Here is a 60,948-nt window from a genome sequence, read left to right as displayed (position 1 = left end):
TATGAACGTTTTATGCAATTATGTTGCACAGATGTCTGGTATTACACATTATATTTTGAAGTATTCAAAGTGCACATAATATGACCACAAGGTGACTGCATCCAACACAGACTGCAGTACGACTAAGTAAAACTACGACTGCAGGCGTCAAGTCATGGAGAGTTTCTTGACCTGAGATTTTAAGTGTTGGGTCCTAAAACCCAGATGGTCACCATCTTTGAAGTCCCGCTGTGACTAAACGGCCATTTTACTGGGGTCAGTTTCTGTGCCTGTAGCCTCCTCCCTCTTATCCAGAGCACCCATATTTGATCGCTTCAAAAGAGCTGGCCTCCAGATACTTAAATGATGCTCAGTTTACTCAAAGACACTTTATAAATTTGACATATTCAAAGTGTGGCTTAAGATGGGCTTTTCAGAAGCTACTCAACATCTTGTCGTTGAGTTAATGGAATCAAATTACTTATGCATCTCTGGAGGTAGTGTTAAAAAAAAAATGCCTGTTCTGTAGAGAGATAGCTAATTTTCCAAAATAGAAACACAAAAAGATTAGAAGCAATGGCGCTTCAGTGTCTGCTTCCTCTGATTATAACACAGATGCAGCCTCTTGGTGATTGCATCACATGGAAATTTACCATGAAACACAATAAAACTTCCTGAATTTGAACTTCAAACACGACGGAGCCTGGATGCCTCAGGCAGGACATGAACAGTAAAGGATGTAACAAATGAGACGGTGCACGTCTGTGCTAACATCAGCATAATTTCACGAAATGCACCCTGCTAACAGTAATTACTTCCATTGTGTATTACACTGATTTATAAAAAAAAGTTACAAGAAAATAGTTCAACCTTCTTTTTGTTTTTTAAATCATGAAAGTTTAAAATTACTATTCCCATCTGATGAAAAAAAAGATGGCCATCCTAATTTCAATTAAAGTTGGAGCAAGTGGCGATTACTGCAAGTAGCATTAGTGCATATTTATCATTAAATGAACTGATCGCTTCACTGGTTACAATTGTACAACCTGTTTTAATTTGAAATGTACTACAAATGTACCCTTTTTTTTAAAATGAATGAAAGGGATTTACTTGTAGTTAAGTTAGGTTTATCTCAAGAGAAGTTATATTTCATGAGAATGTTTCTTTGAAGAAAAGTATTTCATAATACTGATCTATAAGCTCAGAGCTTATTCTCTCCTCTTACTCTAAGCTTGGATAAGTGTTTGTATAAATACCCATCAGGAAACCAAAAAGATATCTTAGACAGGAGCGCTGCCTCCATCGATAAATGATGAAAAACATGCTGGACTTCGCCTTTATGTGAAAATGCCTGTTTAACATCACAACACCTATTATTATATACCACCCCAAATGCTTTAAAGATATCCTTTTTGCCTCAGACTCCTGTGAAAATGCAAGCAGAGCCTTCTTTGTAGCAAATGTGCAATGACCCCCCCCCCCCCCCCCCCCCCCCCCCCCCCCCCCCCCCAGTTAGATTTCTCTCCCTGTGCTGAGCAATGAGATCAATATGGCTCACACGGATCCACGTATCTCCAGAGTGTGCTGCTGCTGGGATTTCAGTGTGAGATTACAAGAAGAGATTTGATGATATTTCACTCGATACCTTCAACAAAACCACCGTGTTTGTACATTTTCCCGCTGTCGGGGGAATGCCTGGATATAAAAAGTGAATGCAATCGGGGAGGCAAATTATGTGGGAGAATAGGGTGAGTTACAGTTGAGTGAGCGAGGACGGACCGCCGTGCCGGACTTGAGCTCCTCATCTAATCAGATGCCTACAAACAGACTCATTTCAGCCGCACTGACAGTTGGACAGACCCTGCCAATGTGCTCTTCAGCGGCGGAGAGCGGTAACACAACGTGGCATCTTCACTCACTGGGCACAGGAGGGATGCAAAATTATCCATGCCACCTGCCCACGGTCTTTGCCACACTTGCTTTCAAGATAATGAATTCTTGCAGGCAGGCTCGTTGAGGGAGGCGCCACTTCGCCACACGGCACAGCTGCAGCTCCTCAGCAGCGCAGATATTTCTTAATAGGCTCATTTGGCAAAGGTGGTACGAAAGGAAATATACTTCTGCCGCACAGCACAAGTGTTTGGAGCAAAACAAAGTATTAAATGGGTTTTAGATGAAAATGTTCCACGTTGTTCTTAATAATCATCTTTTAATTATATTTACGACCAAAACTCATTTCATTTCAGTACATAACTGCCAAAAAACAAACAAAACAAAACAAAAAAAACACTTCAAATACATCCTCCTAAAAGTCAGAGTGGATTTCAAAATAAATTGGGGAGGTAAATAGAAGAAGTTTGATTTGTTTATTGAAACTAAAAAATAAGTAATGAAATGGGAAAGCAAGTCCTCCATCCTGACAGTTTTCAATGATTCACCTCAAAAAATCCAAAGTATTAAACTCGGTCAACAGCTGCACAACTTTCAGGCTTCACTGAAGGACACTGATTCTATCAGGATATCCACGCTGGGTTTATCTAACACACTAACCCGTAAAGACAACATTGGCATCTGTCTCTCTGTCTCTCTCACTAAAAAAACAAAAAAAAAAAACTCTGTTCTCGCCCTTCCTGGGCGATATGTCCTCCAAGCTCAGGTCCTCTACCAAAGGCCTGGGAGTGTGAGAGTACTGCAGGATCTTAGCTCTTCCCAGCACTGCGCTCTTCTGGACAGAGATCTCAGACGTTGTTCCCAGTATTTCCTGGAGCCATGCATCCAGATCGGGGGTTACTGCCTTTAGTGCCCTCATCACTACTGGCACCACTGTTGCCTTCACAGCTCACGTCTTCTCCAGCTGCTCTTTCAGCCCTTGGTATTTCTCCAGCTGTTCCTGTTATTTCTTTCTGATGTTGCTGTCACTGGGGATTGCAGCATCCATACTGCTCTCTTCTCATGTTTGTCCACCACCACTACGTCAGGCTGATTGCACAGATGTTTTAGTATACTATACCCGCAACATGGTTATGACATTCCGTGTATGCCTTTCCTGCCAGCATCATGCACCCTACTGTGATGAGCTGTATGGTTTCAGGGGCTTCCTCGCACAGTCTGCACCTGGAGATTTGTCTCGTGTTACACCCCGGCCTCTATTGATCTTATGTTTAGGGCCTGTTCTTGTGCAGCCATGATCAGAGCCTCTGTGCTGTCTTTTAGTCCTGCCTTTTCCAGCCACTGGTACATTCTTTCTATATCAGGTACTTCTTCAGTTTGTCGGCGGTACATGCCATGTAGGGGTTTGTCTTCCTATGATCCCACCTCTGGCTCCTCTTTCTCACAGGGTTTCAAATGTCTGAGGTGTTCACTTAGCAGGATGTCATTGGGGGCCATTTTCTGGATCTACTCTTGGAGGGACGACGTTTCCTCCTGGATGGTAGCTTTGACACTCACCTTTCCTTGGCTTCCCTCACTTCGCTTCGTGTACAACCTCAGGACGCTGGACTTGGGGTGGAACCCTTCGAGTATTGTGAGGAGTTTTCTTGTCTTGATGTCGGCAGCTTGCATCTCTTCCAGTGACCTCCGGGCTGCTTCATCGCCTGTGGTATCCCCAGGTATTTGTAGCTGTCTTCCACATCTCTTATGTTGTCTTCAGGTTGTTCAATCCCTTCAGCAGTGATCATCTTCCCTCTCCTGGATACCATCCGCCCACACTTAACCAGCCCGAATGACATCCCAATGTGATTGCTGTATATCCTGGTGAGGTGAATCAGGGAGTCGATGCCCCGCTTCCTCTTGGCATACACCTGGATGTCATCCATGTATAGGAGGTGACTGACGATTGTTCAACTGTGGAATCAGTACCCATATCCACTCTTGGTGATGATCTAGCTGAGGGGGTTCAGGCCTATGCAGAACAGCAGGAGGGGCAGATTGTCTCCTTGGTATTTGCCACATTTAATGCTCACCTCTGCCACTGGCTTCCAGTTAGCTTCCAGACTTGTTATCCATAGCCTCACTGAGTTTCCCAGGAAGGTTCTCAGTGTCTTGATGACGTTGCATTGCCGTATCCATGTGTGTGGCATTGAGTCATATGCTTGCTTGTGCTTTATGAATGAGGTACGATGAGCTGGCAGAACCACATTGTTCCCCAGCTGGGTGCTTGCCCACATCACCCATAGCAAAAAACACCCCTGATAGCAGACACTGGTCAAGAAACAACTGGACCCTGTCTGGAATGTTTTCAGTTTCCCTCCAGGTCTCAACATCGTAGAGGAAGACAGCATAGATGCTGCTGTAAAGCTTGATCTTAAAGAGCAACTAACCCCCAAATCACTTTTTTTGCTGATAAACTGTATAAATGCATGTCTTATATTGTTGTCTACTCGTTTCTGACATTACTTTTACAATTTAGTGCAAACTTCTTTAAGATCCTATTTTTGTGACAAAAACCATCTTACTACCTGGTTTAACAGCTTTACTACATTTGAATTTTGTGATTGGCTGGATGATGGCATCCAACGAACTTATCACCCACGCCCCTGCATCCATGATACGTCATCGAGTACAGCCCTATATAAGCAGATGCCTCCCCTACAAGTTGGAGTCGGACCAGAGCGAGCGATCTTTTTCATAGCGATTATCAGATTAGCATTGTTTTAGCATTGGCATCATTTTAGCATTAGAGTTAGTTGGTTAGATCATTTAGCGTAGTTCACAGGCGTGATTTACGTAGGGTTGGTGGGTTATGAAAACCCACGAGCCCCCCGGGCGCCCCAACGCTCCGTGCTCCGAGTGAGCACCGCACCGCCCGTCACCGGACTCGCTCGGCCAGCATGCGCTGTCACAACAACTCAGCCCCCCTCCCGCCAATCCGCCGAGCCCGCCTCTTTTCAAATCCTGAGGGGGGCGGAGTAAATCTCTGTCAAGGGGGTTAGTTGGTCTTTAAGGTTTAGGTTTCTGGATCCCCATAGTAGTCTTAGCAGAGCAAAATCAGATCTAGCCTCTGAAGGAAGGTACATCTTCATCATTCCAAGGTGATGAGGTTATGGACGGTGTTGTTGATTCTCTTAACCTTCGTCCAGCTTGTTTTGATGTTCAGACCTGTTAGCTTTAGTTGAAGCTAGAGACTGGACCTTCATTTGTGCATGCTGGTAAGAGTGGGAGAAGAGGGCCACATCGTCAGCAAAGTCTTGGTTATGAACCTGGGATGCGAGAGTCCACTGGATTTAACCGTCAGTCAAATTATAACAATCAATTCTAAAAGGTTTGCTTGGTTTTTGCAACAGAGTTCTGACACTCACCTGTATTCAACCAGGCTTTAACAAAACAGCTGGTAGGTAAAACTGTGTTTTTGGAATATTTTTCCAACTTCATGTGATTTCTAATGACACAATTATGGCAAGGTTTTTATTATTTCTTTCCTCCACAATTTGTGCACCTCAAAACATTTTCTTTCATAGCTTCACTGGGGTAGAATATGAAAAGTCAAAGTCTCACAAAATTCTGGAAGATTCCTCCTCTGGGAATGTAGACGTGCATTAAAATGCCAATGCAAGCCATTTTTGTAGAGCTTGTAGAAAGGGAAAGGCCAACACACTGCCAGGCAAGGCTCGAAATAATTTTCGTCATGCTACTGTAGAAAATTTAATTCTGCCGTGCTGAGTTTTGATGGCGAATGAATGACAATGCTGGGTCAGGAAGACTCTCACTGCCTGCATTATGTGAAGTTTGATTGCACGCCGAGGCCAGAGAGCCGCCCTGAAACCTGCACCCGTGCCTTGTTTCATCACTCTTTGTGTGAGAGAGAGAGCTACCTGAAGCCTTTCAATACAGAATAAGACCAAATCACCAGAAACTTGCTTTGTTATTCAACATGTGTAATGCACAGAAGACAACCATGAGGGCGATAACCTGTTGACGGTGGTGGTGGTGTGCTGGGAAACATCTGTACGGATGATGAACACTGGAGGCGATCAAACCTGTCAGTCATGAACAAGACAAAAGGGCTAAAAACATTCCTCCTCGTGCCCCCTGTTTCTCCACACAGTAAAAGTACATCCTTCAATCTGTCACTGCTTTCCTTCAACTTAATCTAAGCCTAATTAGCACCTAATAGGCCCATTTGTCACCCTGCACGAGCAGTGAGGCCTGATAGACTGTGATTAATCGGTTTCAGAGTAGCAAATGTTGGCTCACTGTGCTCTACATTTTTTCCTTATATTGATGGAATGATTAATTATCAGTCTCCCACTGACAAATATAGTTTAAAACAACACAATGATCGGGGTGTGCCCATGTTTCTGGTCAGGTAATTTGTCACTGTTAGTGCATTCTGCTGCGTTAACAAGAATCAAAGACAAACATTTACAATTCCTTCCAACACAAGCTGTGGTTAAGCTCGTGGTGACCAGACTGCAGATGAACCGGAGCGACGCTAATTGCTTGCAGTGCGTCTGCAAATCAGCCATCAAGTCTTTTAAGTGCAGCAGCTGCCAGAAGCTGGTGCTCGACTCATTTCTTAACTTCAGGAGAAAAGAAAAGCAACTTCCATCAGATAATAAAAAAACAAATTGCGAGTTAAATTCCAAATCTATTATCTTCAACATGTAACTGGTATAACATTTCCACTGCTACAAAGTAATTAAATATGGTCAAAATACAATATTTTACCAACTTGTATGAGAAATAAAAATCAGTGTGGCACCAATAGATGCTACGAGTACACCTTGGACAGGTTGCCAGTTCATCACAAACAGACAACCACAAACACAAAATTCACAGCCACACAGAGAGGCTGGTGTGCGATCCCACAACCCTCTTTCTATGAGCTGAAAGCACTACTCCCCAGGTTACGATATCCTACCTGATAAACTCACAAATGGGTCTCAAGGCTGGCTTGTTGAGCTTAATGTAAAGGCTTTGCTCAAGGGAAACATCCAGCGAGGGCGAGGCCCTGTTGTACATGCAAATGTGCTCTTACAGGCTATTGCAATGTATTGGCGGTAGCTGGGATCCTGCATAATGAAAGACAAGTGTGATCTCAGCACAGCATGCAAGCACCAAGCAGTGTATGTTTATGCAAGGTACATTCAATTTTCAGAGTAGTTTTATCTATTAGGGTATGACATTGACACTATTACATTATCATACTTTGATAATTATTTTTATTATAACTAGTACTTTATTGATACTTTGTCACTATTACTGTTACTACAGTTACGTATTATTCTCCCTCTCACTCACACACACAATGATAAAGCTATTTAAACTTAATGTAGCAAGAAGTAGGCACACACAAAATAAATAAATGCAGAAAAATTATTTATTTTACATGACTGGATTAATGCTATAATCATTTTAAATTGTGTCCTTATCGTAAATAGATTAAAAATCCAAAACATCTAAAACTTCACCAAAAGGAGCAGAAACCATCTGTGTTCCAAGAGCAAAACTTTTTTTTTATGGTTCGACATGGCAATAACTCATCCATTGTTTCCACTTTGACATGGTCCACTCATTTTGTTTATCAGAAGAAAGCAAGAAAATTATGAGAAGGAATCATACATCTGTGTTTTACGATGGGAAAAGAGACTCGTTCGCTGAGAGGCTGACATGCAGAGCCGCGGGGCTGTTTACCATAAGACCAATAAAACTGAAAGTTGTAAGACTGGTGTCGAACGGGAAGTTAAATAAATGCATTTCTATTGAACAATAAATCACATACAATTTTATAATTGACATTCACTTTTATAAAGGACGCTGAAATCTTTTTGCTTATCGTGATGAAAGTGAATTAGGGAATTGAGAGCTGCAGAGAGCGCTTATGCAGGCCCGAATTAACAGAACTGGATCTCCAGCGAAGGGCAAATGTCACTTCGTGTGGATTTCTCTCATCTATTTTCAAAGCATGAAACACCTTCGAATGGGCAAAATATTTCTTTGAGATGGTCCAAGATGAAGCAGCAGGAAAACTAATTCATAGCTAAACTTTTTTTTCCCATCATGCTGCACTTGTTTGAAGTCAAAACGATTGTAGTTTAAATTCCAGCTGTCCATCTTAACTCTCTAAAATATGAATAACATTTAATTTTCTGCAAAAATGACCACATATCAACTTGTACAGTATATTTCAAGATGCCAATCTGATGCTAACAGTACTTCCCCAGATTAGAAATGTCCTCGCTAAATCAGGGCTGCCAAACACATTTTGGTTCAGGGAACGTAGTTTCATCTCGAGTGAGCTGAGAAGATCAGATAGCGCCATAATAACCTTAAAATGTAAAATTTTTTTAAAGTTTGGTTTTTGTGAAAATGCAGACAATTTCTTTGTGTATACTAAGAAAAACTCAAAATTAAACCATTTTTACCATAAAGCCATTTTTAATTAAACAATCTGATGCAAGATTCAGTTATATGTCCAAAAATCTTCTTCTCTAGCTGTTGCATAATGTAAGGTTTTAGAAATTGAATGTAGCAGCATGGCTTTGGGGCTCTTGATAACACTGACGCACTTAACTTTGATGGCAGCATCACCAACATCTCGGCTCAGGTTTCAGTGTTGTGTTGTGGGCCAGACTGGAGCCTCTTGTGGCCCAGCCACAGGCCTTTTTTTTTATTAATAAACTTTGGTCTTTTTACCTGTGCACTGTCAGTGGATTTGAAATTCAATAAACAAACCTGCTTCACACTCATGAAAACTAACAGGCTTGTGTGTAATTTGCATAATTGGAACATTTTCTGAGTCTTTGACGTAGGAGTCATCAGAGTACCTGTAAACAGATATGACACTTTATCACTGTGCTGCCATGGATTTAAACAAAACAAAGCGGGAAAAAAAAAAAGATAAATAAAACAGAATTATTTGCTTATCACTGGTCTTTTGCAAAAGCAGGTGTGCGGGTTTGATGTCTTTATAAACATTGCTGCGAAGGACTGAATTCCTTCCACTTTCATTCTTCTGACCAAGCACAAATTTATTGAAACTTCCTGAAAACTGCAATGCTAACACATTTCTCCCAAGGAGCACTCAGAAAAAAAAGAAAGAAAATTAATTGATAAATCCCATTAAAATTTGATTGTCTCATTTACTAAGGCGAGGCCTGCATGAGTCACAGTAATCACTGTGATAGAAAGCCGAGTCTGAGACGCCGAGTGAGCAGCAGGAGCCTTTAACGGCTCCAACCTGCCAGGATGGGGACGTGAACCAACAGCACAGTTGTGAAAACTTTTAGTTTTATCTCCTGGCATAACTCGAGCCTTTACGTCTGAATGGAAATAGTGTGAGTAGACGCTCACGAACCGACTCACTCCCCTTTATTTTTTTTTTATTAGATGTGAAATGTGAGCCTAATCTTCTTACGATCGCAATCATTCTGATCCAGGAAGTCAGACGGGAGCCTAGAAAAACACTCAGTGGCACAGATTCAAACCTATCAAATGATGTTCGCTGAGTGTTGTGCAGCTTTGGATAATGTGAATGCATTATCCCGCAGCGCCGAGCCGTTATGAGAGCTAAATCATAGTTCTCTGCAGTCAACATGGAACTTGATATACAGAGATGGACAACAGCGTTTGACCCTGACTAAAGCCATGCCATCAGCTGGTTTTGTAACGAAGCACAGTAATGTGAGAGGAACAAGGCAGCATTGTCCTGAACGGAGCCCTTGCACCAGAACAGCAGACAGTGACAGACCAACAGCGTTTGCACTGCGTGACTTCCATCAGTACAGAGGTGTTTGGATCCGAAAACAGAAGGACAGTGAAGGGAAAACATGCAATCATGCATGTAGCCATATTATTTTTTCTCTTTTAGCATTATATCTATTTGCTGAATGATAGTTCATAAATATCCACCCAGTCAGAGAATGAAACTCCTGGAAAGTTAGGAGGCTGATCCCAGGAAATGAAAGCTTGTTCTGTTCTGATTAGACGCTGATGTATCAAACCTCGATATTCTCCATGTGGTGTTAAAGATCGTTTCAGAGAATAGACCGAAAATGACAAGCCTGACCTGCCGAGCCCCAGCTCTTTGTTCCCCCTCGCTTCTCACAGCGGACCTCGTGACATTACACCGTTACACTACATCATGAGCTCAATTAAGTGTATAGCTGCAGTGCTTCAACACAGCGGCGCCGTAAAGCCTGTCCAATCTTTGAAGATGGTTTTACAGCAGGCTAAACGGAGGCTGTTAACCTTGTGAGAAAGACTGACAAAGACGGTTTTGCAGCCAACACTCCCTCTGCGAGTCAAGTTGAGCACCAAAGCTTTTTTTTTTTTTTTTTTTAACTCCTTGCAGCGGAAGGAATGACCTTTAGTTGTGTATATTTTGCATGAAACTAAGCTTTGGCCTTGTACCTGTGGATCCTATTGCTTCCAATAAGGATCGTCATAATGTCAGGTTCATTCAGAGATTGTCGCTCTGTGTGCGCTGTGGCTACATCTTCAGGGGGACTTGACTCCGTTTCCATAGCAACAGAGCTACGAGTCACTCAAAACGCAACTTTTCTGAAACTCCTGGGCTCCGTTTCCATGGAGACAGCGGAAATATAGCTTCTGCCATGAGAACCAACAAATAATTCTTCCGCATGTGCACGAATAAAACGAGCAAAGTTTTCAAAATGCTGCCGAGTAAGCACAAAACTTTCTTACAAGGAAAACATAAAAACGATGCGCTTTCACTTGAAAGTGAGGCCCGTGTTTGTTTCTGCAGACAGATGTTATTCCTGTTTTAGCTTTTTAGAAGACGCATCTCATATTCAGTGGAAACACCTCAGTGGGTTTTTCCATCCTGCACAGAGAGCGAACGCATGGGGTCAGGTGCACCTCCACCAGCAGCAGCCCTCCCGCTCGACGAACCAACATCTAAAATTCAGGCAGGAAATGCGCTCCGGAATCCACAAGTGAGATATGAAAGATGCATGAGTGACGGTGTCCATAATCATGAAACAATACCGCCAAAATAAAATGGCCGCATCATGAAATTGCTCCGGGGCATTTGTTCAGTCGGACAAAAAGTGGGAAGGCCGCTTTAATATTTGTATCAAGCAATATCTATGCTGATTCATTCCACATTCAGCAGTCTCAGGAACAGTACCTTCCCACCTTGAGAGTTCAAACTTCTCACTGAAATGCAACACGTACATTTGATGTGTCGCATTTGCATGATGTGCCAGACGGAGCTTTACTGATAAAGTAATGTCCGTGCGTTAATGCGATCACGCAGCATTCGCATTCCGCTTCCGTTCAAACTTTATGCAATATTGTGTCAGTAGCAATCGCATCAAAAGTGTTTTGCGAGTGCAGTGACGCGTGCGTTTATTCTGCAAAAGGTTAGTGGAAGAACCCACAAAGGAAATGAGGAGCAAGAAGGCAAAACAAAAGAAATTCCACACCCAGCGTGCGTCTGGATATCAGCCCTTTATACCCATTTCACCTGCGCCTCACTCACAGTACACTGATCTGCTAAAATCAGAGCTGATGTTTGAACCGCGCCGAGGCCGTCTCAGTGTGTGGCGGATCCAGAGCCGCAGTGTTTAATCCCACTCCCGGTGCTCGGATGCTCACTGGAGCACGGTGTTATTCCCTGGGCATTACAACGCACCCTCTTAAAGCCAGTGCAACGTTTTAAATTAAATTTGGGACTCAAGCACATTTATTTTCCTGGAAATATTCTCTCACATTAGAGCCCATTCAGTTTGTAAGCACTGTGAGGAAATCCCATTAACAGCGCAGACTTGACGAGAGCCTGAAGGACGGCCTGGTTCTTTCAGAGGACTTACGGCGGTGCGGTTTGGCGCCGGTGTGACCAGAATGCCGATGGCAGGTCGTACAGCAATGCACCTGTTTGGGAAACCCTACATCAAGAAAGGATTAAAGGAGAAATGATTTGGCTGAGACTTTTAAATCTACTTTTTTTTTCATTCACTTCTAAAGGTGCTAAAGAATCTGGAAATTGTTTAACTTTCTGATGATTACTCTGAAGCCAAAACTTCAGGTGGAATTGCTCTGAGCCAGAAACTCTCTTTTTTCATCTTCATTCAAAGGTCGGCACTGGAAGGCTCTCCAAGAAACCTTGTGTTCAATTTGGCACATGATATTTGTGACCCTGACCCGCGCCGCTCTCGACATGCCTCTTTGGGCTGTTTGATATTGATTAAGAGTTCCTGCTGGGATGAGGACACAGCTGGGGTCCGGGTCCTCTCCGGCTCTCTCAGACGATGGAGGGGTACAGGTGGCAATGCTTCCTGTGATGGTATTCCCAAGACTACAATCCACACTTTTATTGATTTAAATTATCCACCCATTAACATTAGACCCATGATGCAGTTTGCTGCAGTGTGTTGAAGCTCGGAATGCCAAGTTTAGGCAGCTAAGTTATTATTCTTTTGATGATTTTTGACTTCTCGACACCTGCAAGTTGGATGCACTGTTTTTATCAGTAAGTCAAATTCTGGCTTGAAAGAATTCACAGATAAGAAAAACTTCTTTCATTTGTTCCTCAGTGGAATTAAACGCTCGCATATATTTGCACATTCTGGCACAGTCGGAGTCTTCCGGTTCTATTCATGTACAGTCACCGGTATGGAGAAGATCAAACATATCGTAATCTCTGAAACCATCAATGTGTTCAAACTTAATCACACAACCTCAGCAAGAGAATCCCCAGCTGTGAATTATATGGTATAACAGACTTAGTTCTTTACGTGCTATATTGAGCAAATTGTTGCCTTGAGGTCTTTTATCGCTTTTTTAACAATATGCCTCACTTCATGGGTATTTGCAAGAAAAGGGGAAGCAAGAAAAAAAAAAACCATGAGATGAAATGGGGCAAAAAAAAAAAAAGAAGATTAGTGTGGAGGAGATTGTTAAAAAAAAAAACTATATAAAAAAAAACTTGGAGAAAGAGAAAAGTTGCCAGTGTTCCAGTGTTATTTGAGATTTGATAGGCTTGACCATGGCGAAAGATCACGCTGGCTTCCCAGATGTTTTCTTAAAAGTTATTTCCTGTCCCCTTTGATTTCCTCCTCTTACTTCAAGGACTAAAAGCGAAGTGAGCGGCGAGAGGTTTTCACGAACGACGCCGCAGCGTCCGGCAAACCGCCGCCGCCGCGGAGCGATGGAGAGGTCAGACTGTCAGAGCGAGCACTAAACCTCTATTACGACGAGCACAATGAACGCAAGACAACACTTTTCTGTGGAAACGTTCAGCATTCACCATGAAACCCACGGAGGAGCCTTTCAGGGAAACCAGGTCAGATCCTGTCGAGCGGCGCAGTGTGAGGCGTTCGCTCATTTGTGCCGTCATTATGTTGCATGGACTGAATAGAAAGTGTGTTCAGTGAAATGCATGGTTGAATCAGCATTATATATATTATATATCCTCGTGCAGCTCTGAATCCGTCTCATGCATCTTCATTAGCTCATTCTAAAACCTGGCACATCGTGGGTTTTAGGAAATCTTGACTGTAAAACTCACCCGATGGCAACATCCACACGTTACTCAATGCATAAAGAACAAAGGGTATAAAGGTTTTTAGGTTTTTAGTGAGATTCGAGTTCCAATATCTTCCATTAGCATCAAATGATGATTTTATTTTTAGTAGGAAATTACAGAAAATAAACAGCTCTCACACAAAATTAACATGTATACTAAACACAAAAGACCAAATTCAAGCCAAATTCAGAGCTGCTAATGGCAGCAGTTATGTATTGTGATGTAGTATTCCTGTCAATCTTTATGAAAAAAAGGAATCATATGATAATGATAGGATGCCATCAGCTACTGACAAAAAAAAAAGCCAAGTTAAATGCAGTGTTTTGCTTGCAGAGAAATAAATATATCAGGGGAAGATTCCGTATCAGTTCATGTGGCTATTTATCATGGATGCTACAGTATTCACCACACCAGAGATATTTCTGCTTCAGTTCCAACGGGAGGAATGTCTTCAGATAAAGATACCGGGAAAAGTCTCTGACAGTCGAACTCAGTGGAAAACAGAAGCATCCAACTGTTATGAGGCCCAGATGATTTAATATCACTCTTCTTGATATTATAATTAGAAATGCACACGATTAGAGTAGCCATTCGCCTGTCAGCACCTTTTAGTAGTGGTTACCTAAAAGATTCATCTTATTTACCGCTTTACTCAATTCAGGGTCATGGAACATCAGAGCCAAAACAGCGTGGTTTGTTAGGATTTGCATCTCGAAAATGAAATCAAGGCAGCATGTCGGAACAAAACTGGCATCTAATCCCTCCACCGGAGCGACGCACGAGCACCACATTCACCTCCTGAGCAGCGCTCGTCACACTCAGTGCTTACGCTTTATTGAAGGCTCCGAGAAGTTAATAAAATATATTGAGCCTCAATGCACGAAGGTAAATTTTGATTTTTCTTTTTCATCCTGACCCCAGAGCCGAAGCAGATCCACGTGAGACTCAGCGACATGAACGGCAAGTTGCTTTAACATTGCTCCTCTGCATTGTCCAACACGGTTGGCTTCGGGTTCCTTTCCAGCCGCACATTCCCGTCCAGCTGGAGCAGCACATCTGTCCTCAGCTGCACAGATCAATAAAGAGAGCCACGGGGAAACTGTGAGCAGGGAGTGAACGGTGCACGAGCCCTTAAAAATATTGGTGGTGAGCCACGCTGTGGATGAGGCCCACAATTTAACTGCTGTTAAACAGTTAATAACAGCACTTTAATAAATGACAAACGTTTTTGTATTAACGCATGACCGCGTTACAGCAGATCGTAAGATGCTGCGCAAACAAAATGCGAGATTTATGACTGAATTCACGTACAATTTCTCCTCATGGCCTTTCCAGTAAGTGGAGATATAGTTGTAAAATGGCATCAAGCAATGACTTCCTTTACGTAGTCCTCTATTTTCCCCTCGTGATCTCCAGGAAGCCTACGAAATGGCTAATTATATTTGCCTGATTGAATTTGGGTATGCCTTCTAACCATTCATCTCATGTTTATCCAGCAAGGTTTAATCACATTAAACATAGGGCTAAGAGAAGTGGGACGTTCGGCCACTCTGCCTGTGATACGTGCACACTCCTGTGTTTCCACTGGTCCACATCAGTGTCAAGTCTGATTGATCAGCACTTACAATATCCTGAGGCCGTCTCATTTCCTGCTGCTTGGCTGATATAATGAGGTTTGGATAGAGGTCTGCGTTTTCTTTTTCCAGGGTGGCATCTGTTAGGAAATGCAGAACATGAAAAGGAAGGCTTGGAGCCGAGTGGCCCTTCACTGCTCAGTCTCCACTTAACACTAATAGGAGGTCGAATTAGGCTTTTTGGAGCTGGCTGCAGTCTGAACAGGGGTGAGACGCACACAGAGGGAGACGCTGCATTGGCCTGTTTGCCAGCTTTGACCCACAGCTCTTAGGTAATGAGAACAGATTAGAGGAAAACACATCTTTCCTCAAAACTCTGGATTTCCATTTGAAGCAGAAACACAAAGTTGGAGCGTTTATGTCACATGTAATTTCCATTCATATTCTGAACAGAAAACATATTTGTTGGCTTAAAAAAAAAGGATGTCAGTATGTAAGTGTGCGACTGTTTGATATTTTAATTTAAAGGTTTGTTTTATAAGTGATTTGTTATGTATGGTGTTGATTATTTTCACCAATTGTGGCAATGGATCATTTATCTTAGTTTTATTACTTATTACGGGCGTTTTGAGGACAATACACTCTGACTGCTACCATGAATAATGTTTTTTATTAGGTATTGTTCTGCTAAGTGTGTGACTGATGTTAATTAAGCATTATTTTAAGTCTTGGTTTGTTTTCATTGTTGTACTTTAAAACAGATATTTTGAATTTTCCTCTTTTAAGTTAAGTCATTTTATTTATTGACATTTAGAAGATTGTTTCCCGTGTATTGTAGTTTTATCTTCATCAGTTTAACTTAACAAACTTGAAGTCGAGTTCATTTTAACTGCAGCCTGTTTTGCTCATGAAGTTTAGGGGTCGGGGTTGTCCTCATCACAGTTTGATGAACCCCAAGGGGATCAATAAAGAATCTATCTACCTACCTATCTATCTAGGGACCTCCAAACAGCATTTTGCCTGGGGCCCCCACAAACCCAGAAACAGCGTCATTACAAAATCATCTTTCTCGGAGAAAATTAAAATAAGTTAGCATGAAGAGTCTGGTTTTGATATGAACTTGACTGCTGCAATCATAAGATACGCTTCACCTCAGCTCATTGCAGGTAAAAGTTTTCATGAAGTTAATGGGATGTGTTGAGCCACAAAACGAGAACCTTCAGAGTCAAACGTCATGCAGCATTTCAAATCCAGTGTGGTTTGGGAAGATTGCGATTGAATGGATCAAAAAGATCTTGATACAAATAGTCTGAACATTTAAAATACTTTATCTAAAATACTTTGCTCGAGCACAGCTTTATCAATAAGCGTGTCTCTGTGGTGGTAATGTGGTCAAGTTCATGTGTCACAAACTAAAAATAGACAAATTGTAGCTATTATACAATTTCCACTGGCAATACCGCCTCCGGGGACAGGTTTATTAATTGCTGCCCTCATTTTTGACAAGTAATTTTAAATGTGAACATTATCACAAATCCCCGCCTGTTACTCTCCGCAGTCCTTGTGTAAAGGGAAACGTGGGTAAAAAGTGGCAGCGCGTGCCGGTTCTGAGCTCTAAGAAAAGCCGGAGCCGTGTTCGGGTCCCAGAGTGGATTAGTGGAGTTTATCAGCACCGGCACACGGCGCCGCTCGCTGCTCGCTCGCCGCTGTGGATAAGTGGCTGCAGAGAGCAGCGAGTCCTTGGCCTTGGTCAATAGCAGCCCTCGGGGCGCACGAGGTCCTGGTCAATTAGAAAACGCTGAAACTGTTTCTTGGTCAATATATTCACGGTCACAGTCTAATCTTCTATGCATTTTGCAAACACTCCAGCGGATCGCTGCGTGCGTTCGTGTTTTCCTTTCGTCTGAGATTGAATTCTTTAGAGCTGATGTTCAAATGGTAAAGAGTGGGAGAAAACAGAGTGAATTAACAGGAATGCACAACGTCCTTTTGAATATAATTAACTTCTCTGTACAGCAGGAACAAAATTAACTTCATACATTAAAAAAAATGAAGGTTATGTTTTTACCACATTCAGGCTGTATTTAAGGAAAATGTATTGCAATCGCACGACTGTGCTTGCAATAAAAAAATAAACTGGTGGTAATGATCTGTTGACCTGGAATAATATGTTGTTAAATGCTTCTGCTTCCAGTTTACAGAAAAACAACATTTCAGAGGACCTCATCAGAAAGTCCGCTTCCCCACAAATAAATCCCCAGTCACGGTTCGCCGAGTTTGCCTCCTCCTATATAATTTAAACAGCTGTATCTCAAACATTTCTCCCCACAAATGCAATGGAAGCTGCTGTATTTCATTGCCACGTCATGCAACATTCATTACAGTCAAGGATTTTTTTTTTTCTAGTCAGTTCTGTGACATAGTTTACATTGAGGATTAAAAAAAAAAAAAAGAAGAAGAAGCAGCAGCTCCCTCCTTTCTGACCTCAAGGGGAAGAAAGAAAAGCGAGCGTCTTGAACACGCTACATGCATGTCCAAACATAGCTGTGGGCTTTAAGCGCCGCGATGTTTGACAAGGACCATCTGGCTCTGTGCTGCGCGAGGACGACGGCATGTGTGGCTCACAGGTGTTGTTAAATCTTCCTCAAGGCTCTTGTAAACGCTGGAGCGAGAACTGTGTAAATAGTTCAACCAAAGAAAACCAAAAATCAGATGAAAGACTCCTGATTTTTCAGTGGGGCGTTTCATTCTGGGCCAGTTTGGAATATGAATTACAATAAAGGTTTGAGTGTACAGTGTTGTTAAACATACTGCTGGAGAGAACATCCTTTTTATCATAGATCAATGAAAGAAACCTTCTAAATCAAACCGCATTGAAAATCAGAGCGTTGTGTATGCTACCTGTTCTCCTTTTGAAAAAAACAACACATTTATGCTAATTGTAGCTCATATAGGTCACAATGTGTGTGTGTGGGGACTGTGAAACTTTTGGAGAAATGTGTTGACCAGGAAGAAGGTTTATTCACCAGTTTATTTGCTGTTTTATTGCTTTTCTTGCTTTGTTTTTATGGCTATTTGAAGTTGAACGTTTTACATTTGGGAGTAAATCACAGTAGCCTCACATCCTTCATTCCACAATTATTCCGTGGCACTTTTTACATCTGCTCTCTGGAATTCTTCCAAAAACAACAGCGTTAACTTATCAGGTCTTTTATCTTGAACTTTTCTTTCAACACATTCGTTGAAAGGACTCCTCAGTGGTGCGCCACTAAAAGCCTGTTATTTTCATATCGTCGGTGGCCGACGCTCCGCGGCGACGACGCCTGTCAGTACATATGACTTCATGTTTTGGCTTTTGATCCATCTGTACAAACTCAGAGTGAACATAAACCGAAAGGAAACATTTTATTGCTTTGTTTCCCTCTTGGTCCTGAACAAATGAACAACAGATGTGAAAACATACCAAATGTAAGGCTTGGTGAGGAAAACACAGACTCCATGAGACTGTGTCCGACATAAAAACCAAGACAGGAAAAAAAAAGAAATTCTGTGATCAAACAAACCTAATAGTCAAATACCTGCTAATCTGTAACTTCAAATATGTGTATTTTTTTAATCGTTAAGTTGATCTGCTAATACTGTGATGGCTCAGACACAGATTAGGCATCGATAAGCATCACAGATCTCTTTGAAAACTTCCCCTCCAGATAAACTTTGTGCTGCAGGAGGCGTCGGGAATCACTCAGACCAGAACTGATCCAGATTATTGGCTGCTATCATCAGATGTCACGGATTTGTACCTCGACGATTAAGAGCTGAATATCTGCTCGGGGCGTTATTCCAGAAATACGAAGAGACGAGATCATTTGTGAAGACTGATCCCATTCTCACCTGGTCATAAAATGCATCATGTAAATGCAGAAATGTCGATAAAACAAACATGGCTCAGTTAATGCGATATCGTTTCTCTTAAAATGCAAAGAAGCCTCTGTCACGACCATCGGACAGGAGTCGTTTTCTTCCGAGCGTCCTGCTGCAGTTATGAGACACTATTACCATAAAGGATGTGACACACACAGCAATGAGACTCATTTACTGGAATTCAGCAGACTCCATCAATATTATGAACAGAAGAGCAGGAACATTATGGTAAGAGGAGATTATTTCATGATTTCAATGTAGCTAAACAGACTCCAGCTTTTCACTATTTCTGCTGAATCTCAGTGACAGATTACTCCGAGGCCTCACAGGATGATGTTCATCCTTTCATTTCTCATAATCAGGAAACGTATGTGACGGTCTCCGTGTTTTCCCTCTGCCTTTCCCATCGTCCACAGAAAGCGGGAGAAGAATTGAAGGATGCTTAACTTCAGGTATTTGAAACAGACACGCCAGTCACATTCTTTGGATCTCAGCCACGTTGCTGCCAGTGAAATTCTGTACTATTCATCAGATTCTGTATAAAACTACAGCCCACAGGCAAAATAGGAAAACATTCATAAAATACAACATCAACAAACTCATTCTGTTGTTTAACTGTTAACATTTGATATTAGGGCTTATTGTATAAGAGGAACTGTATCCAGGGAAATGTACCCTTAAAAAGACATTTTTCCCCCTCGTGCTAAGTGGCCCTCGCGCTTCCTGAGACCCCAGATGTGAAGTAGATTACACCCCTTATTTCCCCCTCCTTTAACCAGCCCCTCTTTCCACAGCACAGAAAGAAAGAAATCATTCAGCTCCAGTCCTTTCTCCCCCCCTAAAACATCCCCCTCCCCTACCACACATCCCTCCCAGCAGCTGAACAGGGGCACGCAGACGACCACGCTCTCCAGCCAAACCCTAATTGTGTGTGTGCGTGTGTCTGCATTTTTTTCCCTGACATGAAGAAGAAAACCAAGTATTTGTGCTCTCGCCTTCCAAATGGTCGTCCTGGAGCTTTTAAGTCCATTTGTTTGACTGGAGAAGTGGAAGAGGCAGATTCTCGTTGTGAAATCTCACTGGAGTCGGGTAAGTTTGACTTTTTAACTTCTGAATATTCTTGCTGAGGGAGCACAGGACCAGCAGCCGTCTCACTTTGTTCCATTTTCAAAAAAGGTACACGGCATTGATTTGAAATCCACAGTCATTTCTTGACATCTGCATTCAAGTTCCAAAAGACTGCGGTGAAACGCCACTATTATTCCTGACAAAAGTTAGTGACATCTGTCTGCGCATAAACAGTGGATCTCATATTCAGATGTGTGCACATCTCAACCGCTTAACTGTTAAAAACATTGGTGCCAAGTCGTCTTCCGCTTGCTGACTCGTTAAAAAGAAAACCCTCTTCGTAGTAACTTTGAAGCAGCTGTGTTGTGACAGTTGTTCAAACTTTGACAAGCAGGGCCAAAAGGCTGCGCCGAAGCCGGAGACACTCGGTTCGCTTCACTCAAAGTGCTACTTTTAAATGGAAAGTGAAATTCAGCAGAGTACATGGTTACTGCTTGTTCCCTTTCATTTAAAGAAATCTAAGTGTAACTTTGAGAAACCAAGGAGAGAGAGATACAAGATATCTATACAAAAGTTTCTTAAAAAAAATATTTAACCAAGAAGTCAGTCATTAAGCCTCTTTTCAGAAGGATTTAATCCTTTTTAACAACATCACAAACCCACCAAAATGCTGGTGTGAGCTCATGGCTGCTCTCTTTCCAAGCGTCAGCTATTTTAAGCCAGCAGAGAAGTCGGCCTATAAAAGCCACTTCACAGCGACGGATCCTTTACTCTGAAGCCAAGAGAGGTCCCTACAGGTCACAGGGCGCCCAACGCTCCGCTTCAACTCAAGCGTGAGACGCCGGCTGTGGAAATCCTGCAGACATTTCGCAGAAGACAAAGGGAAGTTGCCCCTGCCAGCCTGTCGCACGGAGAGGAGCGTGTGTGCTTTTTAGAGACCCAGTGAATGTCACTAAATGTCCTCCGACTGCTGCCTTTTACTGCTGCGGTGGTAATTGAACACAGAGACAATCGTGTTATGTTTTAAGATGAATTACATCTCCGCCTGGCTGTGTTGGCTCAGCAGAGTGAATGTTGTCACCGTGCGCCATAAGGTTTTTATTTATCGACGCTCAAACAAATGCAATATAAATGCATGGTCATAAAAAAAAAAAATAGAAAGAAAGGAAAAGTTGAGGACGTGCTGCAATAAGTGGTTGGTATTCTGGCCTCTCGGAGAGAAAATTTCCAACATTCATGGCCGTTATGTGCAGAGTTTATACGTATTTCCTCCATGGGTGAAGGTTCCCCACAGTCTACACACATGTATGTGAAGATAACTGGTGGATGTGCACGTGTCTGAAGATGAGTGTGTGTTTCTCTGTTTGCCCTGTGATGGACCGGTGACTGTCCAGTGTGTATCCTGCCTTCACTCATACTGTAGCATCCTGCAAGCAGAGGCTGGAAAACGCAGCGTAGAAGAAGATCATGAAGATCATGGGGCATTTTTCCTCTTATAGATCAGGGGTGTAAATCATGAGGCCCGTGGGCCAAAACTGGCACGCAAGGAGCTCCAATCTAGCCCACCAAGTTGAAAAAAAATTAAAAGAAAATAATGATTATTTTTTGGAATAAATTTCTTAAGAGTAGCAGAAACAACACACCGCTGAGACCCGAGCTGGGATATTAGTTATGCTGCCAGGAGAGTTAGCGAACTCACTGCAAAAGGCAAACCAGGCATGTTGTCAGGGCGAGCTTGAAAAAACATGAAGGCTTTTTGGACATTTCAATGTATTTTGCACTCGAAGGTTTCAATAAAATTGGCTTTATGATGAGAAATTCTAAATTGCCACTGAAAATGACTAATTGTTTGTTTTTTTATTAAAATACAGACATTTTCATTGAGTGTACTTTGTGCCACCACAAAGAAAAACATCAGTTTTTAATGTAAAGGTTTTTATGGCAATATTTTACCAATTCAACCCACTCAAGATGAATTTGGACTGTATGTGACCCCTGAACTGAAATGTGTTTGACCCTCCATCAAACATGAAAATTCCAGTCAGATTTCAACTGATTCCAACAAAAGCTCAACTGTGCCGTCACTTACAGCCGGTGTCGATCCTAAATCTATGGTTCAGTAACAATCCGGACTTCTTTCAGTAAATAAGTGACTTTTCTGGTTATGGATACAGGAAATAGTCTACAAGGAAATATTTATCCTTGTAGACAGTTTTTTTTCCCTCTGTATGAGTGGACAGTATCTGTGATATTCAAGTGGTCAAGATGACAAAGCCCACCCATACAGCAGGAGACGATACCGATCTAATCCATATTTTCATTATGACACGTGTCGACACTGAGGAAACTCATTAAGTCTCGGTTTATTCCGGTGCTGATATCAGTCCCTCCGTTACAAAGCGCACGTCAGTCAAAAGAAAGCAATCTTATTAATGTAACAACAGGACACCCTGCTCCTGGACTGTGTCTCTGCTTGCAGCTCAAATTGGCCTGAAGGTTTCTGTTTTCCGTCCGTCCCACATCTGCTGTAACGTAACATGAGGTCAGCGTTTAAAGTAATAACGCACAGAGGGTCGGTTTATGGGTCCAGGCCACGCCACGACTCATCTTTAGAAAAAAAAAAAAAAAGACAAAACGAGAGCATTTTACAGTGTCTCTTCTGCAGTGAGGACAAGACTAACTCAAATTTCCACTACAGCGCTGAGGGTTTTAAATGGTTTTGTGGTTGCTGTAAAAGCAAACTCCAGCCGAAACCAAATGTGCCCCGACAGCAGGACGAGCCCGGCAAGCTTCTAAATACGTTTCCAGACGGAGAGAGGACTCTGCGATGGCTGCAGACAAGCAGCTCACTCGTCGCTCTTTCAGATGTCGTCAGGCTTTTGCAGGGTCACTAAAAACAGCAACACTGCTAAAAAGGGGGCGGTTACGAATCTGTACCACAGAATACGAAACGCCCAACAACGTATGACCACAACTCAAACCCAGGCAGCACAAATGGTAAAGCAAAATCTGATAAAAACACATTTTAATCAGAAAATCCTGCTGTTTTCTTTTGAAAAGCACAAGCACAGATGCAGTCGAGTGAATCTCGATGAAAAACTAATCAAATTCTAAAAAAGAAAACATTTCTGAACACTTGGGGAGAGCAGTCCTGACTTTGTTAACATAACTAAAAGCAATTTCAGAAACTGATAGAGGATTCAAAAGGCTGGAGTATTAAAAAAAAACAACAAATATCTCCCCAGATTAAGTCAAATTCTGATTTAAAATTCAATATCAAAAACTGAAGTTGTGTAAATTGGACCTTCAGGCTACTAAAGGATGGAGATTTATTTTCCACCAGTTGCAGCTCCTCCATGGGTGAAGTCCGGTAAACCTTGGACAGGTTGCTGGTTCATCAGAGTGCAGACGCAGAAAGCCAAATGTCCGCAGTGAATATTGACATCGATATTTGTTTTGGGAGTTTCAGTTCCATCTTATCTTGTGAAGTTGGATTCAAACAATCTGAAAACTGGTGGTTAAAAATGCTGATGAGCGAGGAAACCTTTTGCTTATAAAAGCTGCTGCTGTTAACTGTATCAGGTGAAATGACTTCAATGAAAGCATCGCCACTCATTCTCTCTATATCATCGCAATCAGATTTCCAACTGCAGCCTCCTTCTTGTGTGACTGATTCATGCATTTCATAACACAGCATACAATAAATGACATTTAACAGAAGGTAAAGGAAAAGGATATTTCACCTGATAAACTGCATATGTGAGGAATCACCTCTGTGAAAATATACAGCGCAACAATCGGAGCATCACATTTCAAAGCCTCAACAGTATTAAAGAATAAATAGGAGACATTTTTATACCACGCTTGGCGCAGAAGGTGCAACAGAGGGAACGGCAGCCAGGAGCTGCAAATAATGCAGGTAAATGCCAAAACATCATGAGACGGGCTGATGCTCAGTTTTAACAAAAAACAATTTTGGTTCAATGATGACGGCATGTAAGCAGAGTGGATGATTCAAGAAGCAACATAATGAAGCATCAAACACCATGTTGAGCTGATTCAGCTGACTTGAATCAAGAAAATAAATGAGTCAAAGACATATTTAAACAGATAGAAGAAGTAGGTTTTCCTTGAATAATGAAATGTTGTTTTTTTAAGATTTGACCAAAACATTCATCTTGCAGAATGTTTTCTTATTTTGGTATTATCATTTATTTTCGCTGTGCTGGAGATATAAATTATACAGCTATAAATGACAAAGTAATATCCTTTTGGGTCCCTGCTTTCACAGTGGTTTTGCCTGTTATGGATGATATCAACAATATCCGTTTCAATACTGTTTGGAAATAAAGACAAGTCAAAGTGAAATATTTGATTAGTTTAAACCAGGGGAGTCAAATTCATTTTAGTTAATGGCCATATGAGGCCTGGTTTCATCTGGAGTGGGCTGGATTGGTGGAAAAGCCCTGAAATGACCTTCAAATTTAAATTTGTTATTGTTTTGGCGCAGAATATAAGTGATGAATGTGCATATTTAATCATACGTTCATCAACCCAAACAATTACTGCAGAAAATGACTATAAAGTCAACATAAAGCTAATTTTAATGATACTTTCTGGTGCAGAAACTGGTATAGTTGTTGCATTATACATGTTTTTAGCTATTTTTTTCCCATTTGTTGGGTAGTTTGACAGACCACAGACCTTGAAGAATTTGTTTACTCCACTCATCCTGACAACACGAACGCCGTCCTGCCTCCTCTCCAGGTTACCATGTGGCATTGTCGGATGACCGTCATCTTGGCCTTGGTATCCATGGCAACCCCAGCCCTCTGCCAGAGTGGAGACGGTGACTGGGGTTCGGGCTTTGACCTCTACTCCACCGTAATGGCCGCCAACGGCACGATGCGAGCGGCCGGCGATGAGCCCGTGAAGGTGAGAAGCGGCGGTGACTGGAGCTCGCCCGGAGCTTTCTCCCCGTCGCCTTCACCCGAGCTCCACCAGGAGCCGCCGCCGGCGGACAGGTGCTCGGTCTTCTTCAACACCAACGTCGCCTGGGCTCGGAGGCTGAAGGCCCAGAGGGAGGAGCTGGCCTACCTGCAGGCCATACAGAAGGGGAACAAGGCCGTGGTGGAGAACTTGGAGCAGTTCGTGGGGGCGGAGATGGGGGATCAGCGCTACGAGGACGTGATCAAGGAAAACGTCATCGGTACACAAGAGGACCATAAGAGCTGCCATGAAGTGCTGGAGAAAGCCGAGGAGGATCTGGAGAAGCAGCTGGAGGGAGATGCAGCCGACTCCCATACCGGCATGCAGAAGTGAGTGCAGCACAGGAAAACGTGTACTTGATGTGGTTTTAATTAGTAAAATCCAACATGCTCCTAGTTATCTGTGTACATAATGATTATCACAGTTAAATCCAGTCTTTTTCCTCACTTCAAACATTCATGATAAAGAATGGTGTGAAAATAGAGAAGAGCTGTTAACTGTCTCACCTGCGTGTGACCGGCTCACTTTCAGTGAAGCTACTCAGTGAATGAGAAGAAAAACTGCGTTTAATGAAAAGAGATGGATCAGTTAATCTATAAGGTGATTAGTTTGTCAACCTCAACTGCGATCGACCCAGGCCCTGTTCTCCAAAGTGAGATTAACACACTCGGGCTTTCTCGCAAAATCAGATAAGTTTTTCCCCTTCAGCTCAGTGCAGATTCACATAAAGGGGAGAAGTTTGCTGCAGTGGTTTAACTGCTCTCATGGAGAAATGATGGAGAGTTGATGCTTCATCATACCGGTGTATTACTTTAGCGCATCCAGCTGAACTGATACTGTTGATAAATCTGTTTGTGTGATGAAGATGTGCGCGTTTCCCAGCTCTGTGTTTAGTTTTAAGCAGATCACCTTTTCAGTTTGGATTCCTCGTCACAACAATCCCGTGTTTTAATCCATGTTGGTTCCAATGTTCAATGCCACCAATGTTCTAACTGTAGTTTACATTTTATTACCTTGTCGGGTTTCCAGTAACTTCTCTCCGTCTTCTGTCTGTCCTTTCAGTCTCTTGTCACACCCGTGTTCTTTTCTCCCTCCACTGCTCAGTGTGTGTTTGGTCCATTGTTCCTCCCCCGAGACGATTCGTCCCGCCCCTGATTGCACTCCATGTGTCTTGTTTTCCTCCCACTTGTCCGCCCTCCTGATTTGTCCTGAAGGCCTGACTGTTTGGTTTCCCCTTTTCATCAACTCCCTGTTTCTCTTCTGGACTAATCCATACAGATTGCTGTTGGGTTGAGTCTGTTTTCTTCAAAACACAGACAGATGAACAACAAGAATTTTTTTTTTTGAATTTGTGCAAAAAGTACACAAAATAAGCAGAAGTTATTTATTCATCTGGTTTCCACAGCAGTCCTCCATCATCCATCGCTCTGCAGAAGTGTGTTTCACTCACTGGTGTTTCCTCTTTCATGTGGCGCCCGTCGCTCCGCCGGCCGCTTGGTTTCTTCCACCTTGCGGAGCAGAATCCGGGCCGAGTCCTCAGCCTTGGAGGCCATGCTCCGCGCTGCCGCAGACACGGCCAGCAGGTTGGAGAGTTCGTCGCAGGCCCTGCACGCGTCCTTCACCAAGCAGCTGCGAGACATCGTCAAACTCCGGCGCTAACAAAAGGCTCGGAAACTCTTGGCGCCTCATCCTTGAACTTGCGGGTGATGTGTGGCATCCCGAATGAGGCCCGGGGTGAGGGGGAATAAATCTCTGGACAATTTATTGTTCTTATTATCCTGTGGTGCAACAACGCATCAAGGTCAGCCTTTACATCAACTGCTGGGATCAACTTAGTTTTATCAATGAGGGAAGGGTGAGAGACTAATAGACTATTAAATGCAACATTCTTTCATGGGCGTTATACTCCAAAAACCAAGGAAATGTTGTTTTCCATTCAGACGCAGTTTGGAGTGTGTTGAGGTCAAACATAGGAGCAGTGTGTGGCGAACGTCTGAGCCAAGCCGAGTGTTTATGGATCAAACAAGATGGGCCTTCTGAGAGCAGACATAATGAGTCTGTTAGTCTTCTCCGGAGGAAGCCATGCGTCGGCCATCTGGTTCCAGGGTAAGGATGGAGGCCAGGATACACTCAGAATGACGAGTGTGGCAACGGAGAGCTCGCTTCTGCGACAACGAAAAATAAAGGGAAGGCAACGACCGCTGGGCGCACTTTGCTACGCATGGATACATCCTGTTTCCAGGGAAAAAAAAAAAAACATTTGATAACTCCTGTGATTATATTTTAAAAGAATTAGAACAACAGACCAAATAAAGCTTATAACACGGCTTAATTCACCTGATCAAACACATCAATCACACTTCAGCTGTGGTCCAGGTTTATTGTGCTATTCTCTCTTCCTCCTCGCCAAAACAGACTCCTGGACTGAGAACTGCTTTGATATCCGCAATCATAAACTGTGTGTTTGTATAAATTTCCCTAACGCATGATAGAAACTGTATTTGATCATGGTGGGGAAAAGCAGCAATAAAGCATCTTTTGGTTTGATGTTTTGCAAACTGACATCTGGTGTTTCATGTATTTTTTTAAAATTTTTTTTGCAGTTTGTACACTGATAAGTTGTTATTGGACACAGTAAGAGGTGGCAAAACTTCAAGACTATTCATTCAGCTAGTCTGCCCTCTAGCTGTTTTCTGCAGAAATATCCCCAAAATGTGTGCTCAGCTGCACCTAACCCCTCACTGTTTAATGCCTGTTGCTTTTTCTTGATGACTTGTTACTAATTTAAGATTAAAATTAAAGACACTTCATTTGTGTGTGTGTGCTGTGAGGATGAACATTAATTCATACAGTTGCTTTTGTGAGTACAAAACATCAGGAAACAAGTGGGTAAAGACATGTTGAAGGCTGAAATTAGACACTAATTGAGAATCAAATAACTGCTGTAACTTCACCTGAACTTTGAAATGAATCTGCTGTCAGACAGGCCCCACAGTGCGAACAGCAAAATCTAACTTCAACAGGAAAACACCGGACTGCACCACATTGTTAAAATATTCTGAATTACGCAGAAAATCAACAGTAAAGCAGGAAGTGCTGCCCTTAGCGAAGAAACTCCACTACTAGACTGATGTGCCTGTGTGTGTGTGTGTGTGTGTGTGAGAGAGAGAGAGAGAGAGAGAGAGAGAGAGAGAGAGAGAGAGAGAGAGAGAGAGAGAGAGAGAGAGAGAGAGAGAGAGAGAGAGAGAGAGAGAGAGAGAGAGATGTTAAAGACCGGCGCTCCGGCGGTTCCCGTCTCTCTTGGGTGGATGTGGTCAGATTAGATTGAGGACTCAACAGCATCCTGTTAGACACCGCGCCTGGTCATGGAAGTAGCCCATCACTTCTAAATTTAGAATAAAACATAAACTGCAGCCACCGGCGAGATCACCAAGGTCGCTTGTTTACACGCTGCGTAAAAGCGCACGGTCTTTGGGATTTAGCGCAGAAGTAATCCAGACTGTTTTTTCTTCTTCTTCCTCTTCTTCTTCTTCTTGTTTCTGGCTAAATCTAGTGTTTTAAGCAGATTGGTTTTTTTCTCCAGGACTGAAATGAGCTTCCACAGCAGGAGGAGAGCTCCGCGCCGCTCCCTGGTTCAGCACCGGCTGGTGGAGAGCTCTCCGGCCGCGCGCGCGGCGGCAGCGCTTGTGTGAAGCGCGCTCGCGGCGATTTCAATGGGGGACCGTAAAGTTTTGGGACGCAGCCGTCTTCCCCTCCCAAAGGCAGTTCGGGTGAGAGCAGCGGCGGACTGGTCCTGATATGCGTCCCGGCTGCGAAGATGACACATGCCGCTCACGCGCCGCGGGTTCAAGATAACGACGTTTCCACTGTGGACTCACCATCCCGCGCGTGCACTCCGGTCAAGTTGGACTCCGACATTTATCACTTGAGTGTACAAAATGCGATACAACCACCTGTTCTCAGTGGGGACGGCTGTTTTCTGGGCGCTACTCCTGAGTCAGTCAGGTCAGTACTTCTTTTTTTTTTCCAGCTTTCACTTTGTGCAGATATGAAAGGCAAGTTTAGGCTTCATCATCAAGGTCGTTACTGATCAACCACTTTTAGAAACAAGTCTGAGAAAGAGCATGCTGTGACCCATTCAAATAACAGCAAGAGATCAAGTTTACATTTATAAAGAAGCCTCTATAATACAATGTTTCCTGATTTGGCTCCTCATCCAATCATCACATATTTTTACTCAAAAGTCGCACAGTTTGAAGACATTCAACTACAGGCACAATCTCGGTCTCAATCTGAGTGACAAGGAGATATCACAGGGATTGTGCCTATTTGCAAGGACCTTCTTTCACTTCCACTTCCAGTAGCGGCTCCTTACAGCCTGTAAAGGTGGAGTGGAATCTAAGAGGTGAATGAGCACATTTTCTTTGTTCAGGTGCCAAAAGCTGTAAGTTTCACTGTACATTTGAATGAAAAACAACAATAAAACAGGCACAACTTGCTCACTGCCAAACAGTTTGAGGTCACAGTGTAGCAAAATGGTTTGGCACTGACCAAAAGACAGGAGGCTGTGGAGGGTTTCCCTGGAAGTCAGCCCAAGAAACACCATTAGGAATGAGAAGTTCTAAACCGAAATCTCCTGCTGGACAGTTTGGAGGGGAAATGTTGAGGTAGAGATGATAGCTGTCAGGAAAAGGATGCTGAGGATGAGGTTACCATGCAAGAATTACATGAAGGCAACTGGTGTGGGAAAGGAAAGGACAAGAAAATGTCTAAAGAAGAAGTTTCATGTCACAGTTTTCAATATCAGCAAATGATGAGCAGGTAGAATTTTGCATAAAAAAATCAACTCAATGACTTAAATAGTCAGATTTTTGCATTTTAATAAAGAAAACCCTCCAAAATTGTGCTGATACAATGCAAACATTCACATTTTCCAAAAGCATGTTGCTCAAATATTTGTGTCTTGAAGCATGATGGTATTGGAAATGCAAACAGAGGGTGAATCAAGAGAAACAGGTACCCCAAACTGTGTCACAGGGCTAAAATGACATGTTCCTCGGACATATGTTGGTGGGTTTCAGCACAGCCTGCGTCTCCTCCCCTCACACTCTCGTGCTGCAGCAGCCACACATGCAGGTAACTGATCTCGTGCCAGCTGACCCGACAGTCCGTCTCTCCGGCGTGAGCTCGGTGATTCTCACACACAGACGGACGCTGAAACACAAATGTTGCATGTTGCTCTCGAGCTGAACTCTTGACCGCAAGTATCTGACAGTCCAATTTCAGGAAGAGCGCCTCTGGCTTGAGAAGCTGCTGACTTGATCATCAGGCCTTCGTGCGCCTCGCCAAGGGGCCTGGCACCAGTCCAGCATCCCCGGCCCAGCGCGCCGGATGTTGGAGGTGTCATCTCATTTCAGGTTCTGGGCTGGCAGGAAGCTTTGATCTATGGCACCCAAGAGTCTTTTCCCGCAAACTCCGCATCTGGCGGTTGCCAGATGCACCTGACAGATGAACGCGCACTGCCCTGACTGTCGAGAGAGCAGATAAGAAGTCTCTGGTGCACGTTTGTTTTTGCCAGATTGAAATTAGTTGACGATGGCAGGGGAAGAGTCCAAGTGTACCTTGAGCAAATTAACAGTGACTAATTACCACCTCTAATGTCTGTTTTCGACAAACAATTACTGGAAAGGGCTCATTTTTAGGAAAGCTGTGTCACGCAGAGCCTTGCGGGCCCGTTTCGATTGCGCCTGGTGCCGCTGAAGCCGTGCCAAACAAGCAATGAGCATGGCCGGTAATTCATTTAATCGGATTTACATGTATTCCTGGGTTTGTCTGTGCACCGTTTCAGCCCGTCATCTGGTTATCGCGCCCTGGACTGCCCGACGGTTCTACGTTTGAAGCTCCTGCCTCAAAGAAAAAAGGGTGAAAGTGTCATGGAAGCTTCAATCTGGCATTTATTTTGACTTCTCAGGTCGTTCTTGGAGTCAAGCTTGAGTTGTTCTTCCAATGTTTGATCTTTCCAAGAATTTTATGGATTTTAAAGTTAGCCTATTTACTTTTTTGTGAGGATAAGTTGACAAAAAGGTGTTATATTGCTCTTTCATCTTTAGAGGAGAAATATTATGGCCTCTTTTTTCATAAGTATAATAATTACAGCCCCTTTGAGTCATGAGTGGCATCAGGAGACATTAGTGACCTTGAGAACGATGACCCCTATTCCCCCTCTTTAACACAGACATGAGAAAACTATAACACTGTATTTCAATGATGTTTTTTATGTACTGCACAAATAAACCCCAAATGACAAATGCTGAAATTATCATATCAATTGTCAGGATATTGTGAATCACACTCACACACACAGGCTTCCTGTGCATCTCCACACACTCCCTCCCACACTACCATCACCCTGCACTTCAAATGAAAACCATCAGGTAATAGTTTTATGCATCAGCTGTAATACAGAGTGACAGACAGCGACACAATAAACAGCCGTCTCTGGCGAGGCATTATCTCACCTCCACTTAACACCGGCGAGTAATGATGTGTGTAATTGACTCTGGCTACACTGATGAAGGCGGCGGCGGCGGTAATCCCCACGGGACGGGATTCCTGTCTGTCTCCACGCTTCTCATTCCACTGGAAAATAACACAGCCACCCAGTCCCAGTCGCTGCAGAAATGTGTCTTGACTGAATATTCACAATCAATTTGATTAATCCACCTCGAGCTGTGAAGCTCCACACACACACACACACACACACACACACACACACAGCTACTTCCTCAGACTCCACCTGCTCAACTTCAGACACATAAAGCGGCGACTCTCCTGGGAGTTCAGATTAAGGGATCTGTGGAATCGATAAGACTTTATTGGGAAAATTCTTAGAAGTTTAGAGAAGGACCCTGTGATGAAACATGATAGGTTTAAGGCGCTCGCCTTTCCTCCCAAAGCCTCAGCTGTTGCACCAGTCAGATTTACTACTGCTTTAAGAGAGGATTAAGGGAGACGCGGATGACAGAACTCGGATATGATTCATACATAGACTGTTCAACCTCCCCCCCCCCCATCTGACACTTCATTTCCACATTATTTAAATGTAGCTTTAATAAATATTAACTTCTATGCTTCAACAAAGGCAGAAATTAATCTCGTGCCAACATATGCAAAAGTCCTCTCTTCATTTTTACCAGTGTTTTTATATTAGAAAAAAAATAGTAGAAAATTTTCATGACAAATGGTTAAAAAGATATATTTAATGAATACATATATGAATCTGAAAGACAGAGTGAATCTGCACAATCAATGTGACCAATTTATAAATTCCCATTACTCCCATATTCCATTCGTCTTTGGGATCAGGGGAGTGCTGCGCCGTTTCAATGGAAAGAAATCCTTTCTTCACAGTTCTCTGCCATGACAAGACCCACTCGCACGCAGAGGACGAGCTCTTCAAGACGCTGTTCGCCGGGTACAACAAGTGGTCCAGACCTGTGCCAAACATCTCCGACGTGGTTATCGTCAAGTTCGGACTCTCCATCGCTCAGCTCATCGACGTGGTGGGGATGCTTTTCATCTCTTTAAATTCACCATCCAACCACGAGTCTTGTCTTGGTAATGTTAATGGCATAACAACCAGTGTGTTCCTCCAGTGCCAGTTTTTCTAACAGGCTCTGGGGAGATATTTAGGGCGACAGTCACAAACAGTAAACGGTCTACATTCAGGTTCTTATTTATTAGTCGTGTAATTTAATTCCACCCTCCATCTCTCTGTTAGGACGAGAAGAACCAAATGATGACAACCAACGTGTGGCTGAAACAGGTTGGAAATGTTTCCTAGAAACATATCAGCGAGGATACAGTAACATAAACAAAAAAAAAAAATGCTGTATTTGCTTCTTTATGACAGTTTTAAACAACTGAATGCATCAAAGGGTGAATAGGATACGAGCCATCTGCTGTTTGTATTTCCCAGGAGTGGAACGACTACAAGCTTCGCTGGAGACCGTCAGACTACGACAACGTGACGTCCATAAGAGTGCCGTCGGAGCTCATATGGGTTCCAGACATCGTCCTCTATAACAAGTGAGTCTGAGATGCGATTAAAAAGCAGCTGAAGAAGACACACAGCATCAGGGCAACAACATTTCATTTGATGATTAGATCATTTAAGAGATGAACGGATGTTTAACAGGCAGTCGGTTGGATTATTGGTCTCCTATCCACTCAGTACTGACCGTCATGCTCCAGGCCACTGCCCAACCATATCCTGCTCATTTTAATGGTTGATAATCTTGCAGCAGCTGCTGTTAGTGTATTCAAACTACGGTTATGTAAAGCCAGAAAACACCCCAGTCAACTCCTGGTGGTGGATACACTGAGCAGGTTTCCTCTGCGTCACAGAGACACAACACCACAACCTCAGCAAAGGGCAAACATGCAAACTACACAGAAAGACACTTCTCCTGAATCAAACCCAGAGACAAGCAACGCAGCACTCTGCCACTTACAGCCAGATTAAAACATCAGTTCACTGTATGAAAAAGCGAAATATTTTCATTTTTCCAAACATGCAACAGTTGGACACAAACACACAGTATCCTAACAGCCACACTCTTCCCTCATCAAATATATTCAAGCTGATGCTGGTCAAATGGATGTTCAATGATATGAAGATGGCTCCACCTAGTGGCCTCGACTGAAATGACATGAATAGGTTTTATAGACCATGCTTCTTTGATCCGTAAAGATCTATTGGCCAATCAGTGACAGCACATTTACAGCCTTTCTGTAATATGGTCATTTCTTTTCTTTTATTTTACCTCTCTTTGCGTCTGTTCATGGGATCTATTGGATCTGAAATAAAGAGCCCCTGCATGCAGTGAGTCAAATCAAGCAGAAAAATCCCACTTTGAAGAAACTTTTTCCTTTGCCTGAAGTCACTTTACGGAGATGAAGTCAAGCTGGCTGCGGATGGAGTTCTGCTCCATCAGGCCCGTTTAATCACAATTTGCAGCGAAATTATAGAAGATGAGACTGATGAAATGATGAGGAGGTGATATTACGTCTATGGCTCTTATCGTCTACACAGTGATGAGTATAGGAGGTTTCACTAATGTAGACTGTGAGAAAATCTGCAGAAGGTTTCCAGAAAGTAGGAAACATAAATAAAAATGCAGTTTAGGGTCAAAGGTCGTTGTAGTTTGCCGTCACTCACATGAGTTCTTCTCCATTTCCAGCGCCGATGGTGAATTCGCCGTGACACACATGACCAAAGCTCACCTGTTCTACACGGGGAAAGTCCGCTGGGTCCCGCCCGCCATCTACAAGAGCTCCTGCAGCATCGACGTCACCTTCTTCCCCTTCGACCAGCAGAACTGCAAGATGAAGTTCGGCTCCTGGACCTACGACAAGGCCAAGATCGACCTGGAGCAGATCGAGAACACCGTGGACCTCAACAACTACTGGGAGAGCGGCGAGTGGGCCATCATCAACGCCGTGGGGACGTACAACACCAAGAAGTACGACTGCTGCCACGAGATCTACCCGGACATCACCTACTTCTTCATCATCCGGAGGCTCCCTTTGTTCTACACCATCAACCTCATCATCCCCTGCCTGCTGATCTCCTGCCTGACCGTTCTGGTGTTTTACCTGCCGTCGGACTGCGGCGAGAAGATCACCCTGTGCATCTCCGTGCTGCTGTCGCTCACCGTCTTCCTGCTGCTCATCACGGAGATCATCCCCTCCACGTCCCTGGTCATCCCGCTCATCGGGGAGTACCTCCTCTTCACCATGATTTTCGTCACGCTGTCCATCGTCATCACGGTCTTCGTGCTCAACGTGCACCACCGCTCCCCCAGCACCCACAAGATGCCCCGCTGGGTCCACTCCGTCTTCCTGGACCTGATCCCGCGCTGGCTGTTCATGCGGCGGCCGGCGCCGGACGGCCGGCGCCGCAGGCTGCTGATGCTCCAGCAGGAGGCGGCGGCGGAGCGGCGGCAGCTCAGGATAGCCGGGTACAAGTCCGGCAACCTCCTCAGCACCTCGGCCACCTGGCTGAGAGACGGGACCACGCTGGAGGACTCGGACAGGAGCTGCTACGAGGACCTGGAGCTGGGCACGCTCACCTCGTATTTCTCCTTCCGCCCGCCGTCCCCCAGGCCGCCGGGGTCGACGCCCCCAACGCAGCAGAAGACCCCGCAGAAGAGCCAAAGCCGGCAGGAGACCCCCACCGGGACCAGCAGACAGCTGACGGGGGCCAGAGTGAACTCCACTCAGCGACCTGCGAAAGTTGACAACAGGGATTCGCCGTTCCTGCTCTCGCCAAGTGTCATACGTGCGCTAGAAGGCGTGCACTACATCGCAGACCACCTGAGGGCCGAGGACGCCGACTTCAGTGTGAGTATCTCTAAACTTGGAGTCACCTATTTACATGATAGTGTTATCACAGCAGATGGATCAGGTCCACAGTCCCTGAGATTCCCTGAATTTATTTCACACTGAGAACAGACAGCACATTTCGTTAGTTTTCCTACTTCTTCTCTTTTACATTCCACTTTCATGAGCGTCGAGCTGACTCTAACACCTCACATCTGTCTTGATGTCTCCAGGTGAAGGAGGACTGGAAGTACGTCGCCATGGTGATTGACCGCATCTTCCTGTGGATGTTTATCATCGTGTGCCTGCTCGGGACGATCGGCCTTTTCCTGCCGCCGTGGCTCGCCGGCATGATCTAAGGCCTGAACATTATAAAAAACATGGTATCACAGCCACTTCCACTTGAGTGATATTTGACATTTAAACTGTAGCTGAACTCCACCTCAGAAGCGGAATCGTGACTCGAGTTTGTGTAACACAGTCTGAATGGTGTGAAAAAAGCAACAACGCTGCTTTACACGTCACGAAAACCAAATTGTGAGAAATACAGATGGCGTTTCAGATTCTTACCTCCGGTGGGGTAAACAGAAGAAAAACAGTTTGTGTAGCGAAGATGAAATGTCAGCCTCAGGTCAACTTCACTTCTTCTGTCTGTAGTTTCAGGGAATAGAAGATCAAGTTATTCCCATCATTCACTTATAATTATTTTTAACGTTGTGATCTTTTGTTGTTGTTTTTTGGGTTTTTTTTTTTTTATAATCCTGTTGATATTCACATTCATATCGTTGAGGGATGCTGGATGCTGCAACAGCAAGTGATCCACTTTTTTTTGTTTGTTTGTTTCTTCATCCATCCAACTACTACCAGAAACAAAACAAACATATTCAGTAATTGATTGTCCTATGTCAGTGTCTGCCTCTGTGTTTGATGGACTGGTGACCTCTATAGGATGTTTGCCTCTTTTTGTTCAGCGTTCTGTGACCTGGAGTTGGATAAAGCGGTGTCCCATGTACGGATGCATTATTTATTACTAGTTTTCATGGGATCATGTGTTCTTCTATCACATATTGTCATGATAACTGTATGAGAACCAGACTCCCGTCTAAGGTACGCCTAAAGCAGAAATCTATCATGTTTTTGATTTTTTGTTTTTTCTTGAAGTGATAATTCCTCATGGGAAAACCCATTTATCTAATATGTTTAGAAATTGCAGCAAATGAACTTTCTCGATCTAACAATCGAATCAGCTGTATGGAAAACTGGGCTCAATGATGGAAATTGTTTGCATATGTAGACATATACAATGACTTTCAGTTCAAGTAAGCTGATCAAAAAGGCTACTAAAACTTTATCAGTGGTATCGAATCACTGTTTCTAGAACTATTGAGCCAGGAAATGAAATATTACACAAGTGGAAAAGTTTCACCGGAGTGAGATGAACAGTCTGCGAGCTCCACATTCATTAAAATTCATCCTCTGTAAGCGGTGAGAAATGCAGCAGATTTTATAGCAATCTATCTTAAATGGTCATGATTCTGTTTTATCAGTTTATACTAAAATGTCTGCCTGATGTTGACATTCAGAATATGTTTTTTTCTGGGATGTCATAGATGTAGGAAAACACTGTTGTGTCTCGTGTGCCAGATTTAAACGCCATTGACTGGCCTCCTGTTGCCTGATTGGGATCTTTTTTACAGGTTTGTCAACCCAGAATGAGGGACTCTGTTGTTTCCACTAACTGGGGTCATGTGATTTGGGCATAAATTGTTTTTGTATAGGCTTTCTTTTTTCTTTCAATGCTGCCATAAGTAGATTTATTTTTCAAGGATATTACACTATAATAAATACACTAATGCAAAGCCTTTGAAAATCTCTGTGTAAAGCATTTATTGACCTGTAGACATTTCCATGTTGGATGTTGAAGTATGAAAATATCCTCACACTCTTTGTGGGCACATCTATCATGATGCACGGCAGTGTTGTGATTTTAAAAACGCAAAAACACACAATCTGGAAAGGAATATACTGTAATTCAATATAACCGCATGGTAACCAATACATGCTCACCAGTTCATCAGCAGTTTTATTACTATACATTTTACAACAGTAATGAAGAGTTATGAGTGACAGCTTTGCTTTTTGTTGAATTTCTTGTCAATCTAGGTTTTTTTTTTTTTTTTTTTTGTCATCCAGCAGGAAATGTCACAAATGCATATGTTCGCGTTATTACAGCAATAATGCCTTCATGCTGAACTGTAGCAAATGAGAACTGGAGTGCTTTTCTTCTTGGACTAATGAAAGTTATCAAATTGAGAGAAAAGGTTGAACACATCTTCATATTTTAAATATTCCACATGTGTTATGCTTTATTGAAAGAGCATACATAAGATAGAGTGAACACGGGTATACTTGCTGATGGGGTCACAGATTCATTATGCGGGCTCATGAAAACACATATTTTGCTGTTTGTGAGGACATGCAGTACAGTGGGGTCTTCATGTGACTCTTTACTTATTTTTCAATCCTGCAGAAAACCAAATCAAGAAAGGAGCAGAAGCCTGCCAGTCAAAAAGGCAGAACTGCGCCCCAAACTCTCACACCACTTTGCAATTTCTTGGTAAATACTGGACTCCCTCATGTTTTTCACATTGTTGCAATATCAGAAAAGTCTCTATATTTGGTCTGGACCCGTTGTAACTGTTACACTTATGCACAAAAGCTGAGAACATTAATTAATTTCCACCACAGTTACAATAAATTCACATCTAAAGTATATTTAAAAAAAAACAAAAAACGACCTGTTCACACCCGTCCGGGGTGTATCCTGCCTTCACCTTCAGTCTGCTGAGATCAGTTCCAGTGGCATAACGCTGTATTGAAGATGGAGCAATACTTTACAATATTCATTTTTCTTGATCATAAAGTCCTCTCAAAAAAACAGTGAGAAATATGAAAAGGACTTAAAATGAGTGGAGTAAAACATCAATATAACAATTCATCTGCTAATTTCTCCAAATAACTATTTAACGACATGGATCAAATGCAGTCGGTTCATGCAAATTAAAAAAAAAAAAAAAGTGTTGACTGGCTTTGTTTACTAATATTTTCCAGGGCAGCAGTTTGCACAGCTTTGCCATTTCTGAGCCTTAAGGTAATTCACTTTCTGAGCAAATAATGAAGTCAGTAACACCAACCACAAACAACAGTTTACATTTGAGCTTTATCACAACATCCTGAATATGAAGTCAGAAGACCGTCGAGGGACCAGCTGTACATTTTAACATTCACAGACGCTTCAGCCGAGCTGCTGCAGCAGATTTCAGCTAAAGATTTATTTACTCGCCAGTAGTTGCTTACTTTATACACAACGAACGGAACATGTGCAAACGTGGTTTCTGGTTGACGGAGAGTTCGACGACAGTCTGAACTTTACTGGGGAGCGACCGGCTTGGCGAGGTTGGACCTGACTCTGGCTTGGTCCACAGCGTCCAGCATGTTCTTGCTGTCCATGGCCAGGGTGTGCGCCGCGGCGAGCATCTGTTTCTTACACTCCTCCTTCAGAGAGGTGATGGCGTTCTGCTGGGCGAGCCGCATTTTGCTGATCAGCTCCGCCATGTCGTTATTCAGCAGCTTCTGGGTGCCTTCGATCTGTGTGGGGGGGAAAGCAATGGTGGCTGATTCTCTAACGACAATATGGATGCAGAGAAAACCTGCTGCCGGTAATACAGTGTACCTCGGTCCTGATAGACTCGTGTAACGTGGGCAGAATGTCGTCCACACTGCGAATCAGGTCTCTTAGGGCCATCCCAACAGACTGTGGACGGAGATCAATACAGGAAATGAATCATCCGCGTGACTCAGGACGTCTGTCGTCATATTCTGAATCTGCCAATACGGGAGATGGGATTTATCGCTGCCGCACCTTGACGATGGAGATGTAGTTATCGGGCTGCAGCTCGGTGATGTCGTTCTTCAGCTGGACGACCACCTTGACCAGGTCCATGACGCAGTGGTACACTTTGTCCCCGGAGCGGTCCAGCTCCGCCGTGGGAGCCGGCTGAGAGAAGGGAAGTGATTCAGCAATAAAGACAGCCATCCCCGTTGCCTCTGTCGACGACTCGCTGGACACCGGTTAAACGCACTGTGGCGTGAGCGTCCGTTGTAAAGAGCAGGACGTCGTGTGATTTGCGGTATTTAAAAATCCAAGCTGTTAAGCAGAGTGAGTCTAATGTAATTAATTACCTTTGCTCCAAGCCTCGGGGGCTTCTCGGGTGGCCCTACGGGACAATACCAGAGGAAGTCTTTAAGAGGAAGTCTTGTGATGAATGTGAATTTGTTTGTCTGCACACTCACCGTTCTCATTGGGAGCTTCAGCGGACTGGACAAGACAAGAAGGAGAGACAAAGGAAGAGCTGGTGAGGACAAGAACATAAAATCGAGTCTGGACAGTCACTGTGTCCTCAGCTCAGAGGAGGCAGTAATACATGAAAGCAACTGAAAGAACTTACTCAGTACGCACAACAATAATGTCTAATAATGTAGAAACACCAAAGGCTGCATCCTTAAAACTCTATTTTGATTGAAAGAAGACGCCTACCTCTGGACTGGCAGAGTCCTCTGGTCCCATGGGGTCCTGGAAAAGAACAGGCAGGTTCATTTTATAGACTATACACATGGAGCCCCTCTTGGGAATTGTTTCCAGGGGAACATTCAATTTCAGACTAGTGGGGCGTCGACGATGAACAACCGGGCCGGCGTTAACTGGCGTCTGGTTCCACGTGAGGTTCAGGGCGGCATTGAACCCGGTAGCAGACGGACAGAGAGACACAGTGAGAGGCTCGACTACAGCTAACGACGCTCTGTTTCCCACCAAGAGTCTCTCCTTCTTCTCCAGCCACTTCTCATCCTCCATCATCTGCTCTTTCTGCCTGCGGAGAGTGTCCTGCATGTGGTGTCTCTCCCTCTGCCACATGCGCTGGGCGTCCTCCCTGCTGTTGCTCTCCAGCCGGGGAAACTCGCTCTCCTGCGAGAACAAACCCGGGGAAAAACACATGACTCCTGCACGTTATCAACCGCAGTGCAAACTGAAACAGTGATGAAACTCCGGAGGACGGGATTTTACCCCCATGCTGCGACGGCGGGGCGATCGGATGGGCAGGGTGAGCGTGTTCACGGAGTCCACGGGGGACTGGTATTCACTGGGACTGGCCAGGTCGGGCGAGCTGGCACACAGAGCCTCGTTCAGCTGCTCGGGCACAAACGCCAGAATTAGCTTTGTCATATCAGAGAAAACAGACGTGAGGAAAGTCGTCCCCCGTACCTGGATGTGCAGCCCAATGCTGAGCGTGTTTCCGAACCGCCCCGGTTTCATTCTTGAAGGCTGAAATGAACACGGGGAATAAATGCGGTGCTTTCGTTGGATGGAACGCAGGTGGATCTGACTGCGGCTCACACCTTAGGAGGAGGTTCGTTAAAGTTGAATTTGGGCTCGAAGAATTTGGTGGAGCGCGCTCTGTCTCGCTCCCGCTCCACTTCCTGTTCCTTCTCCATCTTGTGCACGTCGCTGACGGGTTTGAGAGAAACGTCGTGTTATTGTAAACAGGGAAGAAGCTAAACATGCCATCTTAACAGTCATTATTAGATACAGTCGATCACCCGGTCCCTGGCACTGTTTTTCACTGGTTTAAGTCCTAATTCACTGATCTCTAGTAAACATGGATAAGTACTCCTCAAGGATTTATGCAATCAAATGCGGTGTGCCACAAGGCTCAATTTTGGGCCCAGTTCTTTATAACTTGTCTGTGCTTCCACTTGGGGACATCATTGAGAGACATGGCACTGATTCTCACAGCTATGCTGACGACACACATTTCTACATTTCCATGTCTCCCGAAGACATTCGGCCAACTGATGACCTTTTAGATATTAAATCATGGATGTAGAACACCTTCGACAGTTCCATGAGTACAAAAAATAAAATAAAATAAATGTTCTAATGGAGGGTTATTTTTATTCAGTGTACTGAAGTACCTGATTTTGACCACCAGCTCGGTGAAGGTGGGTCTCTCTCTGGGGTCGTAGGACCAGCAGCGGGTCATGAGGGAGTAGAGCGCCGGGGGGCAGTTGTCCGGCTTGGGCAGTCGGATGCCCTGTTCCAGCTGGTTGATTACGTCTCTGTTCTCCAGCCAGAAGAATGGCTGCTGCCCACGGCTCATTATCTCCCACACACACACAGCTAGAGGGTGATAAAAACAGAAAAAAAAAAACAAAAAAAAAACAATACAGGCTTGGATTTGTTCATATCACAGTTTGTTTGAAGCTCTGTGATAAGAGTAAAAAGGAAAAGATCAGTGGATTGAGCAGAACAGTAACCAGTGTTTCCACATGGATTGGAAGCTCAGAATCAGATCTTTATGTTCTCAAAAACACTGAAGACGGACAGAATTATTTTTATATCAGTAGCTATGATTTTTCTGCAAGTGTTGGTTGCGTAAAGACTTTGTTGAACAAGTTGCACATGTGAACTTCACGTCCACCTCGATGGGTTAAAAAGCAGTATTTTCTTCTGTGTCAACCAGCTTTGCTTTGTTTCAACCATTTTCTATAAAATAAAACTGTGAAGCGCCACGAGGTGATGCTCTGTAACGGAGAGCTCAAAGCTGTTTCCATGGACTCTGGTCAGATCATAAACAGGTTACGACACCTAATCAGCATTTAATCACTGTATTCACTGCATCTTTGTTCTACAGGAAGCATGCATTACTTTAATCAAGGAAAGTGAACCTGATGTTCACACATTTCAGAGTTGAAAAACAAATTCGGAAGATCTGCTACATCTAAATTAGATTAGTGAGGTCTCAAACTGTAAGAAAACAGTGGAGTAAAATTGGCTAAAATATCCTAAATCCAAGTCAATTCATCAGATGTAGTTTTTATAAATGTCTTAAAAAATTGTGTTTTCTATTGTTGCAAAGAAAAATCCAAGTAAATGTACTGATTTCTTCAGCATAACAAAACTCTTGCTATTCATCAGGCTACTTAAAGAGCCCTAATATTTCATTTTGTTAGACTTATGCTTGCTTACAAATGCTTAAGTTTGCATAAGACACTTTTTTCTCAAGTAAGATTATAAAAAGTAAATGTATTTCAGTGTCACAAATCAATTTAAATAAACATTTAACATATTGCATTACCTACCTCGTGCAAGTAAAACAATGTAAATAGAATAAAAAAAAATAAATTCAGATAATGACACTTTGATGCAACACATTAACATCTGAGTGAAGAGAATAACGTGTGTCTCCTCTGCAAACCCCGGACGTTAGACGTTAGAGTTCAAACAATCGCTACCATGTTATAAAAGTATACAGCTCTTCCTCGGGTCAATTATTAACTCCCCACCTGCCTCTTCCCATGTAAGAGAGAGCAACTTATGGACTAAACTGTCAACACGACGCGTTTGTTGACACTGCTGCTGCACAAACTCACCAAACATCCAGACGTCACTGGCCGAGGTGAACCGTCTGAAGTTGATGGATTCCGGAGCCATCCACTTGATTGGCAACCGAGTAACAGAAGCTGCAAACGGAGGACAGATTTTAGGCTTTTACAGTGCTAATTAAAATGTGCTAAATGAAATCACTTGCTGATTTTTCTCTCTTTTCACCCAAATTGATAATAATCAGTGGATGAATTAAAAGAAAAGTAGAAACAGTTGCATTTCAAGAGTTGTTTTTGTGGAATGGATGGATGGATTGCAGGAGTAGGAATTGGTTCCAGCCTCCTGCAACCTTAACCCCTGCAAGGAAAAACTAATGGGAACGAATTCTTCTATTACCTTTGTAGTATTCTTCGTCTTCTATGTATCTCGACAGACCAAAATCTCCGAGCTTCACGCACTCTGGACTTGCAACCAACACGTTCCTAACTGCAATGTCTCTGCGACAAGACGTGAGATCAAGAGTTAACATCCAGACAATGCATCATCTGTTGAATCAGAAATGGGTGAAAGCAGACACACACACACACACACACACACACACACACACACACACACACACACCCACACACACACACATATATTGCTTTGAACTTGGTGGCTGACCAGAATTTTCTATTTTTGATGGCTGCACTAAAACAACACAAATGGAATGTTTCCATTTTCCTTGCAGGTAAAAACTAATTTCCTATGTCTGAGTTTTCTGTTTGCAGGAGATGGAATCCTCCAGGCTGCTCATCTGTCTGAAACCGGCTGATAACATTCATGATTTCTGCCGTCTCTGAAGCTGTGACTTAGCATAACTCTTTCATGTTTGAATTAAAGTTTTGCATCATGACTGCATGCCTTTTTACAGTGACGACACAATAAGATTCACCTCCTCATCTTAATAAATGATGATGAGTTGAGTGTATATCGTTCACCATAAAGCCTCTGTGCATTGAGCTAAACCTTCTACTTTCTGTCGTAACTCTTCGGTGGATCCGTTTCTCACCTGTGCACCATGTTGACCCCTTCGAGGTAGACCAGAGCCTTGCAGATCTGCACGCTGAACAGCACCAGAGTTGTGTTTGTCAGCTGGTTCTGGTTCTTTGTCAGGTAGTTCCCGAGCTGCAGGAGCATCAGTTACTCATCAATATGAAAAATACTTTTTTTTAATAATTCTGTCCATTTCCAGAGGATCTCTAAACGATGACGAACCTCTCCGTACTGATAAAGCTCCATGACGATCCACACCGGGTCATCCTCGATGATCCCGATCAGCTTGACGATGTGCGGATGGTCCAGGTTCTTCATAATTACTGGCAGACACAAAGAAGAGTTACTTTTCAAATAACTGCTATTCCAGTCGTTTCACTGAAGCAGTTGTATCAGCAGTAATTTTTCTGTACCTGCTTCACTCATGAATTTTTCCATCACGTCAGGTGAGCAGTCTTTGCATGTTTTCACTGCCACGTTGACTCTTTCCCCGTCCTGTCGAGAAAAATGACATTTTGCACTCTAAATATTACTGACAGTGATGTTTGAAATTTGAAAATACGGATCGACATGAAACAATGAACCCAGCAAATGCTACCCTGCTCGACATTTATCCAAACTGTAGAAAACACTCACGGCTTGTTTATAGACTCCTTCGTAGACTTCCCCGAAAAACCCCGAACCAAGGATTCGTCCAAGAACAATGTCATTCCGGTCGATGCCGTACTTCACAACTGGAGAACAACACTGGTTTTAGCAGAGGGCCCAAAGTGAGTCCGAACAATTACTTTTCTAAAAAGAATGTAAATCTAATCTTCTGTCTGACCTGGAGCTGGCCTCTCATCGAGGATCTCACAGTAGATATCTGAACCTGAGGACACAACAATTCAGATTTTCTTCTTAATTTCAACTGCAGACTGAGAGGTTTTTGCTAAAAATATGTTGTATTGCATGGAGAAGTTTGATGGAAAACATTTCAGCCTACCCATGCTGAGCCTGAGCGAGCTGGTGTCTCTGCTGCAGCGGGGGAACAGACGGCTCTCGTCATGAATTTTTAAGTCATGGCTGCTCAGAAACGGCACGATTCAATAAAACAGCCACTCACCTTGTCGGAATCTCGGGGAGGGAACTTCGTGCATTGGCATCTAAAACAAGAATTATCAGAACGCCGATATTACGTTTCAAGAGTCTTTTAATGAGCTTTAAACAACATTTGATGCTTCATTGTAAAATTTAAAAGGAAATATATTTATGCTCTTAATTATCGTCATCTGCACTTGTATTGTCCTCCACTTTTAAATATCCGTATCGTCGCACACACCTGTGTTTGGTCGGGAGATGACACTCTCATCTGAGTTATTTTCCAAGCGACAGTAGCCATCGATGAGATCCATCATGTTTTCTGCCATTGGGATTGTTTTTACATTGATCGACAGACACTGCCGAAGGGAACACAAAGACATGACGGACGAGCAGGTGAGCAGCGTTCCCTCCATTCCTGGAACTCGCTCCGGATCTATAACGTGCAGTATCGTGCTGCGAAGCGTACCTGTCTCGCACCCTCTATGGTGAGATTCAGGAGGGCTTTGCCGTCGCTCTGCGGTAAACATTCAATTTTTCTGATCTGTTTGAAATCGGCGAGGAACACGGCCTGTGGCACGGAAGGAAGAGAGATGAGATGTGACACTATTGAATTTGACAGGATGAAAACATACTGAGGTCACATTTCAAGCAATCTTCTTGACGTATGTACAGTAGATACATGTGTATTTGTGCATTTTGTACATAAATTTGGGAAATAGGATGGTAAGATTTATTAGGAATTATTTGGTTTTGCAAAAAAACCAAAGTGTGATGATGGATTTCTCAAGTATTGTTCCCCTTCTATAATAAGACATTAAAATTTGTGAGATTTTCCATAGTAAATGAATAAAATATAAAACATCCAGATTTTGTTGTGTGTGTTAAAAGCCTTACTGCTGAATCCTTCTGTGTGCGCTGGCGGATGCCTCTGCCACCGATGACCAGCTCCACCGACAGACTCCAACCTTGCTGTTAAACAGAAGTGTGTGTGTGACGTGAAGCTCTTGAAGGGATTCTCGGCCGAGGTGGGAGACGGTTCACGGCACAGTGGCAACTCACCACCAATTCACAGGGGAACACTTCTTCGTCGTAGCTGACGAATTCCCGGAGGGTCTCGAAGAACTTGACCATGCAGTCGTCCTCTTTGAGCGTGGCGAACTGCTGAAACGTCTGCTGGATCAACTTCCGGAGCTGCCTAGACTAGAACACAAGCGCAGACATGGTTTTATTTGCAAAAGAAATCACAGGTAATTCGGACGTAACAACTGATGTTTAGGGAAGTTTACCTTCATGCTGTTAATCAGCTGCGGAGGAAAGAAAAGGTCCAGACCTACTTCTTTTCTAAAATGGCAAAGAAGAAGAAAAAAAAAAAGGTAAATAGTGCCACCACTATTTACATGGAAACAGCAGGAATGCTAAAGATTATGTAATTAGCATGCCAGGCCACTAGTGGGTGCTGTTTGCTGTTGTAATGAAACCACATACAACAATATGCTATAAATATTTACAATGGCGAGCACACGGACAAGTTTCATTGCTATAATAATTCACTGCACTTCTACAACTGTCTAGTTTCAGGAGAATATGAACTTGGAATCACGTCTCTGGAGGAAAAATTCCAAAAGACCACAAAATGACTAAAAAGAATGAAAATCTCCACCTCATGTTCAGGCTGGAAACGTTACACACCAAGACAGTTTTTCAAAAAGCAGCAATCATCTCAAACAGTCAACACAGCAAAAACTTACTCTAGCAGCTCAAAGTTGGATTTCTTTTCTAGCCCTTTAGCATTCATGTCTTTATAAAACCTCCTGGGAAAAGAAGAAGAAGAAGAAGAAGAAAGAAATCCTGTGAGTGCAGATATTCATAACACAAAGGTTGAGAACTGTCAACAGTGAAGAAACGTTAAGAGCAGAGGAATGCGGTGACTCACCTGATCTCCAAGCAGCCGAGCTGCAGCGCCATCCCGTCGCTGACCTTGCTGGCGTGATACTGCATGTAATCACTACGAACCTGCCGGTCAATGACGGAACAGTGGGGATTCAACAACACTGACAAAACACATTTTGAATCAAACTTTTTAGAAGCATCATAAAAAAACAGTTTCTTACTTACCTGTTGGTAAAAGTACATAAATGTAGACCTGTCATCTTTTAAATTTTCCAGAAAATTGACAGGAACGTATCGGAGGCGAAGGTCATACCTGTAATATAAAGGGGGAGAAAAAACTCTCACTGTTGGAGTTTACTGAGCTTTAATATCATGATTCAGATGTGAACATTGGGAACACTAAAGATGGGTGCGTACCTCCACTCAGCTTCCACATGGTGGCTCTCGTAGCGCTGCTCCACCTCCCTGACTGTTAAATCTGGGTGCAGCCAGTGAATCTCGTCCGACTTCAGGTGCTTCAGCAGGAGGCCGTAGCATCCCGTGTGCTCGATGTTCGGCCCCAGTCGCCCGCTGATCAGAATCGAACGAATGATGGCCTTAAAGCAAAAATGAAGGATACACCTCAGACTTAAATATTTGTGATGAATTTAAAAATTGAATTTTCATTTCCTTCAGGCCTCTAGTGTCACAGCTTTGAAAAAGATGTTGCACAATCTGTACGCTCCAAGTTCTTAAAAAAAAAATCATCTCATGATTAATAAATTATCATGTGAAGCCGGCCAACTGAAACATGGTTTAGCTTCGCACACGTCCTCTTAATTTACAGCCTGAGTCATCTCAGATAAAGAATTCCCGTTCCATTTTTGCTTTTTGACTCCTACACACATATTTGTTGCGTTGCAAAGCGCTCACCCTGATTTGCCAGGAGCTGTCACATTTCACCAGCTTGAAGTTCCTGCCCAGGTTGTTGTTGGTGCAGAAGCACACTTTGATGATTTTGACGGGCCCTTCGTCCTCGGCGGAGTGGGCGTCGGGACTGGATTTTGCGAGGCTTTCTCTGGGGCTGGACGCCTTCCAGGCCAGGGTGTCGCCGGACATCACCTCATACATCTTCAAGGTTGGCTTGGTGTCATCATATCCAAATCATCCTAATAATAAACAAGAAAAAATTGATTAACAAGCTAAAATATAGACTTTTAAATATAAACCTGCGTCTGTAATAAGTACACTGTGTTCTATGATGAACTCCATCCATGCTTGACATTCACGCTGTGATCTGCTGCCATGTGGCGGCGATGATTCACCCCGTTTGATTCAGAGATCTGCGGATTGCATTCCTTCCAAAACGTGATTTCAAGTGAGAACCTGCATGATTCATACCGGCACGGTGCAACAGTGGAGCGTCGCATCGCCACCAGCATATCAGCAGGAAATCAAACCCGAATCCCAAACATTAACATGCATTTCATGATCCTGAGGTGTGGATCGCCGGTCTACTGTCAGAGGCTGGAGGACGGTTGAGCCATTGGAACAATATGAAGCTTCACGAAGCAAACGACGGGGAATGACTGAGGGATGACGAATCAGTCTGGTAGTTCAGGCTGTTATGCAACCTGATTTAACTTGCACTAAATGTGGGATTGCCAGATTATTGCACGATACACAGTGCAATAAAACGGTAAAAAGACCACTTCAACACTTTGTGAAACAGCTTTACAATCCTCACTGATAATCTGTGAAGACCACTGTGCTTCTCATATGTGTGAATTTAGTTTAGATTTTTCACAAACTCTGGAAGTGAGGGTCTATCTTTGACAAAACCACATATTCCTAAACCTCTCGCACTTCTGAAAGTTCAAATCAACAGGTTGTGCCCAATCCAGAACGATGTTCAGGAGAAACTACGACGGTGTGAAACATGCCCGACGTCAGGAGCCTGAAAAGCAAAGTTCCTGTTCTGGGTTACAGTAAAAACATGGAAAAGCAACAGACAGCGGCCTGCTCTCCACGAAGGTATGCAAGGCCCCCTGTAATTCACTGTCATTCAGCATTCTGGACATTACATTCCGTTTCAGCTAATAGATCCACATCTAAAGCTACACACAAATTTTCAGGAGCACTACTGTCGAAACGGCGGCATCTGATCTGTGAAAACACAATTACTCATTCAAAAACAAACAATAGTACCCCCTCCCCTAAAAAAAGCATTTCAGTGTGAAGTGTGGACCAACAGAGCTAAGCTGACATGTGAGATTCACGCAAGCACAACAACACATCTGGAAACTTTCACTTCGGCCCGGTGCAGCAGTTGGAAAAGCTTGAAAAGCGTGCATGCACTTGACTCAGTCTGTTCCAGGCGGCTGGCTACCTTGCAGCCGGGAGGATTTCTAGCAGTTACCCACCTCGCAGCACCGTCCATGAGAAAAGAGCCCTCTAACTGCCGTCATGTGTTTCCTCATAGCCGGAGCTCCGTGCTGCTCCCGAGCCGAGCGCTGTCAGCTCCTCTCAGGGCTTTCCGCCGCCGCCGAGTTCTGTGTTTTGTTAGCCTGAGGCCATGAATTCCCCAGCAGGGCTGTGTGGGTGTGTTTGTGTGTAAATGTGTTTGCAACGAGAAAGAGAGAGAGAGAGAAGAGGAGTGCGAAGCATGGGCGGCCTGTTGCACCATCACCTGGGTGTGGGCGGCCTGGCGGAGGGGTTTCAGAAGATGGTGTGAAGTTTAAAAATGACTTCTTTGAAAAAGAGTCTCCTTAGATTGAAGCGCGAGGAGAGTCGGATATACTTTTCCGTTCCTACGCTCACGTGGCGTAAACACTCGGCGAGGCCGGTGACTAACATACATTACCTCCTGTTGCTAAACACTCGGCGCTGTAAAACCTGCATCCGGTGTCCAGGTAAGAGTTAAACCAGTGGGAGCAGTCAGAGGAGTTTGGCAACATCAGAGGAGAAACGAAGAAGATGACGAGGTGTGGATGAGTTAAGATCTTAAAGTACAGAACATGTTCGCTCTGTCAGCTGGTGAAACTCAACCCTAGATTTAGAACGCAATCTCTACAAACTCCAAAAACCAACAACAATGACATCAAGACAGGGAAGGTCATACCGTCGGACCGTGGACGGAACAAAAATACTAGCATCCATCATTATTCTGTTACTTAATCACCTGAAACTGAAATCCGAGGTGTTCTGGTTTCCTTATGTCCACTGATAAAGCAGGTTCTTCTCACCCAGAGCAGACGTGACTAGCAGGTCGATGCCTCTAAATTCCACACACTCAACACACACAACCTTAAAGATAAACTTTTAACACGTCAGCGTTTTGCTGCACTGGACACAGTTCATCAGCAGATGGAAGAATTTTGAACAATGAATTCAGTCCGCTGAACGATTCATCAGCTTAAGTGGAACCAAAAGCATTATTTGGTAAAAGTATCAGACGTCAGTCGTCCCCTTCCTGTTAATGCGCCAACAGATTTTAGACGCTTTAAAAACAGCTCTCAGGTCTCGTTTCCGCCACGAGTTCATTTCAAGTGGAGATGGTTTTTTTTGCGTTTTTGTTTCACAAAACACGTTATGCTATAAACACTGACAATGCCGTCCTTCAACGTGTGTATGTACGGCGGTGATGCACGTGTACAGCAGTGTTTTAAAAAAGTTATGTTTCCATTCAGAGTTGGAGCATTTTCGAGAAGTTCTCCCTCGTGAACCGTTTTCAGAAAGACAGTGGGATCATAAAAGGCGACATTTTGAGGGAAGCCTCGGGAAAACATCAAGTCGGATACGCAGTGATTTAAATGAGTTTCTGAGTCAGGTTCTGCCCAGAGACGTATACATTATGAATTATATTATTTAAAAATCAGGATTCATCTCGATTATCCGCCTGGTGGATCTGCTTCTCGGACGTAACGTGTGTAAACTTGAGAGATAAAGAGATGTTGCAGCTTGTTAGGATGAGTTTAAGACAACGTTGCTTCATGTTGCTGCTTTTTCCAGCGTGGCTGTCAAAAACTTCCATAGATAATTAGGAATAAACGTGACTCCTGTGTGAATTGCCCAGAGCTAATCTGCTAAGCTTTCACCCTTGCATGTTCAGGGTGGTCATGATGGGGATACCTGAAGAACTCAGCATTTGTTTTTTCATCTGTGGCATAAATCTCTTTACTTGTCACAAGTTATCTGTGATAAACAGGTTTCCCTGTATTCTCTCTATACTACTGTCATTTTATAGTCACTTTTGAGCAAGTTTTGACTAAATTCATGTGTAATAAACTGTTTATACACTATTAAACATTTGAGAAGTGTGCTTTCACACAAAGTATTTTTTTTAATGTATATCTTCCACACTAAGGTACTAAAATCAATATTGCAAAAAAAAAACCCTCATTAATCTCACAGACAACCATGAAACCCGTTTCCGTGCTCTTTGTGACAGCACTCCTGTTTTTCTAAATAAGTGAACCAAAGAAGAGCCATTTGCCAAGAACACAGTGTTGCTCCCTCTCGCGCCGTTACACTGAGTTGTTATGGTAACAACTGTTCCCGAGGGAGACTTTTAATATATTCTAATACAAACCGAGACACAAAACTCTTTTAAGGCGATCTGCGACACAAAGATGAGGAATACTAATTATCCAGACATGTTTCTGCTTCGGGAAACGTTCCAGCGTGGAGCCGGCGGCGTGTCAGAGGGTGAATGACAGGTTCTGATTCACCGAGACAGACGGTGACAAATGGAAATACTACAGCGCTGAAGACGCTCCGCTCCATGACGGGCTGTGCAGCTCAGTATTTACTGGTGAAATACTTTATAAGCCGGCCTGCTGTGCGATGTGTGGAAGATCAGAAGTTGAGCAGAGCTGTGTTTGTTCTTGCTCATCTCGCGTCACACAGCTCCCCTGCTTTCTGAGCAGAGTTTGCATGTTCTCCCTGAGCATACATGAGTTTTCTTTGGGTATTTCAGTTTCCTTCCAAAGTCCAAAAACATGCATTTGACGTCAACTGAAGACTCTAAAATGACTCTCTAAGTCCAGATTGTGCTTTGCCTTCACCTAAAGTCAGCCGGGATCGCCTGCAGATAAAGTATGGAAAATGCATTTTATGATTTATTCATTTCTGCTTTTAAAGTTTAGAAACCTTTCCTGCGACTGAAGCTGTTCAGTCCGGTCGGAGAGGTCCTTCCAGGAACAGATCAATACATCAGTCACGCTCAAACATCTCTGTGTGTATCTGTGTGTAAATCTGAAGCTGCAATAACTGATCGATTCATCTCTCCAGTCGTCTGACATAAACATTAGACGGCCAGCTGTTTTAGTTATTTATCTTCTAAACTATGAATAGCCCATTATAGGGAGGGAGACTGTATCCCCCTACCTGTGATTTTAAAAAATAAACACAGCGGAGCAGAGTTGGGGAGATCTCACCCTCCTGCCTGACATTGGGAGACACACGTTACATTTTTGTAAACCCTTAAAGCCAATATTTGCTCTGGCCTCAGAAAGTTCTGCTGTCAGGGTTTTTTTTTTTTGCGTTTTACTCCTTCGCGGATTCATCCTTGAGCTGTGTATCTGTCAGCTTTCCCCGATATAAGAGAAAAACACGCTGCGATTGATCAAATCTGTCATGACATGCTCTCCTCACAGTGTTTACATCCATTCCCCGCAGACGTGTCATGAGGACAGATGTTTCTGGGTATCAGGAAAACTCTCCATAACAGTGATTCTTCCCTGTTTTTCTGAGGTTCTGCCTCAGTTCTTGTCACACCCACTGCTGCTGTTACATAATTACACTAAATGAGTGTAAAGATAAGTTCTAAATCCTAAAGCTGCAGCAGTGTGTGTGTGTGTGTGTGTGTGTGTGTGTGTGTGTGTGTGTGTGTGTGAGGCCCCCCTCAGTGCTGAGTGCATGCAGAGAGCAGGCCCTGTTCCCCGCTCTGCCCTGTGAGGGTCTGCAGTGGAACACGATGACCCCGGGCGCTGGAATGTGGCTGGCTGCTGCCTCACCTGCACAGACATGCTGCGATCAGGAGCTGGAGCTGTCTCTCTGCTCCACAACAGCAGTTCCTGCTACACACTCATATCTCACACATCTCAGAAATACAGTTGAGGATACACTTTCCAGTTTTCGCTGTCGTATAAACACTATGTGTCTCATTTTTAACAACAACAACAACAAAAACAGCTTGTTGTTTGGGATCCATCCATTAGTTAAAAAGAAGTTTTCAAACAAAGCTGGAAATTGATCTGGTGACAAAATGATCCCGAGTCTTACCTGATCCTGACTGATCTCCCCCAAGAATTAAAAACTGGATTGAAAGTGTATGTCCAGACAGAGACAGCGGGCCTGACAGTTCCCCTCTCTCACCGCGAGCCGAGCAGAAGGTGGCAGGTAGCCACTCCCTCACCTCTGCAGTCCTGATCCAAAGGTGGGACCACTTCCTGATTTCAGGAATGTCATGTTTGAGGCTAAACATGGCGCACTCCCCTTCCCTTCACTTTCCCCGCACCACGCCTGGTCTGCCCTCTTTCTTCTTTTCAGTTTTACAGCTTTTTACTTTTTGTTTTTGTACATGTCAATACATTATGAAACTATTTTTGAACTATTGCAGCAAATTATTTAATAAAAAACACAAAGATTACAGTTATTGAAATATATACGATGACTTCGTCCAACAATATATCAGATTAAAGTTCAATCTCACATTTTATTCAAACGTATTAAAGAGTTCCTTTTCTTTTGTTTTTTTTATGTTGTTCTCGTGACCTTTGTGGAAAACGGGTCTTGTAATTGCGCGTGTTGAGCTGCAGAGGGCGCTGCATGATTACAGAAACACATTCTGGCTTCAACCTTTTCTGTCTGATAAACTTAAAAGATGTTTTTTATTTATATATAAGAGAAAGTCAAAGATGTAAAAACAGTAATTTAACTGTATAGAAGAAATTTACAATAAGTGTAACTCGATAAGGATAAAGGGTTGTTATGTGTAGATGCGATTTGTATGGTCCAAATATTTCTTTAAAGTAATTCAAAAGTCTATTTTGGTTTTAGATATTAGTTTTCTATAAGTAATATATAATAGATTATGCATAAAAACATCAAAAATTTAGCACGTATGCAACATACATTTCCCAATGCGAAATGAAAAGTAGAATCAAGTCCATTTTGAGCAATTTTACTCATAAATATTGGGTTGTTTTTTGAAGCAACTTTATAATGTCCAATCTAAGTGATTTCTGTGTCACTTCATGGAACTTATAACTATCATGTGCGATCAGCAAAAGTTCATGTAAGGCAGGAATAAAATAAATATATGTGAAACATTTGTTAACCTGTGCAAAACATGAGCAGAATGCCGGAGCAGGCTAAATGTGACTGTGCAGCTTGTGGCATTACTTAAATGTTTTTCATTCAACCGTCACATTCTTGACCTGCATTGACAGGAGGACTAAAATAACAGCGAGCCATTAACGGCTCTGTTGCTGCACACTACTGTAACATACATGATACTTTGCTCGCATGCACCTTCCCTCCCCGGGGGAGTGGTGCAAATGACACTCGGTATGAGTGTGTGTGTTTGTGTGTGTCAGAGTTTAGGTTTCCAAATACTTGTTCAGCTCCACGCAGGAAGGAGGGACTCAGCAGTCCGTACTGAGGGGTGTGATGTGATATTAAGGAATTTCAGAGCAGCAGGAGTCTTAAAAAGTCAGTAAAGGCTGCAGAGGGCCACAAACTGTGAAACCAGTAAAACTCACTAAAGTTGAGCAAGTGCAGCGTCCCGCCTGCTGCCATCTCAACATGTCCGCGTCCCGATTTGATGGGCACCTGTTGTGGATTCTTGCCCTTGACACTGCTCCGGTCCGCTGGACGGGCGGGTGGGTGTGGTTCGGTGTTGTTCTGCCCCAGACTTGAACCCCTCTCCAGCTGTCACTGTTCCACTCAGCTATTCCAGAAGCCTCTGGCACACAGAAGCGAGGCGAGACGAGAGGGAAGAGACGCCACTGACAGGTCCACAAACGTCATGGAAGAACATCATTATTTCAGACATAACGGAACATCCTCTCTGCTTTCCTGCAGGGGCTTCAGGAAAGAGAAAAAAAAAGTTTTTTGGACAGTTTTTCACATTCACAGCTGGTAATTGTGTTTCAGTCAAGAAAACTATAAACAAAACATTTTATAAGTACAGAAAACCAATATAGAAGTGAAAGATGTCTCTTAATAGAAAGAAAGAAGCACTTTGTCTCACGTATTAATCTGTTTTAACATTTTCTGAACAAAGTTAGATTTCTGTTTGTGTTTGTTGGATTAATAAAAAGAACTTTGCAGGTTTGTGGTTCAAAAGAAAACTAATAACTGGACTGCAGCTTCATGAATTGGCTCTACAGTCTCGGTTTTGGACATTTTATTATTTAGCATTATCAACAATATTGAAAATATGAAAGTGCTGTTTCTTATTTCTAACATAATCCTCCTCAGCCTGCACCATGCAGTAAGAAAATGTCTGATAATTAAATAGAAATTTAACATAAATGACAGAATTCTACTTCAGTTATTTACAAGAGCAAAAACAGTTTGTTTCATGGTGCCATAATGAACTTTACATTTAAAAATCTAAGCTTCGTTTGTTATGGCACAGAGTATAGTTGAGGAAAATGTCTTTTTTTTTTCACAAAACCAAACGATTATGAACAAAAATTACTACAGTGTCAACGTAAAGTTTATTTTAATACCTTCTGGTGGAAAATACAGTGAAATGTCTTTAAAAAAAAACAAACTTTGGTAACACTTTACTTGAAGCACCCAGTATAACACATTATAAGTAGTTAGAAACTCTCATAAATGATCACAATGCTTTATAACCCACTATACAGCATAGGGTTAGGGTCAGGGTCAGGTCCGGATGTTATAAAGCATTATGATCATTTATGAGTGTTTATAACTATAGTTATACACTGCTATAATATAATTATAATGTGTTATACAGGGGTGCTTCAAGTAAAATGTTCCCCAAACTTTTTTTTTTTTTAATAAATCCACGTTTACTCTGAAATCATTACAATATGCTTGGTGCGCCACACAGGACTGGAGCCTCTTGAAGGCTGGTTTTGGCCCGTGGGCCTTATGTTTGACACCTGGACAAGAGGGACGTATTGCAAGTAGATTATTGATTATGGAGTGGTGAAGTTTGAACTAACTCCTTCATGTTTGGATGCAATTAACAAGTTTTCAGGTGATAAATGGCACTTTTTCGGGATTAAATAATATCTTTCCTGTGACAAAGAAGTGTGAAATAGCGAAGTGTGACTTTATTAAAACTGTGTGTAGGATTTTCATCATCATCTATCAGCCTGCTGCGGCTTCATCAGAAGCATTTCAGGTCCTGCCCACAAGGGGATTCATAACACAGATTCTCTGATGATGCATGAAACATGGTTTGTTATGTATAACAGCTTTAATTAATGTTTTTACACCGATTTCCCACTTTCTCCCTCACAAAAAAAAAAAAAAATAAAGAAATAAAAAAATCTGACGCCCTAAAAGAGCAAATATTTCTCTTTTGGCCGACGTGCCTCTATTTTTAGTGGCAGCTCTTTTCTGAGGGATGATCTGTTTTGAGCCCTCCTGTCCGAGCGGCCCGCTCTAATGACCGGCGTCCCCACCCTCGGCTCTGGCCGTGCAAATGGTTCACCAGGAATGCTTTGATCTCACGTGCGCGCTCCCCTCCACCTCCTAACTAACCCCGGACACACCCTCCATCACTTTAATAACGTCTTCAGCATTTATCTTCCCCTCGACGGCCATCGGGCGCCGTATTCCGCCACCGGTGACCTCTGAGGTCACGGCATTGTTGACATCACTTCTCTGAGTAATTGTGAGCCACGACTTCTCCCCTGCTCCTCTATTTGCTCACCTTTCGACACGTGAAACAGGCAGGCGCAAGACAAAGGGACGGCCCGGCGGAGGGGCGGCGCGGAGGAGGGGGAGCTGTTTGGTTTGGGCAGCAGGTGTGGAGCTCTCCGGTGTTTTATGTGTCCGAGAGTATGCGCGTCCTGTAAAAAGCGGCCGCTGAACTGCATTCAGGCTCAGCGGGAGGCCGCAGGTTTCACCGAGGTGTGAAGTGGCCCGGGCCGGGGTCGGATTAGAAACCTGGCCCGCATTACAATGACGGCGAGAAGCAGCAGGAGACCCGGCAGGACGGTTTTTAGCAAACAAGTTAAAAAATGCACAGGAGGCTCTCATGCGAATCCTTAAAGAAGGGTTGAATACAGGCCTGCTGTAGGTAATGATATACAATTAAGCACCCTGGAGAAAAGAGCAAAGGTTGCAGCCTGGCACACAGTAAAACCATCAGGAACAGCATGTGATTAAAGACAGGTTTTACAGGACTGATAACATCACAAAAGACTCGAATGCTCGGGAGATGAACTGATAATGATCTCAGACAAAGGGGGGAAAAAATCAACATAAAGAGGCTTAGTGGCTTCGAGTTTGAAAAGACAAGAAAACAGAAAATGTATGACGCTTTACCTTAACAATAAACCAGACTGGAGGAAGCCCTTCGTTTACAGTCACTGATGAAGTTTGACTTTGTTCTTATTATGCAGGCTTAGGGAGGAATTTATAGCTTGAATGAAGTTATTTCTTTCAAAACTAGTGGAATTTCGTAACTATTTGCTGAGAATAAAAATCACTAGCTATTAGGAAAGTAATAACTTGCTGTGAATTCCAGGATAATGTGCACATATTGTCCCATTATCCCAGCTGTCAGCGCTGTGCGTCCGTCTGATGACTGATTCGCTCATTAAATTCAGCCATTCATGGCAAACATGTCATTTTGGTCTATTTCAGTCAGACACTCATTAATAATGTTCAGTATTTTCCAACTTTTTAAGAAAAATTCTCTGACTCTGTCTCGGTTTTAGACTTGGTGTTCAGGTAAGGAGCCTCACAGCGATGGAGATGACTTGGTTTGTGGACGACAGAAAACAGCAAGTGACCCTTGAAAGCGTTAAAGAGAGAGAGAACGAGATTTTATTGCTCCATAACTTTCATGTGGGTTGATTGGCACTGAAATGTGTTTAAAATTCCAGGTCAAACATCAGCTATAAATACTTTAATAAGAAGCTATTTTTTTTACTGCGGTAAGTGGAAACCTCTCACCATAAATTCACCACCCTGTTCAGGTCTGTATTTTACTTCCCAGAGACACCGAGAGGTCAGCAGGTTCTCTTGAAAAGCTTCATCCTCCACCCGGATATGACTGACACACACTGGACCGTACACGAGGCCGGCAAACAAAGCTGCAGTGAGCAGATTTATTTGAGATTAGCCCTGACATGAGTTCAGACGCGATGACACATTTACCTGTCACCTCTCCGCATCTGCGGCATGGTGAGAGAATATTCGGGGAGTGTTAGGACACGCACAAAGGCCAGCCATGGCACGGCCGGCATGCTTCGGTGGGCTTTACGAGCGTCAGCTGCCCCGAGCCTCAGATGGCGTAATAACATGACAGAGGTCGGCGTTCGCGGCGCTCTGCCGAGACGCGTGATGAAGACGGGACCCGTGGCCTTAATGGGTGGGGAGGTTAAGAGGTTTGTGTGCATCTGTGCACTGCCATAAATCCTAACTATGGTTTCTAAAGGCTCTATTATAAAACACTTATTATATAATTAGGGCCTCATAATGGACAACAGAGGGTGTTAAATGGCTCCCGTCCTGCAGCCTCGCAGCGATAATACCAGGAAAATATCCACCATGTGGACAAGCTCTGTGTCTCTCATACGTGTGCGATGAAAGCCCGGCTGCTGCCTTTCAGAGCGGAGCAAAGGAAACGGAATCAAACTCATGCACTCTCCCTGTATGCTTAACGCGGCGCGACCGAGTCGCACTGTCGCATGTTGACTCTGTTACAAAGTGCCAGCAGGCACAAGCAGAAAGCTAAGCTCCTAATGCCAAATGGAGAAATAACTCCACAACCTGGGGGGACAAACTTTCTACCTTAAAGGATGAAGCCTGTGAAATCTTTTTTTTTTTTTTTTTTTTTTTTCTGATGGCGAGGTCTGTGGATTATCCAGTATCTGTGACAGCAAAGCTGCACCGCCGCACACACAGCTCTCTGAGCTCTCTGCTTGGGGCGCTGCGGATGTAATTCAGGTCCGGTTTGAGGGCACGGGGCAGGAATCTCTGAGAATGATGCCTCGAAACCCGGTCAGATAGAAGCAGAAAATTCGACCGATACCTCTGTAACTGTCAACAAGGCCCCGGGATGAAAATACACACCTGGAATACTGCTTCTGACTTGTTTTATGGCAATATAGAACAAATAGCTGCAAACGACTGTCTTCACAGTGCAGAAAACTCCTGGATTAACTCCAGGCAGCGCAGATAAAAGGATGTTTTAACCCCATATGGCACTAATTAAAACCTGTGTCATCTAAAAATACCTTCTCCAAGACATTAAAGTTAAGATAAAGATAGATTCCAGTCCAATGATACAAAAATATCTGGCAAAGTGGTGGAAGCTAATGAAAATCTCTGATATTTTTGGGCTGTAGCCCCCCTTTCATTAGTGAACACACCCTCTAGAATACAATGTGTTATTTAAAGAGGATACTAAACATATTGGGTTTGTTTATGCTATTACAATAAATACTACAAGGAAATTGCACGTTAAAATAACTACAACCAATACTTTAACAGTTCCTTCAATTTTAATATTTAATTGAGCAGAAAGCATGAAAGCATCTTACTAAATAAGGTGATTTAGCCAGTAAAAAAAAAACATGTTACTTTTTGCTTCAGTGCATCATACCTACTAATTAGGCATGAATATGTGTGTGAATAACCTTTGCGGTTGAACTTAATGTGACCTCCTCTCAACCTTTAAATGCACGTTTCCAGTTGTCCAATGTTTCAGGACTTTTTCTCTCTTTTCGGTACAACTTGTTCACTAACAAGGAACCTAACTGCAAAACTTCCCAACAGGTGTTTGATCCAGGAATGGACCAATACGTTTCCTGGTTCAATTAGAATCAGTATTAAAGGATTCCTCCTCATCATGCTGTAGCATGAACTTTGCAGTGAGGAAGTTTGGGTGTAAATTCCAGCAGGGGTTTTTCTGTGTGGAGTTTGCATGTTCTCCCTGTGCGTGTGTTGAGGGAGGTTTAATCCAGGTACTGCAGTTTCCTCCCACTGTCCAAAAACATGCATGTGAGGTTAAATGGTTGATCCTAAATTGAACCTAGGTGTGAATTGGTGTGTTTGTCTCTCTCGCTGGAAAGTTCATTAAATCATGCATAATGCAACACTAATATAGGCTTATATACAGCAAGTAATGTAAATACATACATTTTTCTCACCTACACTCTGCACAACAACACAGAGAAACCTTTAAGTTTAAATAGAAAAGTAATTATGGCTCTAAGAGATGAATCAGAGTAAAACTGTACTGTTTGTGGTCCCTGAACTGAAATGTGTCTGACACCGCTGGTCTTAACGTTTTACAGGAAAATAAACAGCGCAGTAAAAATGCCATCCTCACTTTTTACAAGCTCAGATATCATTCAGCTGTGATAAATGAGTCCAGGGCGAGCGGACCTTCACTTTTTCGTCGGGATGAAGGCATGAAAGAACGAGCGCAGACAAACATCCACTCACGCTCCTATCTATCTCTCCTCAAACCGCTTTCCTGCACACACGCCTTCGCGCACATGCACACAAACAAACACACTCCCTCAGCCGCACACAGCCTTGAAGAGAAACGGAGGGGGGGAGGCGGGAAAACGGAGGGGGGAGGCGCAGAGAAAGGATGATGTCACCCTTGTGGACGGCTGAGCCGAGGCTTGAGATAATGGTGACATTTCAGGGAAGGTGATGTCATTCTTCCACTGCTACCTCCTCCTCCTCCTCCTCCTCCCTCTTTTTATGCCTCTCTTGTCTTCCTCCCCTCCCTCCCTCCCTCCCTCCTCCTCCTCCTCCTCCTCCTCATCCTCAGTGCAGGTGGCCGGCTCCTCTCTTTGAATTAGCTTTTGAATAATGGCAGTGTGAACACAGCCCTCCGCGCTGGGTTCACGGCGGTGGTGTGTGAGACTCTTAATGTGTGT

The 60,948-nt window shown here is 43.3% G+C and overlaps 3 protein-coding genes across 4 annotated transcripts; 2 read left to right on the top strand and 1 right to left on the bottom strand.

The window, feature by feature from the left end:
- Positions 1-19,932: 19,932 nt before the first annotated feature.
- LOC115401597 (uncharacterized) lies at positions 19,933-26,820 on the top strand. Its single transcript, XM_030109872.1, has 3 exons — positions 19,933-20,052; positions 24,799-25,349; positions 26,541-26,820. The coding sequence occupies exons 2-3, from the start codon at positions 24,805-24,807 to the stop codon at positions 26,677-26,679; spliced, it is 684 nt and encodes a 227-aa protein (XP_029965732.1). The 5' UTR covers positions 19,933-20,052; positions 24,799-24,804; the 3' UTR covers positions 26,680-26,820.
- Positions 26,821-28,815: 1,995 nt separating this feature from the next.
- On the top strand, positions 28,816-35,854 carry chrna2b (cholinergic receptor, nicotinic, alpha 2b (neuronal)). Its single transcript, XM_030109871.1, has 6 exons — positions 28,816-29,025; positions 32,431-32,582; positions 32,801-32,845; positions 32,999-33,108; positions 34,263-35,424; positions 35,637-35,854. Exons 1-6 carry the CDS (start codon positions 28,959-28,961, stop codon positions 35,760-35,762), a joined length of 1,662 nt encoding a protein of 553 aa, XP_029965731.1. The 5' UTR covers positions 28,816-28,958; the 3' UTR covers positions 35,763-35,854.
- A 1,691-nt stretch (positions 35,855-37,545) lies between these two features.
- On the bottom strand, positions 37,546-53,254 carry ptk2bb (protein tyrosine kinase 2 beta, b). 2 transcript variants are annotated; one of them, XM_030109870.1, is made up of 31 exons: positions 53,117-53,254; positions 47,765-48,000; positions 47,270-47,448; positions 47,078-47,165; positions 46,896-46,975; positions 46,711-46,773; positions 46,249-46,303; positions 46,022-46,162; positions 45,857-45,931; positions 45,429-45,530; positions 45,201-45,318; positions 44,985-45,024; positions 44,865-44,896; positions 44,706-44,750; positions 44,516-44,613; positions 44,293-44,374; positions 44,102-44,202; positions 43,896-44,011; positions 43,241-43,341; positions 42,892-42,981; positions 41,434-41,638; positions 40,858-40,966; positions 40,724-40,783; positions 40,526-40,648; positions 40,274-40,426; positions 40,001-40,036; positions 39,757-39,781; positions 39,646-39,680; positions 39,326-39,460; positions 39,137-39,217; positions 37,546-39,051 (listed from the first exon to the last, which is right to left on the bottom strand). In XM_030109870.1, exons 2-31 carry the CDS (start codon positions 47,960-47,962, stop codon positions 38,833-38,835), a joined length of 2,985 nt encoding a protein of 994 aa, XP_029965730.1. In that variant the 5' UTR covers positions 47,963-48,000; positions 53,117-53,254; the 3' UTR covers positions 37,546-38,832. The 2 variants fall into 2 exon arrangements, with proteins under 2 accessions (XP_029965730.1, XP_029965729.1); XM_030109869.1 differs by having other exon boundaries at positions 40,001-40,426.
- Positions 53,255-60,948: the final 7,694 nt, after the last annotated feature.

The sequence above is a fragment of the Salarias fasciatus genome, chromosome 15, assembly GCF_902148845.1.
Source record: "Salarias fasciatus chromosome 15, fSalaFa1.1, whole genome shotgun sequence".
Lineage (NCBI taxonomy): Eukaryota > Metazoa > Chordata > Actinopteri > Blenniiformes > Blenniidae > Salarias > Salarias fasciatus.
The sequence above is the reverse complement of the archived record's forward strand: the minus strand, read 5'-3'. Positions and strand labels throughout refer to the sequence as shown.

Coding starts and splice junctions, on each gene's coding strand:
- LOC115401597 (XM_030109872.1), top strand. CDS start 24,805: ATGTGGCATTGTCGGATGACCGTCATCTTGGCCTTGGTATCCATGGCA. Junction 25,350..26,540: donor TCCCATACCGGCATGCAGAA/GTGAGTGCAGCA, acceptor CTTGCGGAGCAG/AATCCGGGCCGAGTCCTCAG.
- chrna2b (XM_030109871.1), top strand. CDS start 28,959: ATGCGATACAACCACCTGTTCTCAGTGGGGACGGCTGTTTTCTGGGCG. Junction 32,583..32,800: donor TCGCTCAGCTCATCGACGTG/GTGGGGATGCTT, acceptor TCTCTCTGTTAG/GACGAGAAGAACCAAATGAT. Junction 35,425..35,636: donor CCGAGGACGCCGACTTCAGT/GTGAGTATCTCT, acceptor TGATGTCTCCAG/GTGAAGGAGGACTGGAAGTA.
- ptk2bb (XM_030109869.1), bottom strand. CDS start 47,962: ATGTATGAGGTGATGTCCGGCGACACCCTGGCCTGGAAGGCGTCCAGC. Junction 45,025..45,200: donor CATCTCCCGACCAAACACAG/GTGTGTGCGACG, acceptor TTCTTGTTTTAG/ATGCCAATGCACGAAGTTCC. Junction 39,052..39,136: donor ACGAGTCTATCAGGACCGAG/GTACACTGTATT, acceptor CCCCCCACACAG/ATCGAAGGCACCCAGAAGCT.